The sequence below is a fragment of the Tasmannia lanceolata genome, unplaced genomic scaffold (genome assembly GCF_043159265.1).
Source record: "Tasmannia lanceolata isolate RefF3 unplaced genomic scaffold, GAP_Taslan_0.1 ptg000015l, whole genome shotgun sequence".
Lineage (NCBI taxonomy): Eukaryota > Viridiplantae > Streptophyta > Magnoliopsida > Canellales > Winteraceae > Tasmannia > Tasmannia lanceolata.
The window spans coordinates 53541956-53612958 of NW_027518692.1; the positions used below are offsets into that span (position 1 = coordinate 53541956).

At 38.4% G+C, this 71003-nt stretch overlaps 6 protein-coding genes and 1 pseudogene across 8 annotated transcripts in view; 6 read left to right on the forward strand and 1 right to left on the reverse strand.

Moving 5' to 3' along the window:
- Positions 1-359: 359 nt before the first annotated feature.
- Positions 360-14668, forward strand: LOC143892405 (glycine-rich RNA-binding protein RZ1C-like). Of its 3 annotated transcripts, none has more exons than XM_077397001.1 (3): positions 360-501; positions 705-823; positions 13697-14668. In XM_077397001.1, exons 2-3 carry the CDS (start codon positions 713-715, stop codon positions 14420-14422), a joined length of 837 nt encoding a protein of 278 aa, XP_077253116.1. In that variant the 5' UTR covers positions 360-501; positions 705-712; the 3' UTR covers positions 14423-14668. The 3 variants fall into 3 exon arrangements, with proteins under 3 accessions (XP_077253116.1, XP_077253117.1, XP_077253118.1); XM_077397002.1 differs by having other exon boundaries at positions 377-501; positions 720-823; XM_077397003.1 differs by lacking the exons at positions 360-501; positions 705-823 and adding an exon at positions 4239-5454.
- On the forward strand, positions 3938-4118 carry LOC143847682 (18S ribosomal RNA; annotated as a pseudogene).
- Positions 14669-16836: 2168 nt separating the features above from the next.
- Positions 16837-23396, forward strand: LOC143892406 (serine/threonine protein phosphatase 2A 57 kDa regulatory subunit B' beta isoform-like). Its single transcript, XM_077397004.1, has 2 exons — positions 16837-18378; positions 22821-23396. Exons 1-2 carry the CDS (start codon positions 17224-17226, stop codon positions 23148-23150), a joined length of 1485 nt encoding a protein of 494 aa, XP_077253119.1. The 5' UTR covers positions 16837-17223; the 3' UTR covers positions 23151-23396.
- Positions 23397-24791: 1395 nt separating this feature from the next.
- Positions 24792-35550, reverse strand: LOC143892409 (purple acid phosphatase-like). The gene is made up of 8 exons (XM_077397006.1): positions 35167-35550; positions 34398-34598; positions 33995-34106; positions 29824-30050; positions 27383-27521; positions 27033-27253; positions 25373-25494; positions 24792-25250 (listed from the first exon to the last, which is right to left on the reverse strand). The coding sequence occupies exons 1-8, from the start codon at positions 35329-35331 to the stop codon at positions 25052-25054; spliced, it is 1386 nt and encodes a 461-aa protein (XP_077253121.1). The 5' UTR covers positions 35332-35550; the 3' UTR covers positions 24792-25051.
- Positions 35551-38136: 2586 nt separating this feature from the next.
- Positions 38137-57296, forward strand: LOC143892407 (putative GTP-binding protein OBGC2). Its single transcript, XM_077397005.1, has 10 exons — positions 38137-38346; positions 41636-42111; positions 43412-43503; positions 46846-46929; positions 48498-48575; positions 49726-49926; positions 50008-50115; positions 53700-53774; positions 53921-54138; positions 56813-57296. Exons 1-10 carry the CDS (start codon positions 38243-38245, stop codon positions 56907-56909), a joined length of 1533 nt encoding a protein of 510 aa, XP_077253120.1. The 5' UTR covers positions 38137-38242; the 3' UTR covers positions 56910-57296.
- A 4440-nt stretch (positions 57297-61736) lies between these two features.
- LOC143846026 (extradiol ring-cleavage dioxygenase-like) lies at positions 61737-64747 on the forward strand. Its single transcript, XM_077354434.1, has 3 exons — positions 61737-62007; positions 63380-63750; positions 64395-64747. Exons 1-3 carry the CDS (start codon positions 61783-61785, stop codon positions 64585-64587), a joined length of 789 nt encoding a protein of 262 aa, XP_077210549.1. The 5' UTR covers positions 61737-61782; the 3' UTR covers positions 64588-64747.
- A 2263-nt stretch (positions 64748-67010) lies between these two features.
- The window catches only part of LOC143846028 (LisH and RanBPM domains containing protein), an 11517-nt gene continuing 7524 nt past the window's right edge, over positions 67011-71003 (forward strand). Inside the window, exon 1 of the mRNA XM_077354435.1 lies at positions 67011-67195. Within this exon, the coding sequence (XP_077210550.1) occupies positions 67160-67195 (36 nt within the window). The 5' untranslated portion in view covers positions 67011-67159. The remainder of the gene's footprint in view (positions 67196-71003) is intronic.

Sequence of the window (71003 nt, forward strand, 5' to 3'; positions counted from 1 at the left end):
AAGTTCAGGGGTGCAACTCGGGTCGGGTTGGATTGGGCTGAGGCCAACCCTAGCTCAACCTGAGATAGCATTCCCTCAACCCTAACCCAACCCAACCGAGCATTGTTTCAAGGATGGTCAACCCTAACTAAACCTGCTTCTCAATCTCTCAACCATAACCAAATCCATCCAACCTACCAAATCGTTCCACGTTGAGTCGAGTTGGGTTGGGATTCATCTAGGGCCAAACAAAAAAATTACATAAAAAACATAATTCTTCAAAGTCACGATAAAATTAGGACGGAGGTCGGGTTCGGGTTGGGTCAAGTGGCCAAGGTCTCAACCCTAACCCAACCGAAATTAAATCGTGCTGGCTTCTCCCAACCCTAGGTAATGGCAACCGGCCCAACCCAAATTGCACCCTCAGCAAATTGCTAATAAAATCCCCTTTTGGGATTCATTCGAAGCTAAAGACTCCGAAAGAGAGAGCGAGTCCGAAAGAGAGGGAACGCGAAACAAACAGTAAGCACTTTTCTCTTCTTTTTTGTTTCTAGGGTTTCTGCGCAGGATTCATCAAGTGTTCGACCCTTGTTAGGGTTAGGGTTTTTTCCATCTTCTATCATCTTTTTAAGGTTTCGATGGACTGTTTTAGGGTTTTCTGCTGCACCTTCTGATTCATCTCCCTCTATTTTAATTTTCCTCCCCTATCTTCGTTGCTGGTGAAGGTTTTCTTATGGCAGGTAAGGAAGGGATGCGTATTTTCGTCGGAGGTTTGTCACGTGATACTACTGAACGACAACTCGAAGACGCCTTTGGGCGTTTTGGCAAAATCCTCGATGTGCAGGTATATTTTGATTGTCTTTTGATCTGTGTTTTTATCATATATTTCTTGTTTCCTTTCGATTATCTGAAGATTTTCAAGCAAATGGAAAATGTAAATCTGTAAACAGCGAAAGTTCATGCATAAACCCTAGCAATCTTTGTAAAGGAAATCAGATGGTAACGGACGCGGGTCTTAAAAAAGTAACTTGCTTTAGAAACAGATATTAGGTTGGTTGGAATATCGGAATCTCTTGAATTTCATTTGGCCGTTTGAGATCGTTGGTAGAAACCTCATTGATCCTTTTTAATAGATAGTTTTTTTTCCAGTCGATCTTGAGTATAATTGGATAATGTCATTAGTCTGATACAACCAAACATCCAAACCCTCAAATACTCCCATCAAAATGCTGACTGCTATGCTCATTTGCTTCATGGCATGTGGGAGAGAACTTCAAGGTGGTTTTGCTATGGTGAACCCATAGTTAGCAAAACCTGATTTGGCAAAAAACCAAGAGGGGAAAAAATTCGAGTTTAATATGGCATTGGTTCAAATAAATAAATAAAATAAAAAACAGAAACACATTAAAAATGCGTTTGAAAATTTGTCATTTCCAAAATATAGCAGGGCTAAAGTTGGAAAATTGTCCAAATGCGTGTTTAATACGTTTACACGTTTTAAATGTGTTTTAATCATTTTTCCTAAAAAAACAAGTTTTAAACGGAGTATTGATTGGCAAACCGATAAACCACCATCTTTTAAAGAAAAACGCAGTTTAAAACGGCGTTTTGCTAACTATGGGTGATCCAAACTGTAGAGTTTGCTTCATCTGCATATCAAAACGCAGTTCGACCAGTGGTATGTAGGACCCTCATTTTCTATCTTATGGGGCAAGGTCTGATCAAACTTGCGATCTCAACATTGCAACCTTTATGTTCTAATGGCCACAGCTACGACCCAGTGCACAACGCTTTACAAAATCTCTATATAGCCAATATATTCCTTGTGCATATTTGTCTACTATTCACTTTGCCAACCTTGCTTTGTTTTCATTCTGGCCCCATGTTGTTTTACAACTGTTTCCTACTTTCCATCTCTCCGATCCCTTTCATATTTGCACATGCCATGTGAAGGACAACTCTTCTAGGAAGGCATCTCTCCTCTGGCTTCTCATCCAACCTCCCTACCAATCCCTTTGAGAGGCTCTCAAGCTATGGCTTTTCATGGGTGTGAAATACTTCTACTCATTGACAGTTCCTCACTTTAATAATATATCTTACTTTTTACCATGGTACTTGCGGTTGGATCTTTGTTTCTAAGTTACATCTTTGAATTTGAGGATCCTTTTGAAGGTTCAAAATGTGAGGCTGCATGACAATTCCAGGCTTCCCTTCTAGGCATTCATGGTTTTACGAAATAGGAGACGAGTCATTTGTAATGGTGCTCCATATACCGAAAGAGTAATTCCCAAAAGGCAAACACTTTCATGAAATAATAAAAAGGCCCTTCCTCACTGGTACTGAAATGTCTCATATGAGACTAATTTATGATTAGATCTTCTTAAAAAAACAGAGATTTTCTTTCTAGATATACTATATAAAAGCCTTGTTGCGGAAAGCTGTCATCTTCAGAATAAGTAACTGAAAGTTTGAAACCCATTGGTCATGGGTTATGCAACTGCTGTTTATTTTTTTTAAAATTTCAGAGCACATTTATCTAAAATTATTCTGAATATTTTTTCTTATTATTTTAGTTTTATAGATTGTTCTGTCTTGAACTAGCGCGCGCGCGCACACGCACATATAGTAAATATATATTGTTCTTTCTTTCTTTCTTTTTAGCTTTCTATTGCTTTTTGTCCACCATTTTATTAACTATCATTTTTATGTTTTGCTTCCACTTCTCTAGAATCCCGGTTATGATCTCTTGAGTTGCCTTAGATGGGTTTTCCTGAGAGATATTTGCTCCGTTGATTGCATAGAATTGCTGAAGCTGTTATTATTTGTGTGATGTTTCTTTCTTGAGATTCTCAAGCTGATTAGTATGTGCAAATGAATTAGTCAGATGATCACTAGATACATTTAGCATTGGGTTCAGTTGATGCAGCTACAGTTAGATGCCTGTCTACCCAACATGGTTTTGTTTGTTTCAAAGAAAGGCTGATAGCATTTTATCTGTTTAGAAACTCGAATATCATGTTTGGTAGATCAGCTATTAGGTTCTGCAGCAACAACGGCGAGATATTCGTGGCTTCATAGAGGCTGAATTGGACATAACTTTCCAACTCGCAATCCATAGTTGTCTTTTGATTCAATGGATTTGGATCAATTAGTGACCATTTTTTATTTCTTTCCCTTGTCGCGGAGTCCAGATGGCCCATCCATGCACTTTGAAATGGCTTTTGATGCTCACAATGTAGTAATCCTTCTCAATGAATGTTGAGATTTGTTGATATTTTAATGGTTAGCTTTAGGCTGGAACCAAAGAGTGTCATATGCCCGATGGATTCTTAATAAACCAGTATGGAATGTGTGGAAGACTCCCATACGATTGATTGATTGTTTTGTTTAGTGCAAGAGATTATCTGCTTCTGCCAATGTTCCGAAAGTTAAGATACATTATACACATACTGGTGCTTTGGAGGAAACTTCACATTCTTTGCATGAAAATGACAATGGAAGCCATTAAACTGATTAGCTACCCGTTAAAATTTGACCTGTTAACTTGACTGTTTCACAACATTGACTGACATTCCTGCTCTTTGGGACCTATGCAAGAACTCTGCGTTGATACTGCCTGTGTAGGTGGCAACATTCGTACTGGGTTCTAACTGCTTAAAATAATAATGGTGAAATGTTGACGGTGAAATTGATTTTGGGACCGATTGATCATGTCACCAGGAATATTGTGTGGTTAGCAGAATTTGAGGCTTTTGGCTTTTCTTCATTCAAAATATGTTCATTAATTTCAGATCAGTTTTTGAGAGTCTCAGATTTTGCTAAGTGTGGTGCAATCTCATATGATATCGTAATAGTTGACACAGTGCAGATTCCACAATTTTAGTGCAGAACATGTATTCTGTTCTCATCATTTACGTGCTCCTGTAGTCAGCAAATGTTTCTGGCACCATCCAGTGGCGTACGGATGAGTAACGCAAAGAACCTGTCCTTGGGAGGGGGACAACAACTGGAAATGGCTGCTAGGTTGAGGAGCATGAGGAATCCGCCCGAGGAGGGGCTTGTGTCTGATTAGCTAGTTGGTGAGGCCATAGCTTACCAAAGCGATGATTAGTAGCTGGTCCGAGAGGATGATCAGCCACACTGGACTGAGACACGGCCCAGACTCCTTCGGTTTTCCTTTGAGATTATCCCAACTGTCTACTCATTGCAATAGACTCCTGGGTTTTCCTTTGAGTATCCAAACTGTGCAATTCGACTGACAGAGATGTGGTCCAAAGTTGCAGCAAAGGCTTACCACTGTGCTGTGTTGGCTTCAATATTTTCTGTTTCTTCTGTGATGTTCTTTTAGCGACAGTTGCTTTGATGGTGGCTGGATTAGTGACTTGAAAGTCTTGAAACCAGAAGTCTTCGAATCCGCACGTGTTCATTCATGGCCATGCATAATTTATCTTTCTTTTGTCATTAGAGGAACTCTGTGCAATGTCTATGTTGGCCAGTCTGTAGGCTTAGCTTGGGTCATTTGATGGAAAAGTTTGTCTTGTCTCAGTATTGATGCTTAAATGAGGTGGTTTATTTTCTGATCCAATTACCTACATTTCAGAGATGTAGATTTCCTTCTCAAATGCTGTATGCCAGCTTGTTTTTCTGTGGGAGACTTGATTTTGTTATTTTCCTTGTTTTGCACTTCTCGTTATCTGACTATACACGTTTGGAAAATTTTCCTTTCTGATCTGATTCTTGTGACTATCGTTGAGACTGAGATGATGATGTCTGAAGGAAACTCTGATTTGTTGCGTCGGTTATTTTTGCCAAATAAGTTAATCTTGTGTTCGTTGCTGTTCAAGGAAACTCTGATTTGTTGCGTCGGTTTTGCTCATCTTTGCCAAATAAGTTAATCTTGTGTTCGCTGCAGTTCATGCAACTTGAGTCATCCATACCTAGTAATTGTCATTAAGTATTTTTTATTTTTCATACTCGAAAATGTAACGGTCCAGATCTGGTGAGCACCATATGCCTTTGCGTTGCAGTACCAGTGTGACAGTAATGCTTACCAGATGTTAGCCATGGGTTTTCATGATAACTTCTTGTTCCAAGATCCAGTGAACTTGTAGTGGCCATGCACAACCATAATAGTGAAACACGTTGCAAGATTTTTTTTTCAGAGGTCGGATCTACTAGACATGTTATATTGGGGTTCTGAGATTTGTTCGGGTGCTTGGTGTCATGTGGTTATATCAAAAGTGATATTTGGGATCTGAGATTTATTTCAGTTCTGGTGGCGACATGGTTAGGCCTGAATTTATATTTGGAGCTTGAGACTTGATTGCATGCTTGGTGCTATGTGGTTGTATCTGAAGTCATATTGGGGGTGGAATGGCTTTGGCAAAGTGAGATCGGGGAACATGTATTCAATTGGGTGGAAAACCGATACATGAACTGTTAAGAATTTAAGATGCATGGATTCTGCTGGTTCGAGTAAGAACTCTTATCAATATTAACAAACTCTCATCATGCATTTAGTTGTTGTATGATCCTTGCTAAAATCATGCCTTCTCTTCTTTAAACCATGGTGGTTACATCTCTATATATACAGGAGGTCTGCCTTCATATTTTATAACAGAGAGGAAACTAGGATTCTGAAGTGATCAGTTACAATGTTATGCACCCATGTTGTTCATGGAATGTTTAATCACATAGGAATTCATTCATTTATTTTTTCTTAATCAGAATATTTTCATTATGTTCTTCTTATGGGAACTAAATTGATTGTAGTAGGGCAATTATACTTCTTGTCACTGTGTAATATTTTGGAGATCAAATTTTCCTAACTTTATGTACAAAATTATGTTTCCTTCACATGAAATTGACACAGGCTTTACTTTTATTTTTCTTTTGAGTATCCTTGTGGGAGCTGTTCTGGAGATGACATTTTTAATCAAGGGAGATCATAGCTAAATCTATATCCAAATCCATATCTATCTTACATTGATTTGATATCCACACTCCCTTGTTTTAATAATGGCACTCCTCTTTTCATTTACACTTGGCTTATTAGCTATGATTTGGCAGACACTTCGATTTTATTGCTGACTCACGTGTCCGACACGACACGCGTGTCCACAAGTGTCGTCACTCCGACACTTTTTCTGGTATTGCTGTACATATACTTTCTATTTTAGCCGTGTCCCTGTTTCTAAAGTTTGGGGGTTTGCCGTGTCCGACACTCCATGTCCGTGTCCGTGTCGACACGCGACACTTGTGTCCGTGTCTGTGTCGACGCGCGACACTCGTGTCCGTGTCCACAAATCATAGCTTATTAGCTGTTAAAACCTAAAGGCTTGTTACAATTCCGCAAAAGCTGTCAACATTCAATGAAAAATGTGTTTGATAAAGTAAGGAATGCCATTGTAAAGAGGGAGTGTGGAGATCATTTCTCTCTCTCTCTCTCTCTCTCTCTATATATATATATATATATATATATATATATATATATATATGAGAATAGTGTTCCTGCGCAGCAACTGCTTCAAAAACTCATGTGGCCCACATTTTTGGGGTGATCCAAAGCATTCATTCGAAACGCCCTTCCATGGATAGAGTGTGTACCAAAAATCAGCCCTATAGGATCCATTCTAACCCAATCAAAGGTGGAGGGGAAAATGGACAGACATTGTTTCTGACCATTTTTTCCCTCCACAAATGGCAGGGTTAGGATGATCCTAAATGGCTCATTTTTGGTACACACCCTATCCATGGAAGGGTCTTCCAAATGAATGCTTTGGATCACCCCAAAAATGTGGGTCCACATGAGTTTTTGAAGCAGCTGCTCAGATAAGCTATCTACACACTAGCTTAAAATACAGTGGAAGGCATATTGTTTGGGTGATCCAAACCATTCATTTGATTGGCCCTCACATAGATAGGGTGTCCACAAAAAATCAGCTACATAGGATCATCCCAACCCTACGATTTGTGGAGGTAAAATAGACGTGTATAAACCTTCACAAATCTGTCCATTTTTTGCCTCCACGGTTCGAAGGGTTAGGATGATCCTATGAAGCTGATTTTTTGGGCACACCCTATCTATGTGAGGGCCCATCAAATGAATGCTTTGGATCACCCAAACAATGTGGACCCCCACTGTATTTTAAGCTAGTGTGTAGATAACTTATCTACACATGTGTGTAGAAACTGTTTTCTCATATATATATATATGAGAAAACTGTTGGTGCGCTTAAGCTCACCAAACTTTTGGTGAGCTTAAGCGCCCCAATCACATGGGGGCCCACTTTGTTAGGTGATCCAAAGCATTCATTTAAAAGTCCCTTACATGGACAAATCTGTCCATTTTTGTCCTCCACAAATGGAGGGGTTAGGATGATCCTATGGAGCTGATTTTTGGTACACCCCGTATCTATCATAAGGCCTTTAAAATGAATGCTTTGGATCACCTAACAAAGTGGGCCCCCATGTGATTGGGGAGCTTAAGCGCACCATAGGTTTGCTGCGCTTAAGCTCACCAACAGTTTTCTCTCTCTCTCTCTCTATATATATATATAATATACGTTTCAATATATGTGCGTGCGTGTTATCTTCAGATCTCAAAAAGAGTTTGCAAGAAAACTATCTATGCTCAGAAGTCAGAACTACCCTAAAACAAAAAGTTAATCCAACCCGTCGATTGCTAATCATAGGTAGTAATGTACTTAAAGATGAGGATTATCTATCGTGACATATGGACTTTGTAACCGTATTTTATTATAATTTGAAGCAAATCTCCTTTTGCTGAAAATTGGATTTGAAGCGAAAATTTAAACTTGAAAAGTAATGCGGGTAAAAAAGGTTGTAGCAAACAAAATAGCGACAAACTAGAAGCACACGCAAAGTTGAAACACGAACATGGCATAAAAATTGAAAATTCTAACAATATTTTCTTGATTTATTTGCACATCTACTCTTACCTAAAAGTATCACACAAGAACAATATAACTTAGTGGTATGGTAGCATGAGACCACCGATATATGTAGAGCATTATACAGCATGAGATTTGTATGATCTTGCTAGGATTTTATTTTAATTTTTTTTTTGCATTACACCAAAGAGAAGAAATTCATAAATTCTTCATTGACCTCATAATGAGTTCACAAAATAATTATATATACTTGAACTACCTTGAAACAATGACTTGATCCAAATCATTGATTTAGTCTCTTCCTCTGGAACAAACCCATCAAAAAATAGCAATAGAAGTCCCCTAAATCACATAGAATACAAAGCAAAAAGAAGGAAAGTGTAGGGGGGGGGGGGGATTTTTTTTGAAAGGTAACAATTTATTCCAAGAAAAGTAAAGAGTGTACAAGATGGGTGGGAGAAGATGTCCCAACCAAGTGTGATAGAAGAAACAAGGAAAATACAATAAACAGAATCACTGGACAAGATGCCCTTCTTGTGATGACCAATGTTTTATGACCATGTGTGCCGTCACCATATATCCTGACCACATTAATGAACAAGTGATTGACAACTCACTTGATTTCTCATTAAGGCATCGAGGCAAGTGACCAAGAAACATTGGACATCCCAATATCTAGAGGGCGAGCCTTGGCGCAACGGTAAGGTTGCTCCATTGTGATTGTGACCTGGTGGTCACGGACTCACGGGTTTGAGTCACGGAAACAGCCTCTCTGCAAAGTAGGGATAAGGCTGCGTGCATCTAGCCCTCCCCAGACCCGTTGCATTGCCCTAGCATCTCAAGAAAAATAAACCTTCGTCCTCCTAGATATTGTAAAATTGGCATGGTTCTAAAAACCCACTTAAAAATGAAAAATTGACCAAGACACCCTTAAAACTCACAAAACTCGTGCTATGCTACTTACAATTAAAGAGGACTCACCAAAACATAACTCAGGACTCTAAACACTCTAATTATCTCAAAATATATAGAATAAATGGAGTTTATGATTTTTTCCCCTTTGCAAGGCTTAAAAAGAGGACCCACTTAAATTCATCTTAAGTGAATTAAAAGAAAACCCCAATTCTTCTTAGAACATCTATAGAAATCATAACCATTAAAAACAAAAGAAACATGACAACTTTTTTTATTTCTCTTTTCACTTTTCTCCTTCAACGTAGGTGATGCTCTCGCATCAAATCCTTTTAGTTGCGAGCAAGGTTTTAGGTTTCGATTTCGGTAAGCGTTTCAATCATGATGGAAATGTGAACATGTCAGTTTCAGATTAAAATTTCGATTGATATTCTATAAAATTATCGAAACATATAGAAACATATGAAAATGAGGGACATTTAAGATGAAACTTCAGGAAGTGCTAGAATAAGCACAGATATACACTAAAAAACTATCATTTAAGGAAAAAAAAACACCCATAATAGTTTACAACATCGAACATCTGGTAACATGCGATTTTGCACATGTGATAATTCAGTACGTACCACAACTCACATGTATTTCATATAAATATTTCTAGATAATACATGCGCCACGGTTCACATGCAATTCATATAAATATAATTATGTAATACATACTACTATAGTATATGCTAATACACTTACGATTTTTGTTTCGGTATGCATTTCGATTTCGGTATGCATTTTGGTGGGGATGGAAGCAAAAACATTTTGGTCATTTCGTGTCGGTTTCAATGGAAATTTAAAACCATGGTTGGGGAAAGTCTACCTCGAGTTTGTAAATGCACTCTCTCCATTTCGTATGACGTATTGTAGATATTCTTTGTAGTCAATTAAGTACTTTGAGTATAGAGATGCTTGAATTTCATAGCCGTTCCAATTTCCATTTTTATAGTCCTTTAGTCATGATTTTTTTTTTCGAACTAGTTTCAATAGCATCAACCCTTTCCTTTGGGCACATAAACAGTATCCTTTTGAATGGTTGTATGCCCTTCCACCTCGTAATATTTTTCAAAATCCTATGTCTTCTCTCATATTCTCAATACTTATATACCTATATTTTTAGAACTGTTAGCCTCATCGCTTTTTCCTCTCCATTTTAATCTTTTCCGTGAATGTTTACTCTCTCCCAAAGTTCCTTAGGGCTTTCCTCATCCGTATTGATTGTCTATCAATCTTTCCCCCCATCCTTGATTTTTTCTTTTTCTTGGTCCTTTTGGCGACTGTGCTTCCCACATTTAGAGGCATTTCAGAGTTGTCTATCTCATCACTTTTCCCCCTCGGTTCGTTAAACCTAATTTTGACGGCTCGTCTAGGGAACTCAGGTCGTTCCTTCATTGGGGGCCTTCTCCGTGATGCAGATAGTTCTGTTTGAGGAACCTTCATGTGGCCTAAAGGTGAGACTAACTCCAGCGAGGAAGAAGTATATGCCCTTCTTAAGAGCTGGTTTTGTGTGCTTAGAATTTTATAACAGTCAATAAGGGCCCCTTTGGATGCCGAGAAGATTTTGATTTTGATTTCTCACATTTGCAGCCCCTTTTATGTTGTGATTTGGATCCGGATCAAATCTTTAGATTTCCAAATCAGCGACTGACACTAAAAAAAATCAGATTTTCAAATATTCTGTGGAAATAAGTAATTGGAAATCCACAGATCTGGCAGTTTCCTTCACCCTCTTTGCTCCTCAACCTCTCCCCTCCAGTAGGAAGTACCCCCTTCCCTCTCTGTCTCCCTCACTATGAGCAGGCAGATCTATTCAATTTGTATTCAAAACTCAATTCCAAGTCCAAATACAAAATATGATGTATCCAAATGGGCCCTAAGAGAAGTCTTAAGAGCTGGTTTTGTTGAATAAAGGATGGTTGAAGGAATTAAGCATAGGAGCTGGGTGAAGCGGTAGCGAAGCTCAGGTGGTGATGCAAGTGCGCGGTAAGCGTAGTAGCCCACTCGCCGTAGGTGGGTATTCAAATAAGGGGGAGCACCTTGCTATCATGAAAACGCCAGCTGTGACCGTAGTAGCTGCATTAATCGAAGTGGACACTGGAGTGGGACCCTCCATTGCATCGGGTGTATATGGTACTGGTGGGTAGGTTTTCAATTTTTTCAGTCCTATGATAGGAACTATAACTGCACCGTTATGTTGCAGCTTGTAAAATAGGGTGCAGGAGTTATCCGGTTCAAGAAAAAAAATGTGTAGGATTTTAAATCTGTATGGTGCTTCTTAACAGTTCTTGGATCTGCAATCATTTAAGGACGTAAACTTGAGGCAATGGTTGCAGGATAATTAGCAAAAGGTATTGGTTGGGCAACAAGTTGTTAGGAAATGATTTAAAGGTCCAGTCTGAGGTTCGAAGGTTCTTGGGTTAGTTCTGGGTCCGTTTGAATCCAGTTAGGTTTCCTAATGAGATATGATTGCTCTCTATCCTTTTTTTTGTTTCAACGGCGAATTGTGGGATTGCTCTCTATTTATCCAACTCTCACGAAAATGAGTGGTCCCCTGGGCTTTGAAGGACATGATGTCACTCATATGTCACACATAGGCGTTAAATTAACAGGGACAATAGTGGTAATGGAATCCAAGGCATATTATGACACTCCTTTAAAATGATATGGACACCCATTAGAAAAGAAGCTCCTCCATCTTCATCCCCATGCCAGATTAATACTGTTTCCTTTGTGCATGACCTTCCGGTGACTCTGGCATCGTTAGATCTCTTTTGATAGGTCTTTACTCGGCGTTAATTCCTATACTATGGAAGGGAAAGATAAAGTTTTATTTACTTTATTGTGCCTTGGAGATGATTACACAATCTTCAGCACATCTATTCTCACACTTTCAGTTGCCTTCGCTAAATTGCGAGTTCTTTTCCAGCATTACAGGCTATTATCTACATCAAAGGCTTTAACTAAGCCTTACACTCTTCGACCCTCTTTTTTTTTTTGATGAGTAAGCTGGGGTTAGGCTCGACCCCGACCAGATATATTAGGTCAGAAAGAAAATACAATAAGGGGGCCCCATAGGCAGCAAAGAAAACAAGCGAGGACAACGAAGGTCATGCCGAAGCCGGCTACAATATACCAAGACACAAACTTACAATCTGCAGTATTGGGTTCCAGTAGAGTCCTTAAGAAGGATCATACAAAGATCCTTAGGGAGGAGTTGGCTCTTCGACCTTCTTCTCCTGATTCATTTAAGGAATTTTATCCCGCTGGCTCTTCTACTCAATGATGTGAAAGCAGCCAATATCATGGTACAGATTTTCAATACAATCAGCTTAAGGGTTTTCACCATCTAAGATCTCAGCCTGCGATCAATATTCCTCACTCACTATGGGCAAGGTGGACCACACTGTGATTTGATCATGGTTTATAAAGAAACTGATTTTTATTTTTATTTTCAAATTTTGGTCATTTTGGCCGAAATTTTTACAATTTCGGTCAAAATGACCAAATTTCGGCTGCGGAAATTTAATACCATTGATCTGATGCACATGCCACCCAATTCAAGCTATGATTCATTGGCTTCATATTATCCATGTGTCACAGAGTTTATGTCCTATGGTGTGAGGCGTGCTTTGTAGAGTACCGCCAACTTTCATATATGTGGCGGACGGAATAATTATGTTGTTGATTGTTACTACTGTTATAATGCGCGGTACTAGCATTTTCTCTTACAACTCTTACGAACTGCATTGTTAATCTCTATTTCTGATCGCCAGAAGCTTTGTGGGTGATTGATACGAGTGCCACCCACCCCATCTTTGCTGACTTACGGAACATGTTCACTCTCGTTTCTGATTCTAGCTCATCCCTCATTTTTCATGGGTGATGAGATCTCCCTTCGCATCGTACATGCTGGTTTGATCTCCGTTTCCATCTCGTTTGTTTCTTTTCATGTTCCAGATCTCTATGTTGTTCTTATTATTTAATGAAAATTACTTTGTCTCACAGTTGTTGTTTTACTTTGAGCACTTCTAGGCAAATGGGAATCTGTTTTGGGAAAAAAAAACGGGCATCATTTAGAGGAGCCACGTCCACTAAAATACAAAAGGAAGGAGCTCCATCCTGTTTTTATTTTCAACACGGAATCCTGTTTTCAAAGTGTTTTCCTTTTACTTTTATTCCTTCCTATGTTATTGGAAAGAATTTGCCAAGTGCCAACAAGAAACTCCTCAGGGACATCCTCCGAGGAAACCTATATATATTGTCTGCTTTCATTGTTTCATGATTTTTTTACATCCAGACTCCAATATTAAGGTCTTCGCTGCATCAACATCTTCTTCATTATTCATGTGGCATTGTATCTGGCTCATATGAATGCTCAAGTTTTACTTTATTTAGCGCTAGGTAATAATGCTTCCCATTTTAAACCATGTCACAATTGTTAACTCGGGAAGCATCCTTCATCGAATAATAATGTTAAGATATTTTTTTGGATGTTAAGATTTCTACACTGTTTGAGCTCTCATTTGTTCTGATGTGTGAGGCCTTTCACCAATTGCTTCTCACCCTAGCCATTGTTATACATGAATTTTCTTTCTTAATCACTAGTCTGATACCTTCTCCGTTTTCTCACGTTTTAACACTTGCTTACTGTGCATCATTGCTCACATTTTAACACTTGCTTACTGAGCATCATTGTTCCCATTAACGCTTGCTTACTGATGCCTTCTCTGTTTTCTCACGTTTTCTCACGTTTTAACACTTGCTTACTGACCTAAATGATGAAGACTTTATATTTTCCTTGTGGCCTCGTCTTTCACATTGCTTGTTTCTGTGCATTTTTGTAGATCATGCTGGACAGAGACACATACCGTCCTCGAGGGTTTGGATTTGTGACCTTTGCAGACCAACGGGCAATGGAAGATGCCATGCATGAGATGCATGGCAGGGAGCTGGATGGTCGGGTTATCTCAGTGAACAAGGCCCAGCCCAAGGCAGAGGATTCTGGCTACGGCTACAGTAGGGGCTACCCCTCGAGTGGAAGGGGGGGAGGCTATGGAGGTGGAGATAGGCCACCAGGGCAGTCTGACTGCTTCAAGTGTGGCCGTCCAGGACATTGGGCCCGAGAGTGCCCTTCAGCTGGTGGCGGTGGAGGGCGATTTTCCTCTCACTCTAGGTTTGGTGGTGGAGGCCGTGGGGACCGCTTTGGAGGGGACCGTTACATGGATGATCGCTATGACGGGGGCCGCTACGGAGATAGAGACCGTGTGGACAGCAGAGACAGCAGGTACGGTGGTGGACGTGATCGTTATGGAAGCGATAAGTACCCATCTGGTGGGGACCGTTTTCCAAGCGATAGGTATGGGGGGTCGGATCGATACCCCCAAAATGGATATGGCAAGGACAGGAGTTATGATAGGGAAGGAGGTGGCCCAAGGAGTGGTGGCAGTGATAGGTACGGGGGCGGTGGTGGACCGGCACGTAATGAGGGAGGAAGCTACAGGGAGAGGCCAGGGCCCTATGATCGTCCCAGCAGGGGAGGGCGTCCACTTTCATCCGAGGATCGCTATTAATGGTTGTTTTCTTAGTGACTGTTTATGATTTGGTTATTACTGTGTAGGCTAGCTACTTTTGGTTTCTATTCTAAACAAAAAAACAGTTGCACTAGTGGGAGATACATGGACACACTCTGGCACCACTCTGGTTATTTATGTGGTATTTGTTGCTTTTGGTTTGGATGGGAGAAGGAATCATTCAGTTGTGTTTTAAGTAACTTTAGAGTCCTTAAAGATGATTCCTGTGGTGGTCTGGTAGATTCATTGAGACCTCTCATGTGAGTTTGCATGTGTATTGTAATCTATGGGTTCTTACTATCCACTTTTGTTTGTCCTGTGCATGTTGAGTTGCACATGGGAAGCAAAGTATACTCTGAGGAGAAATTTGAAGATGGGAGAACTAGATTGCAGAGGTATAGGGTGATCTCTAATCTCCTATACACTATAAACTGGTGGGTAAATAGGCTACCATAAATGGACTGAGAGATGTCCACACATGACTTTTAAAAACGAAAGCAAGTAAAGGCAATTTTCAACAGTTGCAAGTGGAAGCTCACATTGTGACCTCCATATTTCTTCTTGCATTACCTTCGCTGGGGTAGTAATTGGGGCCTGTCAGAGTAGCTCAATTGGCAAACATGTTGTTTATTTATGGGAAGTGATATTTAGTTATTTACGCTCCTTTTGATCACAGGGACACCCGGCGCCAGTGTATCAATGACTGAATGGGGCAATGTACCTGACGTCAGAAAAAACCAGTGGTTTTGATTTTCTCGTACACTGGTGCTGGGTGTCCTTGGTGAGGGGTGTAAATATCACTTCCCTTGTTTTTATTTATTATTAAGAAGGAATTGCTAGCGTACATCGCAAAAGGCATTTCTGTCGCATGTTAGACCAGCCGCGAAAGATGGACCCTAGCAAGTCCCTATTAAGAAAACATAAAGCAACTGTGTAGCGGCCTATGAAATATCTGTTGGAGTAGTTCTTTCTCATCGGAGACTTGCTGGCTTGCTGCCACTCGCAACTGGTCATAGGGTTTGTGGGCTAAATCATATTTAGGATGAAATGCGGATTTTAGAAACTTAGATTTCCTCGTAATCCTGGATGGGAGACAAAAGGAGACCGTCCATTGTTTTCTGATTTCTCACCCTTTTTTTTCTGCCTAGTGAGAGTATAGATCGTCCCGTGTTTCAAGGTTTTAGAAATCTCAGGATGGGGGAGAGATTTCAAAAACCTAGATTTCTTACTTAGGCCCTGTTCGTTTCATACTGTGACAACTGATGGTGGGCCCCCCTTTCTTATCTTCACTAGAAAGAAGAGACCTAATGGTCATTTTTGGGTTTGTTGGCCCAGGCCTGATTTTTTGCCTGGCCCATTAACATTGGAGCCAGAAACCCTATAAAGCCCACTTGGGCCTGGCTTAGAGCAATAGCTTGGCCACATGATTGGGCTTTATCAGTTTTGACCCATAAATCCCAACTTCTGACCCGGAGCCCAGATTTTAGACCTGGAACCCAGATTTTGGTATAGGCTCCAATCTGGACCCTATTGTTTAAGTTCCTAATTTTTTCATGGACCTAAATATAATGAGGTATCCCAAACTTAAGGGCGCCTTTGCAAAAATGGGGTGAAAAGGGGGGCCATTGGCTACAAGTCATCATTGCGCATTTATTAGCATTCCTCAAATATAATTTATTGAACAAATTATAATTTGAGGAAGTCTAAACTGAAGGGCGGCCTTCCAAAAATCAGATGAAAGGTTGGAAGGCCGCCCTTCAATTTAGACTTCCTCTTATAATTTTCAAGGGATTGTGCATAATTTTAATTTTCTACATGTGTCTACTTGTAGTTACTTTCTATTGCATTTAAGAACCCATGAGAATTAAGATTGATCCTTTGACATCAAGATAAGACGATGAATCAATTTAAATATAACCCTCTAATGATTTCAAGGGAATTGCCAGCGTCCATCGCTAGCAATTCCAGCTTTTGTCTCCATTCACGAGGTGGCTGGTCTGACATGCAACAGACGATCCGGGGAAAGCCTTTTGTGATGGACCTTAGCAAATCCCTGATTTCATATGATAAAAATTGGGAGGCCTAATGAGAAGAGTTGAAAACCCGGTCCACCACCATTTTTTCTCTCCCTTTTAATTAATAAATACTATTAATCAAGGCTATGGATATTGGCACTACCTGTTTTAGTAATTGCACAAACTCAGCTTATCTTTTCATTTCTAATTGGCATCTAAGAGCTTGTTTTTGGTAGGATCGAACCTGAGACCGACCATCTGAGAACTTTTTGTGAACTGTTATAACTTCTGACAGCTGTTTAAACAATAAAAGACAAGATGATTAGTGCAATTATCAAAAGCATTAATAAAAAACCACTTTAATTCATTTTCGTTATCATTTTATCTTCGATTTTCCAAACTACTTTTTTTCTCCCTCCCTCTGAAAATTATCACAAAAACTCTCCTCCTCTTTGCTGATGGTTTCGGCATTTCGTTTTTTCAGGCGCTCGGATTTCGCGATGCTTCCAAGGTTCGAAAACTAAAAAACAGAAAATTTAGTTATGTTTTGTTTCAATCGATGCTGATATGATCGATCTTCTGTGCAAAATTTCCTCCATTTTCCTCCATCTTTGATTATTTAGATTACATGATCGATCTTCTGTGCAAAATTTCCTCCATTTTCCTCGAGATTTGATTATTTAGATGATATGATCGATTTTCTGTGGAAAATTTCCTCCATTTTCTTAGAGATTTGATTGTTAGGAAACTGGGGGAGGGTTAGGGTTAGGGTTTGATTTGGAGGAGATGTTTAACAAGATCATAAAGCGTGGGAGTCGTAAGTATTCCAAATCGGATGCGAACGAATCTGCTGTGTATCCTTACCGGAATTCTGGATCGGGTCTGACCGTGAACCATGCCTCGCGTACTATCCTCTCTTCCTCTGTCCCCAATTCTCAGCCTATATCAGCCTCTTCAATCCCTAGCCCTAGGCCTTCCCCTGTTATTGAAACCCTACCCCTTTTCCGAGATGTGGCGATCTCTGATCGTCAAAACCTATTCCTCCGCAAGCTTCAGATTTGTTGCATTCAATTTGACTTCAATGACACATTGAAATCGGTACGAGAGAAGGAGGCCAAGGGCAATGTCCTGCTTGAGCTCCTCGATTTTATACAATCTGGTCCAGGAAAGATCACTGAGATTGTTCAAGAGGAATTGATTCATATGATCTCCATTAATATATTCAGATGTTTGCCTCCAGCCTCCCATGAAAATACTGGGTCTGAACCCACTGATCCTGAAGAGGAGGACCCATATCTCGATCCCGCCTGGCCTCACTTGCAGATTGTTTATGAGTTGCTTCTTAGATATGTTGTGTCATCGGATACTGATACTAAGATCGCTAAACGGTATATAGATCATTATTTCGTTTTGAAATTGCTTGGTCTGTTTGATTCTGAGGATCCCCGTGAGAGGGAGTATTTGAAGACCATTCTCCATCGCATATATGGAAAGTTCATGGTGCATCGTCCATTTATAAGGAAAGCTATCAACAATATATTTTATCGGTTTATCTTTGAGACGGAGAGGCATAGTGGAATTGGGGAGTTGTTGGAGATTCTCGGGAGTATAATAAATGGATTTGCTTTGCCGATGAAAGAAGAACATAAACTCTTTCTTGTTCGGACTCTCATTCCTCTCCACAAGCCTAAATCGATTGCGTTGTATCATCAGCAGCTGTCATACTGCATTACCCAGTTCGTTGAGAAAGATTACAAGCTGGCAGATACTGTTATAAGGGGGTTGTTGAAGTATTGGCCTGTCACCAATTGTCAGAAGGAGGTTCTTTTTCTTGGAGAGTTGGAGGAAGTTCTCGAGGCAACTCAGTGTGCTGAATTCCAGCGGTGCACGGTTCCTCTTTTCAGACAAATTGGGAGGTGCATCAATAGTTCTCATTTCCAGGTTTGGATCGACTCGTCTATTTTTCGGTTTCTTACTTTATGTTTTGCTGTTTTTTAGTCTATTTAAATGATGAATTTGCTCTTGTTTTTATTGGTGAAAAATAGAAACTTTTTCTATCCAAAATGGTTCAGTGAGAATTCATCTGGTAGACTGTTTTGGAATATTAATAGTGAATTGTGTGGCACACATATAAGGAATTGTCTTGTTTGTTTTAAATTTCTTGATGTAGCTAATTATATTAACGCAGTGTTTCTTTCTGATATAGTCATAATGTGATTTTTAAGGATATTCACTATCATTGTCTCCATTTGATAGTCTGCCTCTGCCTGTAATTGGAACTCAGAATTGTGAATCTTCTGCATAGTTTAGGTTGATGACGAGTTATGCTTTTATGACCTTTGCTAGATTTGCTTTTTTGTATTTCTAGATTTCGTAGCGCATGGATCTTTGATCTATGCAGGGTACTTTGATGGCAACATATTGTCTCTAACATTGCATTTCACCCTAATACTTGTCATATGCTCAGCGAAAATTTTCTATGATCGACTGTTTGTTGAAACAGATATCTCCAATAGAAAGAGTCGAGGATAATTTTCTAGTCAGATAAAAGTTCATGATGGAATTTTCAAATAAATAAAAACAAAATAAAAGTTCATGATGGAAGGATTTCTTTTTGTTGGAAGCGATTTTTCCTGCATGAAACTTGCATCTTCCATTAGTTGAAATGGCTGACATGTTTGTTATTAAGTTGGCTATACCAGCTTATTGCTAGAGTTGTTGTGGCACCAAACTATTCCATGTCTTGTGGAACATAGAGAATTAGACAGTATATGTGGCACAGTACGGGGATTCTTTGTTCTTGGCGGTTAAAGGTCGTATCACGGGCTCCTCCCTGTGTAGTGGCCTTTGCATGGACTGTGGTAAAGAGAAGAATGAATGTGTGATCGTTTGAAGAGAAGGAAAATACGCCTAGCACGTCGGTGCCCCTGTATGCAAGCTAAGTGAAGAATCATTGGAGCACTTATTGGTGCATTCCCCTTTTACCTATCGGCTTTGGATGAACATCATCAAAACATTTGGACTCTCATGGTCTTTCAAGAATTCCATAAAAACATTATGTCGGAATGGAATGGGAGCCCCTCTGGTGATGTGGCTTGGGCGATGTGGCAGTGGGTTCCATTTACAGTGATCTGGCATCTATGGAAAGAAGGGAACAACCACATATTGAACAACAAAGAGCGAGGTTGCGCTTTGATATCAAGGATGATCTTATCCATTGGTGTAGGAGTGATAAAGAATCAGCGCGCTATAGTGTTGGGGAGATTTTACGCAATTGGAAGGTTATGGTGTTGGAAAAAAGAAAAAAGTTAAAAGTGTTGCCAAAGTGGTCACCGCCCCTTGGTGGTTGGACTAAATTGAACTTTGGTAGAAGCTCAAAGGGGAACACAGGACGGGAGGGCATCGAAGGACTATTCCATAATTCAAATGGCCTTGCAATCTATCCTTCTCAGGTCCTGCCAAGATCTGCGACTCTACTTTCTTAGAAGCAAGAGCGTGGCTATGGGGATTGAGATGGTTCACTGACCATGGGTCGGGACTGCTGATTATTGAAGTTGACTCGACAAATGTTTTAGCTTGGGCCAACAACAAACCGGTCGGTTCGTGGCAGCTAGTGGATATCATCGATGAAATAAGGGAGCTTGTCCAGCAGATTGTGCCTATGTTTCTGCATAGGAGGCGATCGGCCAACGAAAAAGAAGACAGTCTAGCCAATGATGGTGGACAGAGAGGATCTACAGGTCGTTCAGTTGGAGCCTAACACTGGGATAAATACATCTACTGGAATCATAGTTAGCAAAACGTGATTCGACGATAAAACTGGACACAAAATATTCGAGTTTAATACGGTTTTGGTTAAAAAAAAAAACGAAAACACAAAAAAATGCATTTAAAATTTTGTAATTTTCAAAATAAAGTGGCGGTAAAGTTGGAAGTTGGCCAAAAAATGTGTTTAATACGTTTAAAACGCGTTTTAAATGTGTTTAAAAAGTTTTCCTAAAAAAAGGGACTTTAAAAGTTTCAAACGGCAAACCATTAAAATGAATTTTAAATGGCATTTTTTTTTTCAAAAAAGTACCATTTTTGCTAAAGCTGGAATGCACCCTGCAATGATTGGGGCATGAACTAGGGGTTACTATTATGGATTCTCTGTTGTGTTGCAGATATTATGTTTTTGCTGAAGTAATAATTTTGCTGTAACTGTACTCATATTTGCCGTTTTTGCTAAGGCTGGAATGCACCCTGCAATGATTGCAGCATGAACTAGGGTTACTATTGTGGATTCTCTGTGTGTTGCAGATATTATGTTTTTGCTGAAGTAATAATTTTGCTATAAAACTGTACTCATATTTGCGCACAGTGTTATATATATTATGTTTTTGGGATATATATGGTCTTTTAGCTTTACGGTGGAGTGCTTTAATGGAATCTTGGTGGATACTTATGGAGTTGTGTAGCAATGCTTCACTGGTGGGATGCCTCGTCTCCGCAGTTGTAAGATGATTACAGCTATCAATAAAATTGTTTAACTTTAGAAAAAGGTGGCTAAAGGTTGTTTTCAACATCTTTTGTCCATATACTACTTACATGGATAATTCAGTCAAATATACCATAGGTTCCATGTGTACGAAACAAAGCATGCTTGGAATTAATGCACCTAAAAGGACATAGGTGCAGTATAAAGCGTTCCCCTGGTTTCTTATTGGAGCCCGACTCCACCCGCACTGGCGGTGATGTAGCCACATACTCGCTAGATATCATATCAGAATTCCTGCTAGGCTGCTATCTTGAACATAGAGCCTTTTTGTGCTCCGTCAGAGGAATCTCTCTCTCTCTCTCTCTCTCTCCAAATTTAGAAGTTTCTACTTTTCCATTTCTTTTTGTCTAAGAAGGTTACGAATTTTATTAATTTTAACAAGTTCTAATACATGTCAAGGGTAGGAGTCATCCAATACACACTTATTACAATCTGCAGATACCCCCTTTTAATGTTACTTTAACTGCCCTCCAACCCTTCTTCATCCTCGCAATAATCTGAGGTCTAGCTTTATTCACACCCTCTTTCACCAACCGATTAGCTACATCATTTGCCAATCTCTTCGTGCGTGTGAAATTAGGCTGAATGGTCACACATAAGTCTCTAACTTCGGAGATGATGTTCGCCAATTCCCAATGGCCTGAGGGTTTGTTTTGAGCCCATGCTAACAATTGGATGAGTTGCCCTCAATGATTAAAGGTCCTACTTGATTGACAGACCATCTAAGACCTCATCGTAGGGCCCACTCCTCTGCCTCATGTGATCCTTAATATGCTGGCTGGTCCGGATGGTGCTACCTTTTTTTTTTTTAATCACAGAACACTCCAGGAATTCCAGTTCTTCCCGGATTTACCTATGGAGCACCCATCAAAGTTGAACTATATCCAACCTTGAGGTGGTGGTTTCCATTTTGGAGTTGTTTCCACCTTTGACATTTTTTCATAAATAACCATCTTCCAATTCCTTATAATATCATCCATATTGTAGCTCGGTAAGGCGTTTTCATTTCTGCTCCAAGCGACCAAATCTACCTTGATTTCGTTAATGATCTGCCCAAACCATTGGGCATCTTCTTCCTCCCCATACCTCCATAACCATTTCCCAGTAAGGCTTTGTTTCTTAATCTTATCCTCCCGATCCCCAATCCTCCCTGGTTTTTCAACTTGCAACCTTGTCCCACTTCAAGAGGTGTTTTATTTCTTACTTTTCTCTCCCTCGCATAGAAAATCTCTCTGCAGTTGTTCGATTCTCTTTGCTACCTTAGCCGGGATTTTATATAAAGACATAAAGTAAACCTGCATATTTGAAAGGGCCGCCTTGATCAGATAATCTTGCCTCCAAAAGAAAGGTAATGGCATATTTGAAAGGGCCGCCTTTCTTTGAATCTTTCTTCCTTACCATCTTGATTCTTGGTGGCAACCTCTACTCAAGTTTCTTTTCTTTGTAATGCATTCCTTCAGTTATTCTCTACTTAACCATCACATGTTTAATTGATTAATTTTCACCTGATGCCATCCTGTTTGAGTCAATTTTGTCTTATCATAATTAATAGAATGAAACTCCACTCAGTTACCTACTTTGGGCTCTAGAAACTGAATTTATTTCCTTAAAATATGGAAATTGGTGCATGAACCACAGAGCCAGGAACATAGAGATTTGACTACCAATGTTAGTATATATATTTTTTTGAAAGGTTAGTATTCATCCAAAGAAGATTGCAGAAACATTTTTCTTCTGGAATGAACTTTGCATCTACCTATATTCTGTCTTTGAATGCACATCGTCTTGCCGGGTTCTATGCATATTTCTATAATGTTTTAGTAGCTGAAGTATATCTCCATGGCAGGTCGCGGAAAGGGCCCTCTTCCTTTGGAACAATGATCACTTTGTAGGCTTAGTCGCCCAAAACCGCAGTACCATTTTACCCATCATATTTGAATCTCTTGAGAAGAACATACAGTCTCATTGGAATCAAGCTGTTAACGGGCTGACTGCAAATGTCCGAAAGATGTTCCTGGAAATGGACATTGAACTATTCGAAGAGTGCCAGCGGAAATATTTAGAGAAAGAAACGCAGGCCAAAGGGTTGGAAGAGCATCGGGAACTGACATGGAAGAGACTTGAAGCTGTGGTTGCTGCCATGTCTGGTGGAGAGGATATGGTTATGGTCAATTAGGTATTTTGGTCTGTCAAAATTGGATATGCTAAGCTACATGATGAAGGGAGAAGGGCTAATGTAATTTCAATTTAAAATGTATTATTTTGATGTGGTTATGGTCAAGTAGGTATTTTGGTCTGTCCAGATTGGATATGCCAAGTAACACGATGAAGAGAAAAGGGCAAGTGTAATTGCAATTTAAAATGTATTGTTTGTAATTTGATGCAGATTATGAATGAATTCTTTTCAAGAGGGTTATTTGTTCTCCTGTTTTCTCAATCAAACCCTCCAAGATAACAGTTAAAAGAGATAAAATATGGGGAGGTTATGGTTATGGATTTGGTAATGACACTGCTTTGAAAGAAATCAGAATAAAAATAGGCTCTACTGATATTGGCACTGCCATGTTTTAATAGTTGCACTAACTTACCTTATCTTTTATTGTTTAACCATCTGTCAAACGTTAATACAATTCCCAAAAAACTCTACAAGGCCAATTAAATAAGACAAGACAAGGTAAGTTAGTGCAATTATAAAAATATGGCACTGCCAATACCAGTGGCCTAAAAATAAGGAAAATAATAAGCCGAAAGGAGATGATATTTGCACTCCCCTGTTTTAGTATTGGCACCCCTCTTAATTTGAGCTATTCTCATTGACTGAATGACTGGTACAACTCTGCACAAGCTATCAACAGCCAACCACAGAATTAAACTGAAGAGTGGAAACAAAGGGAATTGCTATGTTGTTCGTATGGTGGGTTCTAGACACCCTTTGACCTGACAAATTAGAGAAATGTCCAAAATTTCATTGTGAAAGTAGAAAAAAGCCCTTGACCTTAGTCGCTCTGTGAAATGCCTTCTGCGATGGTCGCTAGCCATTCCATACTATAAATTATGGGCCCTTTTAGATTTCAAGAAAATATTCGAGAAATTTTTTTCTTTCCTCAATTTAGAAAAAAATAATAAGATTATGATTAGTTTAGAGGGATATCATCATAAATTGAAAGTCCCACTAAATAAAAATAGAATTGGGTTGGTTCCAGTGGTGTTTTTTTCATTTGTAAAAGAAAAAATTTGAAAATTTTAGAAATATTTTTCCTTTCCAAACTTTTCCAGAAAATTCCTGCAATCCAAATAGGGCCATAGGATTTCTCTATCTTTTACGTTAGATGTAAGTTATGAAAGCTGTATAGGTTGGTGCCTTTATTTTAGGCAGCTACTATCCTAGGCAAAGACAAATTTGGAAATTGTAAAAAATGAAATTAAGGCTTCAGATTTAGAAATGGTTTCCCATATGCCCTTTCCTTGCTAATCAATTCAATAGCTTCCTCTCGAATTTAGCCGTTGATCTTGGTTGCACTAAGATCTCCTAAGAGTCTTTGGATTATCAATCTTCTAATGATAAGATGATAACTTTTGGTTAATTCCTCAACCTGATTGTTGATTTGAACTATCTAATCTTCTATATCAGTGTTCTTCCCCGTTTGATTATTGATTTGGTCAATACGATTGAATGCACCTTCATACGTATATTCATTCACCAAGTATTTAGCCTCTCATGCCTTAAAAATAAGCATTGAGAGAGATCAACCCATACGCAAACAGACCCACATCAACATAAACTATTAGCAGCAATGTGGAAATCACAAGTAGCTAATTGATATCAAAACCCAATATGTAATTTATTATAATTGTGCAGGCAAAAGCCCTGTTAAACTCTATTACAGTCTTTAAACCAAAATGCACGTGGCTACACATTTTCAACAATAAATATCTGGAACTGAAACTATATTGGAAAGGTTTAAAAGACATTATTATGTGTTGAAAAGACAGAAATTCTTTAGGTGAATCGAAAATAAATAAGATAAAATGGCTGTTTATTCCTGATAATCAGACTATCAGAGTAAGGATTCAGTATCAAGATACGGCTGTCGTGGAGTCATCGACAGGATTCCAATATCGGTTGTAGAACCATAAAGAATCAGCAAGTACTGCATCTCCATCTTGATTGCGGTGCCAACTGTAAAAGGCATGGGTTCTGTTCTTAATTTCAAATATAGCATGACCAAAGCTGGCTTCCCTATAAGCTGAATACTTGGGTTGTGGCTCAGTCATGCTGCACAGAATAAATGAAATTCCCAATCAAATACCCATGCATATGGAGGATTTTAAGAGACGGGTTATAAACTTGAAGTGTAAAAATGGTTTTTGGAAATCAGCTTTCTGTACTAAACTTACTTGGTTGCTAGTCCTTCCAGATTTCCTCCATCGCCAATGGTAATGTATACAGGAGCAGATTGATCGTTTATTGGAGTGCATATCCCATTCACTATGTTGTATGCAATGTTTGAAACACGCTCCTGCAAGAAAAAAAATTCTATGGTATAAAATCACTGCATTCACAAAGTGGAGACCCCGGTAAACCATAAGAAAGGAAATCAACTTTAATTTTTTTTAAAAAGGTAACAGCTTTCATCAATAGATGGTAATCTGAGATAAAAGAAGTTGAACCAGACCCAATACAGAAGTTACAGACTAAAACTTCCTAGAAAACTCAGTAATGAATTCCTGTATCCCAAATACCACCTAAATCTCTCAACAAAACATGGATTACCTGATGAGAACACAGAAAAATACGACCTTTAATACAAATACGAACTACAGCAAGGGGAAGGTGTTTCCAGTTCTCAGAGATGGGCTGTCTACTCTCCCCGGCAAGACTGTCAGCTATATCACTGGCGAACTTCAGATATTGTAGAAAGATGCAGGAATAGATCTTCATAGACCATTTAACTCAACCAGCCATCTTAACTAATCTATTGAGTGCAGGCAACAGTCCTCTTTTCCATCCTTTATTACTTTATTGGAATCCTCCTCAACACTAAGGGGCCGTTTGGATACGCGGATTTTAGAATCCAGGTTTTAGTCTGAAAACAGTGTAAAAGAGGGTTCATAAGCAAGCCGCTGCATGCTGTCCTGGCAGCGTTTCTTGGATTTTAAGCAAGAAAACCAGGCTTTAGAAATCTCATGACCAACGCTGCCAGGACAGCATGCAGCAGCTTGATCATAAACCATTTTTTACACTGTTTTCAAACTAAAAACCTGGATTCTAAAATCCGTGTATCCAAACAGCCCCTAAGGCTTCCCGCTAATTCTTCATTGAAGATGTCCAGTCTCACCACCAAGGTCAGACGCTAAGCTTCATTTCCAACTGTACAGTCTGCTGGACCGGAATAGATCTTGATGATCTCTTCTGAATTCCTAAACATCCAACCTAGGACAGCAGGACCGGGTTACCTCCAGAGCTTCCATCAGCAACTTGGGTCGGGTCGGGTGAAGCTTTTGCCAAAAAAATGAATTGGAATCAACCCGAACCCGATCTGATTTTATAAAAAAGGTCTACCAGAATTCCGAAAAATTGACCCGAGTTGCGCCCCTACATCTGGAAGCTACTTTCAATCTCGATCCTTTTTTGAGAATTATCTCCTCGCATTTCCAAAGATAATCACTTGTGTGCTGGACCCAAAAGGAACCCCTATAGAAATTCCATCGTACTAGGGAGATTTTAAGATACCATTATGGCTCTTCCAATGGATGTCTTCTTGCCTCATTGAAAAAGTCTAGCTATCTTATTCTCCCAGATGGGCCAACAACTATGGCACCAAGAACTATCAAATTAAAAATGAAGTAGGATTTGAAACAGTTATAATGCATCTACAAATACACCCAGACATTAAGGTACTATTAGAAAGGTAAACTGCCTAAATCAGTCTAATTAAATCTTAGATGCATAGGAGTTTACAACCAAATTGGAAAAAGGTTGACATCAAAATGCACTCTTGTGCTCAGGAAATAGTTAAATGGAACAAAATATTAGATAGAAAGCATGGCCACTTACAGATCGTTCATATGCATGAACGTGACCAGCAAATACAACATCGACCTTGTACTGCACGAACCATCGCTCATACATTACACGCATGGTTTCCCCTTCCATAAAATGATAGTTATAGCTGTTATACCATGGTGAGTGCATAAGAACAATTAACCATGGTGTCTCACTCCTGTTAACTTTAGGTAGCTCCTGCTCAAGCCATTTGTACTGAGGAGTGTATTTACCTACAAATAGAAGTAGTAACTACATGTAGTCATGAAATATCTCCATACATTTCAAGGAAAATCGTGTTATGAATAAAAATTATCTATTTGAGAAGATAATGGCCATGTACATAAACCCCACACCCTTACCATATGCTGAATATGAAGAGAGAACAATGATGTATGCTGAAGCTCGCTTGATGGAATACCAGAACGGCATGGTACTACCGGATGCTCTATATGGTACATGATACCGGTGTCTATACGGCTTAAATGGCACGGTTTCACCCTGCAGAAGAAGTTACCATTGTTCGGTTAAATCAAAGCTCCCAACCAGTGGTCAAACAGTCGAAAAGAAAATTTATCACTGACATTAATGATAATCACCGATTCCCATAACTAATAGTAAACTTTATGAGAATCAATGACTTATGATCTCAAATGATGAGAATTATTATATGATATGCTTATGTCTCACAGTTTATTAGTTCAAAATAAAGAAGTGAATGATACAGAAACATATTTGAAGCTAATCCAATCAATAATCCCAGCCAATCCAGCATATTAGTATGTAGAGACATTTCTCACTCTCCGTCTGGTACTTGAAATAAGTCACTTGGTTTGTCAAGGACCTCACACTGTTAGGGTACAAGATTAGGAATCCTAAAAGAGAACTAGGTAAGGTACAATGATGACATCAAAATAGAAAATTTAGGAAGTTTTGAGTTTCATTATCAATTTAGGCTTTAGCAGTTAAATTGGAATAGGTTGTTTCTAACTTTCCATCTGAAGTAGTTTTCCATTAAGTGTTTAAAACAAACTAGAAAAAAATGAGAAAGTTTTGAATATTACTTTTAGAAAGTCTTGCCTGTTTACAAATGTGTTGGTGATGAAATTAAAACAGTGGTAAATGCAGTTATACTGTTCTGTATGAACTCTCTCACATTGTTAAAGAAACTGTGGTAAAGATCTCAATCAATGTTAAAGAATTTAACCAGTTGGAAGGAGGTTCAAAGCTGTATACATAACCCATGAGAAGTAGTTCCTTTAACATAATGTGTAACTGTGAGTTGATAAATAAGCGCAAAGCCACAAATCAAAGATAGACTATGAAGCTAATGCTTGAAGTGTAATAGCAAGATCTAAGATTGCTGTGATAAAGGGTAGGGTATTTGAAACGGCCCCCAATCATTGGGTAGAAACTTAGTGTTCTGTAGGAGTCAACCATGAAATGCCTGATAAAATGAGAAAGATTTGATTCTTACTTTTAGAAAAATAAATAGGTTGTTCTGTCTAAAATCATTTCCTTAGGATGACCCTAGCCCTCAATCTATGGAGGTTTCCATAATGTCAGTCCCTATATAGATCGGAGGGTTAGGATAACCCTATGGAAATGATTCTCGAGGTACAACCTATTTACGTTGTGGCTCAACAAATGAACGGCTTGGATCATCCTATGAGTGGGCCGTACAGGACTTTTTTGAAAAATATTGGACTATACGACCACACACCATATAAAATCTCACTAGATTAGTGTCTATTACATAATTATATTTACTTGGATTTCATACAAAATGTGGTGCATGTATTATGTATACATATTTATAAGTGCATGCCACTAGATGTTCAATGTTTTTAAACCAATATGGATGGCTGACTTACTTATGTGATGGTTTCTAGTGTATATTTGTGCTTATTCTAGCATTTCTTGGAGTTTCATCTTTAAAATTTATCATTTGTACATGTTTCTATATGTTTCTCTGATTTTACATGATTTCCACTGAAATCGAAACGTTTTTGTTTTCGTGGCGACCGAAACCGAAACTGAAATTTAAAACCTTGGTCCAAAAGATGAGAATTGACTTAAAAAGAGAAGAGTTAGTCCAAGGCCTTAGATCTGATAGTAGAAGGAAGAGCAAAACAAAAGAGAATAAAGAATAGAGAATGGAGAGTCAAGGTTTCATATTGATGAGCATACCTCGTAAATCATGTTCAAGATCAACCAAGCTCTGACACCATGTTATGCTTATAACAATCCACCCACATCCAGTACAAATGGGTAAAGAAGGAAAAGTTACTAGCAAGAGAGAACATGAAGAAAGAAACAATAGAGAAAACGATTTCACGAAGGTTGAAATCCAACCCCACGACACACATTATATATGGTAAAGTTCTCTGAATTAAATGAAGTGTCACTTAGGGCCATCAATGACAGGCCCATCCTACATATGTAAATAAACATAAAAGTAATAGAATTGCACCAAAACTAAAAAAAAATAATCAGCCCCACCTAAACTAACCTAATTTCTTAACACAATTAATAGGGAGAGCAAATTAAAGCCTAAACTAACCTAATCTAACACAATTACTAGGGAGAGCAAATTTAATCCATTAACATTGAAGTTCCGATTTGATTGAACTACAACAGGATTAATACGATGAACAATATAATAACCTCAACAGACAGTCTGGCACTCTGGCCTAAATAAATAAATAAACTAATAATATAGACCAATATAATATGAAAAACATGTGTTAAGACTGGGATGAGTTATTGAGTTACTTAGAGCAGAAAAACGTATGATGCTTACAAATTCTGGAGCAAAATCAATTTCATGATTTCCTGCAGTCCATATCCAAGGTTGATAGGCAGCACTTCTCTCAGTGAACCTGCCCCATGTATCCCACCTGATGTTATCATGATATGGGTAATTATCTGCATAAGAAAGATCACCGACAAACAACACCGTTTGTCCCTTTGGGTTTGACTGGTAATGAGTAAGTGTGATATTTGAATCATAACTCTGACCAAGATCCCCTGCACGCAATCTGATAGGGTAAAAATCCACACGAAAGTGGGAAAACAACATAACTGTGAAACTACCAATTACTCCAAAAGCTTAAGCTGTTGGAGGATGCGTTATTCAATCTTTTATACTTTAACACTCCCCCTCACGTGTGGCCCCTCTTTTTAGGGTTGGCCTACACGTGGCACATGTCGCCCCTCTTTTGGGCTGGCCATTAGATGTGGATTTTTAATATCAAGGAGTTTTGAACCCAGAACCTTGGCTCTGATACCACGTGAAACTACCAATTAGTCCAAAAGCTCTTGGAGGAGGCGTTATTTAATCTTTTCTACTTTAACACAAACAAAGACAAGCGCGCGCGCACACGTACATGCATGCATTCATTCATACTATATATGTATGTATGTATGGTCTTGATAACATAAAGCAAGTTCAGCATGAATAATTCCACAAATTTCGGAAAAAATGTCCCATAAATCTTGAGAGATTACAAATCCAGTGAGTATCACAAAGGTTGTTTAAACTTTTAAAAAGGAATACTATAAAATATGATTAATATCTTTTTCATTATGAAGTACTCCCCTTTCATTTCAAGCTAAAAGCAACAACTCATAAAATTAATTGATGAAAATGGGACTTTTATATTGAGCAATGCTTGGAAGGCATGGCCATGACCTTCCATATTAAGATGGCACCTTGTTATTCCACGAGCCAACTTGCTACAAGGAGTAATGAGTAGACAAATAGGTAACTACTATTTCTTTCCTAAATTAAATTTTAAATAGTTAGAACTCAAATATACTAGATATTGAGCTGCATTCAATGGGACTCGACTTCATGCTGTCATTTTCATGTAAGGAATTCTCAGCAATTGCCGAGACAGTACATGTGCACGACCAGGAAATCTATGGGCCTGTTTGTTTTGGATTATGACAACCGATTGTGGAGTCCCCAACCAATTATTGAACTCAAATTTAGTGCAATTTTCGGTCCAATAATCGGTTGGGGACTCCACAATCGGTTGTCATAATCCAAAACAAACAGGGCCTAAGCAATTGGTGAGACACGGCATGCCCAATCAAGGGAAGTAAATATCAACAACAAACAAGTGTTAGTGATTAATGGATGCCTACAATCTCATCGAGCAATGAGATGTTTAGATCATAAGCAATCAGTGTTGCAACCATTCATTAGTAAAGGTCTCACAAGCATAAACGTCTTCCACAAGTGAGGAAAATATGTGCATAAGAATGCTTTTATGTACTATGCATTAATTAAAACTCCATCTACGCCAATTATCAAGATGAGAATGACATGTGAGCACTGAATGATAAAACAATAATATGCACCTCAAAGGTGCTTTGAAGACTGAACCATTTTGTTTTGACATCGATCCTCCAAAAAGACCAGATATATTTAAAACTAATTAAGTTCATGATAATTTGCCCGGACATATTCGTTGAATGAAGAATGATCCCACCTTTGATGGCTACAATTGTGAAGGTAATTCTAACAAAATGTGCACAGTTGCTATAGAAATTAGACCCAATTAAACATGAATTTCGATATTGCATTCCCAATTGTGACAACAGTGAATGTATGGGGAGATAGTACCGTCAAATCTCTAATTAGTAGGGTAGGGAAGGATTTTAGTGAAAGACTCCCCAAAATCCTAACTCTTTAACAAAAACATTGACCGGCAAATCCCTTTTTAGAAGGTTGAACTTAGAAAGCTTTGGGATCATGGGCATTGTTCCTTCTCCTCTACCTCCTTGGAAGAACAGCTTGCGAACAAATCTCTCTATTGAATAGCTCGATGAAAGTTATCTCTCTCTCTCTCTCTCTCTCTCTCTATATATATATATATATATATATATATATATATATATGTGTGTGTGTGTGTGTGTGTGTGTGTGTGTGTGTGTGTGTGTGTGTATGTAATTTCATCCCTCTCTCTGTATCATTGTAATTTCATCTATCTCTTTATATCTTGCGGAAAAGAGAGAGAAAACCCTGACCAGAAGAAAAAAAAAAGATATTTCTACCTCTCTGTGTCTCTGTAATTTCCCATTTGTGTGACTTGTGGTGGGTTTGACTGTGCAATGGTGTTTTCCAACACAGAGAGAGGGATTAGGTCAGTAGATGACAGAGCCGAATAAGGAAGAAGAGTGATTTCTCATTGATATTAATCTTTCTCTCTCTAAAATGGACTTTGTTTCTCATTGAAACTCTCTCTTGCTCTCATTTTCTCTCTCAGTAAAAGCTACAAGAAGGCCATGACATGCTCTTTCATGGGGTTGTGGAAACGATTCTCAATGTCCTTGCTCCACCTTCATCCCACAAAAGTTCCACTACATGGAATCTCTGGTAAACAAAATTACTTTTCTTTAAGCTAAGTTTTTACTCTTGGGCTGTCACGCTCAATATCTGAAATGAGTGTTTCTGTCTCTGCTTTCGGATGGAGTGGGAAAGAAATATTTTTTTAATATGTTTTTCTGTCTCTGCTTTTGGTTCCTTTAATGGATTTTTAGGTTCTTCTCAATTGGCAGGCATTAAAGTTTCATTGTTTTTGGCTTTGTTTCTTGCTATTGAGCTATGTGATATCATCTCTTTATTTGTGCTTTTTCTTGGTCCATTGTAAACATATTTATAGATCGATGCTTATTTTTAAAAAGTTGCATTTAGTTGTTTGTCAGAACAAAGAGAAACTAGTTGCATTATGACCTCTTAAAAGATCCACGGCATTTTACATCTAAAATATTTGTAGATGGAAACATTTAAAAAAAAGAAAGAAAGAAAAAGAAGTTATGAGCAATAGTGTAAAGGAGTCGTTAGAGCTTTTGAAGAAGTCGGTTGATCATGTTCATACAAAGGGGGCATTTCATCTCTCCAATGGGCACGAGTTCCAATGAACAGCAAGTACATGAAACGTGCAACTTTTGCAAGATTAGTGAGGGAAATAAAGGCCCTTCATCCAAGAATGCCATCAATGCTAACTAGTTGTGGGCAGTAAATGAGATTATAAACCTATACGAAGAGCTAGATTTGTGGGCTCATGAGTTCTTGACCACACCGAAGACAAAGGAAATTTTTATAGCGATAAATGTGGAGAAACGAAAGCAGCGTCTGAGATGGAATTTTGAAAAGAGAATTTTGTAGTTGAGAGTAGCTACATGGGGAGTTGATGAGATATGATGATTGAGAATTGTATTTCTAGGCTTAGGTTATTTGGTATTGATGATGGTAATTGTTCGGTTTTTAGAACTATGGTTTCATGACATTATTTAGATTGTTGGATCGGCAAGGTTCAACATGACAATCTGGCGAGCATAGTATGGCCGGCTTTGGACTTGTTAACTCGAATTGTAGAGGAATTGTCATTGGGACTTGATGTACATCTACGAGAAGGTGAAGAAATTGATGCAGAGATAAAAGCGGCATAGCGTGGCTTAAAATTTCTGGCAAACATTGGATTTTACAAAGTTTGGGTTCAGGATGACTCCCTATAGCAACTGGCTATGGAAAACCCCTCACGCTCCTTGACACATTCTGTATTTGTTTAGGGAGATGGAGTCAGTTTCTCTTGTCTTTTGAGTGTCTGTTCTCTCTCATAATGAAAGAAATACCAATGCTGATAGTTTAGCTAATTTTGGTGTTTCTTATTCAGATGTTGAATAGTCTTCCTATTTTGTATCTCTTATTCATTGTAGGGTCTTCTTTTCTCTTTTCATATATGCTGCTTTTCCTTATTAGAATTCTATGTTTAAAAAATAATAGATTCGTTCTGTTAGGAGTGTGTGTTAAAAATAAGAGAATTGCATTAAGTCGGATCAACTCTTCTTGTTGGGGTGTTCAATATAAAGAAAATAAAATATTTGCTTGAGTTATTTCTGTCAGAGCTAAGCATATGGACACTGCTAAAAGAATGCAAAAAGCACTTGTAATAAGAAAATACCTATAAGACCGAAAGTATATGGAACATCCGGACCAGTTTTTGGAGGAGTTCTAAACCAGAACTGTCGTGTTGTGTTTCCAAGCCCAAGCTCATAGAAGTATTGAGTGTCAAACTGCAATGACGAAAAACATACATTATTTCAAACTTATTATTGCTCACACACTTAATGAACGTACCAAATTCAAGCAATTTGGCACAAAAAATGACAATATGGAAATAAAAAGGAACATTTTATGCCAGAAGCATGGCGAACTCATCCAAGCAAAACTAGAACCATCACCATGCAGCAAGATGAAATAATTGAATGAAAATTCCTAACAATAACAAGACCCAAATCTATAAAGCTTATGTTGAGCGTTCATATGAATAATTAGAAGAAAGTAGTATCAAAAGAGGGGCATACCTCCAACTTCTTGATGGTGCAGTGATGAATGTAGCCCGAAGTATAGTTGTAGAACTTATAAGTAGTGACAATGCCATTAGCACGGAACTTGTGCTTGTTCTCTGCAGTCCCATAAAGTACTGTATTGGAACCGGGTTCATCAGGAGTGACCCAAGAGATGATTACCCCATTCCCTTCATGGTCTCCTTGAGTTATATGAACCTTTAAAACGCAACCCCCATAAAACCACAGATTTAATATACAAAAATAATCAATCAGCACATTTCAATGTTGAGCACAATGAAGAAAAGGAATTTTCTGTCTTTGTTTTTTAAGAATTTTGAGACAGATGATCATAAATTAGGTCTAGCAAAGTTAGTTTTCAGCAGAAATGATAAAATATCACCAATTTTTTTATATAAAAAAGTTAGGAGAATCATAATATAGAGCCCAAAGAATCAAGCACTAGAAATCAAAAGGAAAAACATATGTGCCAAAGGAATCATGAAAAATGTAAAATGGGGAGTTGGGTAGGATCAACATAATAATATTTTCTACATATATGAGAAAACAAAAACCAGATTTTAGAGAATCATAAAACAGAGCCCAAAGAATCAAGCACTAGAAATCAATTTTGAGGCATGATACATCATGACCAAAGAAATCAAGAAAAAATCAAAATGGGGAGTTGGGTATCATCAACATAATAATATTTTCCACATATATGGAAACAAAAAAAAAAACAAGTTTTCTTATCCATGAGAATAGAAAGAGGAGAAGAAAATAAGACCTGTTGAGGAGCATTATAGCCTGGGGGAACACGAAAGACATCACTATCAAGTGGCATATCAACAGTTTTCTCAACTTTCCTAACAAAACTACTTGTGAATCCTCCATTGCAGCTTATAACTGATTGCAAGATCAAACCCAGAACAATCAAACACCCACCCATCATCTCCCCCTTCACCTTATCTCTGTTCTTCCTCCAAAGTGAATAAAAAACCCAGTTATGAAACTAGATTTTACTCCTTGAAGAAACAGGGGGAATATCCACTATTGGATACCGGCAGAATATAAAAAGGTTGACTGCTGCGTTGGGAAGAACGAGGCAATAAAGACAAAAAAGTGCAAGAAAACTTCCAAAAGTGAAAAATCTTTGTATCGTAGTGTGTTAGGATTGCGGATAAATTTAGGAAGAGGTAGGTGTCTTGGAAGTTAGAACCCTCGGTATTATATATTTTTCACAGCCATGTGGGCATTCTGTCTCGACGTATAAAATTCGCTTCTTATCATTAATGATAAATTAGCATCCCCTGTCGGATGATTCGCACCACTTTTACACATAAAAAACACGTTAGTTCACGTGTGAAAACTGGTGGTGCGAACTTATCATGGCTCCTTTTCGGGATTTTAGACTTTATGTAAAGATGAATGCACGCGGCCATGCTTGACTGGGTCTGAACGTAAGATGCCTTTTTCCGTTGTTTTTTCTAAGATGAGAGAATCTAAAGCGGGGCACCTTGACTTGGACTTTTGTAACGATTAGATTTTCCGGGCACGGCCTATCAATTGTTTCGTCACAAGAATGCCCCTACTCAAATGTAGCATTTAGTAGGGAATTGACTGGCACGGACTAGGGGTGCAACTAGGGCGGGCTCAACCCGAACCCGGCGGGTTCAACCCGGAAAAAACTCGGGTTGTGTTGAGTTCAAGTAGGGTTCAGGTTGATGGCTTGGGCAACCCAACTCGAGTCCAACCCGACATTTCTAAAAAAAAAATTAGTTTTTAAGCTTAAAATCTCGGGTTGGGTCGGGTTCGGGTTGGCAAAAAAGGTTGTTCAGGTCGGGTCGTCGTCAGGTTGGAACTCGGGTTGAGTACATGGTTGCTCGGGTTGGGTTCGGGTTGGCCTCAACCCGAACCCGACCCGCCCGAGTTGCACCCCTAGGCACGTTACTAAAATTAAGAATATGTTCGTTATTTTTTAGAATGATAGGGGTATTTTTGTCATATAAAATACATCTTGAAAATTTTGGCAGAATAAGGTGGGCCGGGAATGTTGAGTTTACTTCACATCCACGGCGACTCAGGGAGTGGTCCGAAATCAGAGCTGTCACGTTTGAGTGAATGGGTGAGATTAAAAGGCATGTTTTTTACTTAGAATAATCTCAACCCTTCCTTCAAAAATGAATGGCCTGATTTCGGGCATTTCACTAAGGTGAAACAGCATCTTCACGTGGCAAGTGAATGGCTGAGATTTCTCTTTTTAGATGGATTTTCCAGTCAGACTAATCTCAGCCATTCATTTCCCAAATCAAAACTGTGTTGCATACGACATCTTTTCATGACTCTCAACAATAATAGCAAAGAGTAATGCTAGGGAAACCGAGAGTACGACCTAAAAGGGGACCAAACAAATTGTTTCACGCCACAACATCACTAGTGACCTGAGCAATCCTTTAACTTTAGGGAAATCATCAAAAAGTAAATTTTTCTTTAACACGTGGCACATTCCAGCAATACAGATGTGCGGGAATCAGAAATCAGAATTGACATCTATTTATGTATCTGCGGATTCCAGCGTTTGGTTTGGCATTGTTGGCGACTTGGTGTAAAGGAAAACTGGGGGCGGAATTTTTACTGGAATATAAGGCTGATTTTGATAGCTCCTAGAAAAAATAAATAAAAAAAATCAAAGTCAATATCCTCCTTCGTATAAAATCATCTTCCCATGCTTGCCCAAACTAAAGATTTGGAATTGCCATTCCGTTTGATGGGATAATCGGAGCAGGAATAGAATGGGGTGCTGAATCTGGTTTTTTGATTACGTCTATCCAAACACCCCCCTAATTGTTCATCAAGTTAGGATTGTTTACATACACCTTTAAAAAGTAAAAAATAAAAGTGGTAAATATGGACAAGAAGGTTAATTACTATAAAACAGAGGGAAGATTTTTCATTTTCAAAATGTTAGCAGCAGAAAGTAACGGGAAGTTGTAAATATGTTTTAAAAGCATTATTTTTTGGATGATACAAAATTGTTGAAACCCGGAAGGGTGTGGCTCTTTGGCGTAAAGTCATGGGTTTGCTCTCCAGTGAGGAGCGTTCGAATCCCCCTTGCTTACCCGATGCACGTGGTTTCCGAGTGATTGCGCGGATCCGTAGGGAAATAGTCCTACCTGCGAAGGGGGTGGGGACACCCTTCGTTACCAAAAAAAAATTTAAAACATATAAAATTGTTGAGTAATTAAAGTACATTCTTGGTGAAACCATTAAGTAGGGCAAAGTGAGTCCAATCTATTGTCGCAATTCCCATTGTGAAGATATGGACATAATGCTTAATGATATACCCACTCATAATTTGTTTACGATGACATTTCACTTTAGTAACTACTTTTCTGATTGGGTATTGAGACCCTGCTGAGAAGTGAAATGATATCAGCACGACAATGTTTTGATAATAGGCACTAACCCACCTTGTCCCATATGCTTTAACCATAGCTTACAATTCCCAAAAGGCTGTCTGTCAACAGCACATTTGTTAAAGTATATACGAACAGGTTGATTTCGTGCCTCTTATTAAAAATGGTTGTGCCTACATCATCTGTCTGTTTTTAGAATGGTAAAAGCTTTTAAAAGGTAATCAATGGAGTGTAAAATAAGGAGTGAAGCGTGATTATTGAAAGAAGGAATGCGGATATTAATTCCCTTGGATTTTTTGCTGGTATGGATTAAGATTACCAAATCAACGGTCTCCAATTTGCCACAGACGTCTGCCGAGGGTGTATAAATTTGGTAGATTCATGCCAAAGCAGGGTTATCTTTAGCCCCTCTGAACGTATATCGAGCAGAGCCCTCTTTTATGAGTGATGGCTCATCTGGTTTGTTATCCGCCCTGCACCCTCAACACGAAGCTTCTGAAAGACCTCTCACCTTCCTCCCTCTATTCCAATCGTCTTCTCTTCCCCAACAGGTACTCTCATTTCTTCCTTTTTTTCCCCCATATCTTCTTTCTTTTTTATTCTATCTTTCAACTTCTCTTTTCTCATTTTAATGCTTTCCTAATTTTTGCACATTTTCCCTTCTTCTTTTGTTCTATCTGAATGCAAAACACACACACACACACAAACAATTGAAACAAGACAACCCAGAATCAGAAAAGTGCAATTTTCAGAACACCCAATTCAAAATTATTGGCAATTTCAAGTAAAATGGGTTGGCCAGAGAGTTTCGGCTCGAGGACCCGACCCATCTTCTCCTCCCCAGCAGTCTAGTACTGGCGAGAGTTCTCTCATGGACCAACTAACTGCTCAACTATTTAAGTTTTTTCAAAAGTTTAAGTGTGAGTGGGAGATTCCCGACTTGGTGGCTTGAAAGCAGGAATTATTGGCGAGGAACCGACTCTCAGACCCAGGAAGGCCTGCCTGGTGCTGTGTTGACTAGAGTGCTAATGGTGATTAGACGTTACTTTTTTTTTTTTTGATAGGGAGCTTCCTGCGGTGACTAAATCCTTAGAGGTGCTAGAAGGGTGTTACATTCGTCTTTCTGGGAGGATAAGGGGGTGTGGATTTCGGATTCTACTGGGGCATTTTCTGTCAAATCCTTTTATAGTTATCTGTGTCTCGGATTCTACTGGGCCATTTTCTGTCAAATCCTTTTATAGCTATTTGGTGTCTCGAATTCTACTAGGGCATTTTCCGTCAAATCCTTTTATAGCTATATGGTGCCTAGTACTGTGTTTCCAATTGAAGCAAAAGTGTGGAAAATCTAAGCTCTGTCTAGAGTTGGTACTTTCAGCTAGGCGGCCATTCGAGGCCGGATTCAAACAGCAGGTTTCCTCAAGAAGCGCAAGATGCTAATAGTTGATCATTATGCCTTGCGCATAGCGGCAGGGGAAGAAGTGGATGACATCTTTATCCATTGCAGAGTAGCCGGGAGGTTTGGAGTGGCATTCTTTCCGGGTTTGGAATTTCTTGGGTCTTTCCTTATACGATTCCAGAGTTACTAGAAGGATGGTCCTTGGTACCTTGGAAGAAGAAAAGGAGAGTCCTTTGGGACGTGTGCCTTCTAGCTACCATGTGGATTCTTTGGAAAGAAAGGAATGCTAGAGTATTTGACGGTGTACCCGAGTCGCCTCCTTTCTTATTTATGAAAGTAATAGCCTTGACTCTCGTTTGGGCAAAAGCTTTCCGTCTTTCCGATTCGTTTCCTCCTTCGACTTATGGGAGGTGTGGAAGGAAATCCGCTTAAGTGTTGAGAGGCGGCTACCTATCTTGCAGCAGCCCCCATCTCATGGCCATGGGTTGTTAAAACTAAACTTCGATGGATCTAGTCTAGGCAATCCTGGGCCGGCCAGTATAGGAGTCGTTAGGGACTCTAGGGATGAAGTTTTGTGGGCATTTTAAGGGCCTATTGGCATAGCAGATGCTAGTGAGCCCGAGGTTTGAGTTGTTCATCAGGGAATTAAAAGCTTGGAAAGGGATGATCGGAATAGGGTGATATTGGAGGGCGACTCTCTTAATACCATTCGATGGCTTAGAGGATCTTCAGTTCCTCCTTGGAGCTTTGCTCATTTCTTTGATGAAATCCATGATAAAATTGAAGGATCGTCGGTCATCTTCATACATATCAGAAGATGCAGACCGCTTGGCTAGGGAAGGAATAGATAAGCAAGGCCTGGAGTTGTTTGATTTCTTGCCTCCGTGATTTGGGGCTTTTGTTGTATCTCTTCCTCTCTTTTCGCTTGTTTTTCTTCCTTGTACTCTCTTGGGCTGGCTTTCTTAGTTGTCGCCCCCCCCCCCTTTTTTTTATGAATGAACTGTGCTACTATTCAAAAAAAGAAGAAGGTTTGCACCCTACCGCCAATCCGATCGGCCAAAATGTTGTGGGAGTCTGTTTAAAAACACGGATGCGACGCAGAACGTGGCCAAAGAAAAATCCTCGTCGACTCGGCATGGATGCGGCCAAGAATACAGTTGACGCGGCTGAGTACTTGGTTGACGCAGTCATAATTCAATAGAGTCAAAGGAGTTTTTATTGACTATGTAGGGCAAAATGCAGAATGCGGCCAGGGTAGAAGGGAGTTGACTCGGGGGAGTCCACGATGACACGGGGGAGTTTTAAAACTATGGTGGGAGTTTACATGAGCATGTATACTATTGCGCTAGAAGATAAACGTCTGCTACCCTTCCCTGCATTTTTTTTTTGCATTTTCCAAAAGTTGTGAGTTGAAGTTTCTGATCACTCTCAACTTCTAGTCATCGTGGAAAGAAGAATGAGAGGATGTGTAAAGAAGCAAAACGATAGGCAAGTGGCATGGCTAAACTGGAGTTAGAACAAAGACGAGTTTCTCGTACTTGGAATGGAGATGGATAAAACCAATATAAAACTGGTCAGCTTAATTTCTGTTAGATTTGGATCATGATTTGAGATCTCCTTAATGCACATAGCTAAATGTGAAAAGTAATTTTGTTTGATATACAAATGAATTTCCTGATGCAGTTTTAGTGAATGATCTTAGTTGGCCTACTGATGGCGACACACAAAGTATTTACGTACTCCCAGAAGACTGGTGGTCATAAAACCACATGCAACACCAATCAAGTGAAGTTAAGGTTGCAAGCGTATTAACATTTGTTTTCCAATTTAGAAATATTCGTTGCATTGGTATCCTTTGCCAGAGCTGGACTAGCAGTCCTCAACCTACAAAAGCTGTTTACTTGGTAAACTAAATAAATCTAAAGCTTGGAACTTGTCTCTATCATCAAAGAGAGCAACCTTTCTGTATACCATTCTATCAGAATAAGATATGAAAAATAATTATCTTGCATTTTTTCAGATGTGAAGGGTTAACCCATACATCTAGTTGCCAAAAGAAAAATATAGAGAGGATTATTTGGGCCCCTAAAATAGTAATTAAGCGTAAAGGGTGACAGACAGAATTTCTCAAGGCTTACACCTAACATCATCTAGGACCCCTAAAAGGGTACAGTGAAGTTCTAATGATTCCCTCTCTTTTTTTTTTTTGTATTGGTTTCTATAATTAAATGTTGCTGATTTTTTTCATTCCTTTTGTCCTCTCTAGGCTAGTGTCCCAGGAATCTCTTGGCCAGGCAATACTCTTCTATTGCATTCGTTGTCTTGTGCAATTTTTGTGTCTTAGCATATTCGGTTGTCGGTTTAATGTGGAAAAAGTACGCATTTTTTTCTCATTTTTTAGATTTTCAATATGGTATTTTTCTGGCTGTATTTTTTGTTTGCAGGGTTAATCGGCAGAAAAGTCATTTCAAAAACATTGGATATCATGTGGTTAATTGCAGATCTGCAATTGTCAAGGAATTACCTTCTTCTAACCATGCCTCATTGTTAAGGGAACCACATAAGTACTTTGACCAGGTTATTATCACAGTTCGTTCTGGAGATGGTGGCCATGGTGCAGTTCTTAGTATGCCTAACCAGAAAGTCGTTACAAAGTCACATGGAAAACATGGCCAGGAAAAGATGAGGAAGAAAAGTTTATACAAAAGGGATTCCGATGGCTCACTTATCTTGCCCATGGGTGGACATGGCGGAGATGTGGTCATTTATGCAGATGAAGGTGAGGATTCCTTGCTGGAATTTCACAGAAGGAACCGGTACAATGCAAAGCGTGGGGGAAATGTTGATGCTATGGGTGTTTTGACTTCTCAATTACATGATGGGTTTGCTGCACCAACACTGCGTATTCCAGTGCCTGTAGGTTTGTATGTTATATCATAAATTTTGATAATCAAGTTTTTAGTTTGTAGGTTCACTTTCAAGAGATAGGAGTTGTAAGATTATCAGTTCACAAGCTAAAATTTGACCAATATAAAAGTAAAGTTGTATTCTTTTTCATGGCAATGCCAATTAAACCAATGACATGCGATTGTGTTAATAATGGATCATGTCTCCTTGAGTGATCATTATCAAATGTAGAAGTCAAAGATTTTATGAAACGGTCACTTGTAACGAGTCAATATCATCAAATATTTTAGAACAATGGGATATTTACTTGATGGATGGGAATGACCCAATATTTACTCGATGGATGGGAATGACCCAATATTGCATTCTATTTCATAAGCCAGCCATAACATCCAAAGAACTTATCTTTTAAGAAACTTGTTGCCCCTGTAGGTTGAATGGAAGCAAATTTTGGAAGATGTGTGATGAAAACACTGTTCACACTTCACAGTCTATGAAGGATAAAAATGTCTGAGATGAGCTGATGCCGATATTTTGGAAGGAGAGATTCATTTTCATTGTAGAAGTAAAACCATTTCTTTAACCACCAAATTTTGATTTCCTTAACCACTAATTTTTGATCGTTCAAGTTCCTGTTGTACATAAGGAAAACACCTTAAACGTAAAGTCCTAAATTACTATTTAAATGATGCTGGTGACTCCCATAAAGTCATGAATGATTTACCAATTTCTACAAACTTTTTTTTTAATGGTACCGATTTCTGCAAACTTCGTTTTTTTAATGGTACCGATTTCTACAAACTAGAAAAATTAAAAAGAAAAAAGACATGAAAACACTCCCAAGAAAAGCTCGTATCATTGATCGAAAGATTCGTTTTGTCCTTTGCCACGACCACTATGCATGCGGCCCATGGGGTGGTGATTGAGTCTTTTTGTCACTGTGAGACCATCTCACAAGTGTGGTCCAATGCCCGGTGAATAACCCTAACCCTTCATAAAATGTTTTTTATACGCATTTTCTGAAGAAATTTAGACTTTGATATTTGTAGGTTTTAATCAAGTGGGCAAGACTTTTGTTCGGTGTGGCTCTTGTTACGTGTAGCGTGGGGTCTTGTTAGTGGACTACTAGATGGACAGACCTGATCAATACCGCATGTCAGGTGTATAGTGTTCCAGTCAAAGAACAAATCCTCCAAGAGATATTACATTTCTCAACAGTCTTTCATGTAGCTATCAAAATATCATTGACAACATGAAATTGCTACGTCTGCCTCCATATAAGATATTTCTCACTATTTGTAAATATGTGACAGGTACAGTTGTAAAACGTAAGCGAGGAAAGTTTCTTGCAGATTTAGCGCATCCAGGTGATGAAATTCTTGTTGCAAGGGGCGGGCAAGGAGGGGTGAGCCATCCATATTGTGAATTTTAGATACATAATCTTTGTTGCATCTGATGTTCAGCATGATAGAATTTTTATTCTTTCTATTTTATGCTTACATCAAAGCACTTATCTTTTCTATTTAGTTACATTTTCCTGAATACTGAAGCATGCAAAGTTGAGTTATGGCTATGGATATTGTTGCGAGAGCTGGGGTGTCAAGCTTATGTGCTTATGAACTTGTATTTTGACAACAAAGTGGCAATTAGCCTTGCTCATGGCCCCGTCCAACAAGAAAGGACCAGACATAAGTGAATCTACACCTCATAAGTGAGAAGATGACCTTCAGAGATATTTGTACTCCGTATGTTACCACACATCAACTATTGGCTGGTATCTTGACTAAAGGGATTAGCAAAGGTAAACATGAGGAAATAATTCGAAAGTTGGATATGACTGATAGCTACTCACCAACTTGAGGAGTGTCGAAATATAGTTAAGTAATCTCTCAGGGGCAGGCATTTTTTTTATCTTTCCCAAACTTTTATATATGATACGCATAGGGTTCGTAGACCTCACTTTTCATGTTCTATTTTTTTCTCCCCAAACCCTGCACCTGGAAAAATTCCTTCTCTCTCCCCTCTTTCATCTTAAATTTCTTCTTCTTTATTTTCAACTACCACCACTGATTTCTTCTTGTTGCTCTGAGTCACAAGGTTACCTCACAATAAGGTAAGTTAGCAAGAAGTAGACCTATGGTCATCAACAGATCCAGCATAGTCAGTGTCATTGTAGGCTTCCACATGTAGGTGACCATGGTTACTGTGAAACCACCAGTTACTCCAAAAGCTTAAGCTGTTGGAGAAGGCATTATTTAATCTTTTATACTTTTAACACTCCCCCTCATGCGTGGCCCCTCTTTTTTTAGGGTTGGCCTACACGTGGCACATGTGGCCCCACTTTTGGGTTGGCCATTAGATGTGGAATTTTACTATCAAGGAGGTTTGAACCCAGAACCTTTTGATTTGATGCCATGTGAAACTACCAATTACTCCAAAAGCTTAAGCTGTTGGAGCAGGCGTTATTTAATCTTTTATACTTTAACAGTTACCAAGCCGACCCCTGCTAGTTTGGGACAAAGGCTTAGTTGAGTTGAGTTGAGTTTACTTTAACAGTTACCAAGCAGACCCTTTTCTAGGAGCTGCTTCAAGTACCTCACTATCCTCAGAGCTGCAAGTTGTGATTTCCTCAGTGTGTGCATGGACCGACCATTTATACTGATGTCATATGCAATGTCAGGACGAGTCAATGACAAGTACAAAAGGCAACCCGCCAATCTTTGGAACTGCCATTTATCCTGTATAATCTCTACATCATTTTCACATAGCTTATGATTCGGATCAATTGGAGACTGACAGGAGCAGGAGCAAGACTCTTTAACCCATTACTTTGGCCATGAAGAGAGACTTGTTATGAAAAGAAAGGAATATATGAAAAGAACATGACATCCATAATGACAAAAAACTTATCCGTGGAAGGATCGTCGAACTTATACCCTTTTTGGGTGTTTTTGGATTGCCGGAATCAAGAATCAGTATCGACATCACATTCCAATTCCCCCTGTAAACGGAATGACAATCCCTATTCCAGTGTTTGGGTAAGCATTGGATATTAAAAAGGAATCATCAACTTCATCTTCTTCCTCCAGGTAGCTCCTGATTGACTCCGCTTCGGTGATCTACGATGTTTTCCCTGCTTCAAGCACGTAACTGGTAATCTTTTCATGGATTGAAGATAAAATGGAATTGTAGCGTAACTCACTGTGACGTAAAATAATCTTTCATGAACAGTATTGGTCTTTTCTACAAATTGGGGGTTCCTTAAATTGCAGCTTATATGCAAATGCGGGGTTTATAAATTGCACTTCTCTAATAACCAGTGACATAAAACCCTATTCAACTTCTACGACGCACCGAACCTTCCATTGTTCTCACAACGAATCCAAACACACAAAAAAATGACTTTTTACAGAAACTAGTGATCTTAATGACCTCACTTGGATTGCTCTGTCGATCCGATACATGTAATGAAGCAATGACAGTGAGTCTGAATGCGTCTTTTGTAGTTTCGAAGCACGTCTGATCTTCTGTTTTCTAAGCCCCAATCTTCTCAATATCCCTTCATTTTCAGATACTTCTTTCAGCAGTTGAAAATGGGGATGGGGAAGGAGTTGAAACTTTGGATTGGAGAGAGAGAGAGAGAGAGAGAGAGAGAGAGAGAGAGAGAGAGAGAGAGAGAGAGAGAGAGAGAGAGAGTTTTTCTGCAATTTTTTTGGCCAAATCAAATTATTTTGTGTTAGGGAGTTAGAATACCACGTACATCGGATGGTAACATAATCCGCCCGAGATTTTGCTTGGCCATTCCCTTTACACCAAATAAGATCAACCAAACGCCAGAATTGTGCATGTTTCTTGGAGCCAAATAATGAAGCTTTCCACCAGATTCTTCAAGACCTCAAGCCTTTTCCTGGAAAAGGTTAGTTTTTTTATAAGCATGGATGTCTTGAGATCTATGCTCACTAAAATGCAGATTGGACATGATAACTTGATGACAAACATTTTACCACTGCCGTTAAAAAGAAACCAAACATTTTCCCACTGTATACTAGTAATTTGGTCATGTGGGAAATCAAGAAACAAACTGTGGCCACTCGTCCGGTTGTTCAAGAGATGAGGCAAAATATAGTGCTATGGCTCATAATGCATGTAACTTAATGTGGCTTAAGGGCCTTATATCTAAGCTTGGATTTTCTATTAGAGAGTAGAGACCCTTGGAAGATGTGCTGCAATAATCAGTCATATTGCATCCAATCTGATGTTTCACAGGTGAGCCAACAATAGAGAGATGGATTTTCACCTCGTTAAAGAGAATGTGATCCCCAAGAAAATATACACAGCATTTCTAAAGTCAGCTGATCAATCGGGTTATATTTTCACCAAAGCCTTTGTCATGCAATTGAAATCCATCATAAATAAGTTGGGCATGATTGACATTTGTTCTCCAGCTTTGAGGGGGATTGTTATGCCATAGATTTTTCACTGTATCATTGAGGTTTTGTTTTTTCCTTTTTTACCACATGATTAGTTGACTAGACAGCTCTTGTAATTTTGTTATTTTATCCTATTATTTAATGAAACTTATTTGTGAGAGGGGATTACACTTGCAATTCTTTGTTTCAGAGATCTTCTCAGCACCTTGAGATATAGCTTGATAGAGGAGATTTCGTAGTGGTTTTAACAGGAGTATCATTATGTCTTTAGTTGCATCTTATGCCCTTGCATTATGCTCATAATAGTTTTTTCACAGATTAGCTTGTTAGAGATGCCTGAGCATAAGAAGAAAAAAATGTTGTCTTCAACTACTAATATCATGAGAGATGACAGTGACAAGGTGAGCCTACTAATGCCCTGTAGTTCAAACCTTTGCATTTATAATCCCAGCTTTAATTCTTCAATATAGGACTTATTAGGCCTTGGCCAAGTGCTTGCATCTCTTATGAAAGCGCTTATTTTTATAAAAGTTGATTCTAGAGGCAAGGGGGTGCACAATTTCACATTAATTTGTGGGAATGAATTGTATGCTTTCTAACGCATTGAAACTTTTCCATTGCTTCCTTGCCAAATGTTTTGGTTTTATCCTCTTGATCACTTTTCCTTCTTTGAATTGCTGTAATTATCTTGGTTGAAAGTGTTGTCATAATCATAAACTTATATTGGTAATTATAGATTTCTGAAAATTTCCAAGAAGTCGCTTGGGGATAGTTAACACTCCTTGCATGTGCACCAAGGATATATTCACTGATGTACTTACCTTTTGTTGCGATTAGGAAAGGTCCCAACTTTTTAAAGCTGTTGGATCATTGACATGCAGACTTTACTTTTAGGGGATGCATCACAAGCTATGTCACAAATATCTCCGATATTTTAAAAATATTGCGGTTTTATCGTGACATTTTTGATAAAACGAAAAAAATCCCGAAATAATACTGAGATTTTAAAATATAGCCATATTTTCATTTTAATCATTTACCGCAAATATCGCAATAATTTTTACGATATTTTATATTTTATATTTTTTAGTAAATTATATATTTTAAAATAATTTTATTTTACCATTTTTTCCAGATAGAAAATCGAAAAAATAAAAAAAAATAATATATCCCGAGATTTTCCCTTGCCGAGAAATTCCCGAGAACGATATTTGTGACTTAGATCACAAGTTCAGGATATAATATCATTTTTCTGAGAAAACAGGATATAATATCATTAGTCTCTTTTTTAGTGAGCCTCGTGCACTGGGCTGCCCTTTTTAGTCTCCTTTTTGTGAGCATTTAAACTTTGCCAAGCTTTTGGTTTTTCTTTGTAAAAAATCCTTGAAGTTTTTGATGCAAAATTTGTCTTTACATTCTGCATATTTCTTATCTTCTCTGACTAGAAAAGTGAACGAGCTTCATTGTATGTATTTATTTATTGTTTCTGAGTTCTGTCATTCTTGATCTTAGTGGTTTATCTCTAGAAGCTCTCTCTGGCCAATTGTATGTGCTCATTTATGTTATGATTAGTTCAAGTTGCACATATAAAAATGGTTGCTGGAGAATCTGTCTAGGCAGTTACCTTCTCATAATTCCCTGCAAATACTACAATTTTTAATGAGATTCCCGTCATCAACCACATCTTGAAGAATATTGCAACTTATCTTGATTTCCAACCAAAACATGCGTGCACAAGTGTGCATCATTTCACCAACCAATGCAAGCGAACAGGAACTCTTGAAAGAATGAATATATCTGGTGGTTCTTGATCACATTCTCAAAACATGGGATCTATTAGGTAGCCACAAATGTTAATGAGATTTTAGGTGTGTTAATAGTGTGGATTTTTTTGCAGTCACTTAATGTTTGTATCGCTTATGTGTTCAATGCTAACATGTGGAATTCAATCTTTGCCAATTTATTGCAGGTTTTAGTTCTTGGTCAGCCTGGAGAGGAGGTTAGTTTGGAGCTGATATTAAGAGTAGTTGCTGATGTCGGGCTAGTGGTATGTTGTGGTTCCACTTAATTATTTTTTGTGCTTTCTATTTCCAACTCAGGCATTACTCAATAAGAAAGTAATTAGTTAATGCTGCTTGCAGTATTTCTTGAGCTGCTAAATTACACTGTTTGCAGTGAATATGTTTTCACAAAAGTTTAATTATATCAGTTTGTTGATAAAATAATGGCATTTACTATAGTTTTTCCGACCAAGAGGAACCCCAGATGGAGCATGCATTATAAATTGTATCGTCAAATGGATTAGATATTTACTTGTGCAATATATCTATTACCGTATGCTTGTTTTAAGAGCAACTCCAAATTTATTATCTTACATTTTTTTGTCAAAGATTCAACACTTTGTCGAGTTTGTGCCTTCTAAAGGTTGGAAGAGGACTATACCTATGTCCCGAGGTAAATACAATCTAGAGATAGTCTTCTGATTGTTATAGTGCTTGCCTGATGCATGAGGTGTCCCAAACATTCACCAACACAATCTTAATTTAACCATATTTATAGGAAAACTTCTTGTTCTGGAGCAGCATGTGCTTTGGAATTGCTGGTTAATGAAAACCCTACAATTGGCATGTAAACTTTACACCAAATATAGCATTCTTACAAAACATGATTGTATAAGGCACCTTAGTTGCAAGAAGTGAGAACACAGAGTGGTTTCAGGTCCTAGAGCATCGAAATAGTTGTTTCCAAAAAATTCACGTAGGAGAAACACTCAGGAAGCATCTAAATAAAATATATTGTATGATTTAGATCCATAATTATATTTAAAACAAAGATGGACCTTACCTTTTTTAGCGATCGTGCATATCAGAACTGTACATCAAATGGTTATAATAGATACAGATATTGTAATTTATGCATTATATTTAAATATATCAGAAAAATGAATGCAAGTTTAAATATATAAAATGATCTTCCAACATCGTACTAGATACTACGAATTTTGCATAAATTTTTTATTGATAATCAGTTAATCAATCCGTATTTCTTCCTTCCACCGCTTTCTAAATATATTTCCATGTCTAATATGAATATGATATATCCATACCAGAGTTAAGTTGTCTGAGGAAGATTTTTGACTCATCAATCAACTTATCAGAGTTATGGTCTGGTGAAAAATGTTTTAATTGCTCTTTCAGGGACTTCCAAATGCTGGAAAATCAACACTTTTGGCAGCCATCACATTTGCAAAACCTGATATTGCTGATTATCCTTTCACAACATTAATGCCAAACCTTGGACGCCTTGATGGTGATCCCAGTTTGGGGGCTCAAAAGTATTCATCCGAGGCAACATTGGCAGATTTGCCTGGTCTCATTGAAGGTGCTCACCTGGGAAAGGTATTGCTCCATACTTTTCATGTTTCTTTTATAGGCTTTCCATAAAGCTTATGCTGCCAATTTCAGCATCTCTCTTTACAGGGTCTTGGGCGGAATTTCTTGAGGCACCTTAGAAGAACTCGACTCCTGGTCCATGTTGTTGATGCTGCCGCAGAGAATCCTGTTAATGATTACAGAACTGTCAAAGAAGTACGACTTTCTCAGCAAGGAAGAAAATCTATCATGTCACTTTTTTTTTTTTTTTTTGCATTTTCTTTTGTTTTCTGAATTTATTTTCAGACTCAAAGTAGATTTTTTTGAGTGTCAAAATGAAGGTCTTCAATGCCTTGTAGAGAGCTTTATTTACCTTGTTGTCTATAATCTCATAGGCGGCGTTGTCTTGTTAATTGTTACTTCATCGGTGAAATTGTGTGGGATAATATGGTGTGCAAGAAGAAATAATGGGGAGAATCTCATTTGGGTCCTGGCTCATTACTAAATCATTATAGTCTTCCTGAAAAACTTGAACAAACTTTCCAGTACTATCCAACTGTTGAGAAGTAGTGGATTCATCTAACTTGAATGATGCCTCTCCAATAGTGATAGCAACGGTCGGAGTATAACCTCAGTAGCATCTAGTTGACAATGAGATGGAATAGGGTCAAAGAAACACAAAGTATTTAGTAGGGTAATCCACTAATCACATTCTGTCCGCTCTGTCCGTTGAGCTAACTTTCATATGTTCAAACTTAGGTCTCACACTGACTAAGAACTTAAATATCCTCCTCTTCAAGCTGTTTCTGACTTTCATTAGCATCTAGTTGACAATGAGACTGAATGGGATAAAAGAAACAAAAAATATTTCGAAGGGTATTAAAGTACTTATTTATCCACTAATCACATTGTGTCCACAAAGCTGACTCTTGATGCAATTTATAGTCCCAAGAAAACAACTTTCTGTGTCCCACCTTCCTTCATAGTATTACAAATCGAGGAGCCACTCCTAATGTGTGGTTTATTGCAGTTAAAGTACCATCCGGTCACATTGATTATTAGATTTCCATTCACCATATTTTGGATCATTGAGATTGAATTCTTTGGTTCTACCATCAAGATAACCGGGTTTTGCCTTTACACCAAGAAAAATCTTAGCATTGTGAGACCAAGAAAGAAATTTTCCGGTTTAACTTCACTCAATAAAGAAATAAAAGAGCGGCCCAGTGCACGAGGCTCCCGCCATTGCGGGGTCTGGGGAGGGCTAGATGTACGCAGCCTTACCCCTGCTTTGCACTGTTTCCGTGACTCGAACCGGTGACCACCAGGTCACAACGGAGTAACCTTACCGTTGCGCCAAGGCTCGCCCTCTTCACTCAACAAAGAAATATTTACTTAAAATTAACCCGTTTAGCATCTAGCTGCATCTCGATTAGGATAGCATATAAATAAATTTCATGACATAAATTTATTGCCTTTGTGAGATTGTTGATTACATGTATATAAGTAAATTCGACTTATTTATACCTCAATGACCATCAGAGGTAAACATGTATATAAGTAAACTTATGCCAATTAACTTATGTTATCCGGAAACTTATGTTAATAGGTTAAATGCATCAATCCATTTCAGTGACCAATGACCATCTAACGTCAACACTTACAAAAGTTTAAAAAACTTTTTTTAATTAACTTAGATTAATTTTATTTGTTAGATTAGGTAAAGAAAGGTTGCTCTAAACGTTATGTTAATAAACTTATTAGGCGTACTATTATTATAAGTAAAATAAAGAATAAATTCTTAATAAAAGGTAAATATTTACAAGAGTAGTAAACAAATAAATTAAATATTTATAAAATGATCATTAACTAATCAAAATAAATAGGAAATTTGTAATAAGAGAATATTTAAAATCTAAAAATAGTAAAGAAAAAGTGAAATAACTGCAAGTCATACAAAATAAATAGTAAATTCCACAATAAATAGTAATTCCTAATGAAATAAAAAATAAAAAATAATTAATAATAGTAAAAGAAGTAATGAATAACTAGTTTTAGCACGGTTAAAACTTGAATGAGCCGGTCATCCGGGTATGTTTCTAAATGATCAGGGGATTGATCTGAAATATAAGATGGATAAAGAACAATTCCTCTGTGAGAAGAATAAAGTTCATGATAAAAACTTACAATGTGTTTTGAGTTGTGTTATCAGAACCAATAACAGGTAAAGAAGACATAAATGAAATTGCTGTCAAAATAGGGATGGAGCAGTCGATGGTCGATGATGAATGCCTAAGGATATAGATGATGTGGAGGCGCAATATATCTTTCAATAAAAGAAGTTCTATGGGGTAGGCTGTCTCGGTATCTGCTTACTATAATGGTGGCATGATGGCTGCACTCTCACTTTTATTTATGCTAGTTGTTCTATTGTGGAAAGAAGGCATCTCTGGGAGTACCTTATAGTGAGTAGCAGTAACATCATTGCAAAATTGGTTGTTGGGGGAGATTTCAATGCAGTCCTAAATCCTGATGAGGAGGCTGACGGGAGAGCTCTCTCCCTTGTAATCTATTCATGGTTTCCAAGATGCTTTGTATGGTGCTGGGTAATGGATGTTGATTATATCGGAAACAGATTTACTAGATGCAATAATCATGAAGGGAGAAGGGTGATGGACAAGTTGTTCAGAGTCCTCTGTAATGGTATTTGGAATGCTCAAAACATTCAAATCCCAGTCACTGACCTTTCGAGAATATGCTCTGATCATGCTCCACTTCAGACATAATGGTTAGAAGACCAAAAGATGTGGACCCTTGATCCCCTCCGACGTGTTTGAATCCTAGTTGGTTTTATGAGCATGTCGGTGTTGAGGGGGAGAATTGTGAAGATCATCACCAACCATTGTTTCCTATCCTTCATTAATTAGATAATTGTTTAGAGTTTTTTTCTTTTCTTTTTTTGGTGGTAAAACCTATTGGATAACTACTTAGAAGAGTTTGCTTCAAGTAGGTAGCTAGTAGAAAGAGGTTGTATTTATCAAGAATTTCTATTAGCTTAGTTGCATGAGTTTGATTTTAGGTTGGTTGGTTGGTTCTAGTTACCAATTCAAATAAAACTACTCTTTGATGTAACATATATAAGTGGACGTGATGTCAAAAATTGAGAGAGTGCATTCATGCTTTTGGCCATCTAAAGCACTCTCTTGTTCCATACTCCATTATATCTCTCTTCTTAATTTCCTTCCTAAACCACCAAACAAGGTTATCAATAGGTTGATTCTCGAAACATGGTTAGGTTTGGGGACAGCTCCACCCTTGATAGTGGTATAAATGTTTATTTATTTATTTTTTTGAATGATAGTGGTATAAATCTTAGCCTTTTGGATAAAATCAAGTGATATAAATGTTTATGTAAACATTCAACATTGTTAGTTCAGTTTCATTCTGTTATGTCTAACATCCATAGGTAATCAGATTTAATTGTCAATAGTCTTACCAATAGACACGTGGAACCAAAGGGCCTTTATATGTGTGATTTTGCTTTCTAGTTCTTAATTTATGAAAGTGGCATTTCTGGTTGCCTGAGCTCATTGTGTTAGAGTTCTTATTTTCAAGGTTCTATTTTTGTCTGTTTCAACTAGATATTTTTGAACTATTGCCTGATGGAACAATGTTCTAATAAAGCAGTTTAATTCCTGGCCATTTTTTTCTTCATTTACCAACATCGAGTCTTCAATTCATGCTTCTATCGTTTAGTTGCATGCACTATCACCATTTTGTTTATCTGTTTTATTTTCCAGGAATTGCGGATGTACAACCCTGAGTACCTTGAACGACCATATATTGTGGTGTTAAACAAGATTGACCTTCCAGAGGTACGTCAGTGCTTTATTCTTTAAGTACTCTGTCCTTGTTTCTCAAAAGAAATTATCAATGTGGTCTATGTACTTTTCTTTCCATTCTTCATATCAAACTAGTGATAGATTTAAGTAGATTTGTCTTGGTTTTTTCCTTTCGTCAGGCAAGGGATAGGTTACCATCTTTGGCTAAAGAAATATCAACAATTGGATCCTCTGAGCTATCTTCTGACTCAGAAAAGATTTATAAGGAAGTTGTTCAGGAATCAGCTGTTGAGTGTGAGGATCTGAATATGGCTACTTTGGGATCTCGGAAAGAGAGAAAGGAAAGAGAAATTGAGGACTATCCACAACCTCTTGCTGTTGTGGGTGTTAGTGTTCTGTATGTTCTTTTTCCCCTTGCTAGTAAACTTCACTTTAGTTGATTACATATGCCTTTTTATCACTAACTTTAGCCGTCTTGAGCTCTATTGACACTCAAACAAATAGGAGTAAGCTTTTCTTTTACTTCATAGAATTTGAATATCTTCATTATATAAATTATTTATTGCTTATTCTTGATGCATGTAAGTGCATGCCTTGTTGACTGAAAATATTTTGAAAGAGAAAATCACTTTTGAGAAGCTTTTTTATTTTATCCTTTTGAGCTGGGATTGAATTTGCCTCGGGATTTACAGCACAAATTGAGAAGCTTTATCATGAATAAAAGCAAAATAAGAAGACACTATCTTCTTGGGGGAACAACCTCAAGGTTATTAGGCGGCTTAAACCAGAGATTCCATCTTCTAGACGGATCTCGTTTTGTTGGAAATCGGTGGTTACAAAATGCAATGTTTGTGATGCGTATGTTAACGAAATACATCAACAATTTGATAAGCCTCCTTTGGCAATTTAAAATCAATGCTGAAAACTAAACTCCGTCTCGACTATGTCAGTTTGATGAGCTTGCCTTCAATAACATTAAATATTTGGTACCGTCTTCACAGAGGTCCTGACATGAAACAATTTGCAGGAGGTGGAATGCATTGGGAGCTTTAAATGGCTAGCCACCCCATATTATCCCTTGGGGAGGTGCTAGATCCTCTACTGTCAATTGAAGAGCAAGTTGCAAAATGTATCATGGTATCAAAGCCAGGCACAACAAAGAAAACACACACACGCACACGTGTGTGTGTGTGTGTGTGTGTGTGTGTGTGTGTGTGTGTGTGCATTGAATTTTGAGCAACACTAGTAGCATTTGGACTATTGGTGTGATTTAATCATTTTCTGGCCATTGTACATGACATGAGAATGGCGATTAGGACAAATCCTGTGGGCCACCTAGAGACGATAGAGGCTGTTCAATCTCACACCAAACTGAATATGCCAACTCTTTGATCTACGAGGGGGAATTTAGCCTTCTCCCCCAAACCTTTTGCAGTTGATATTTGCATATCTTGATCAAACAGATGGGGTCTGTTCTCCATTAGACCCAATTTGCTCTAGTCTTGTGATGAGCCACCGCCACAAGATCAACACCCAGTCATTACATTCAAATGCCATATCTAGAGTGTGCCTTACAAAGGACAAATGTCTCATTTTCTCAAATTATATTAGAATGTATCCAGGCAAGATTCTTGCTCAAGGATAGTTTCCTTTAGGAAAATCCTTATACTTTTCTGCTTCTCTTTCACAACACATTTGCGTCATGTACATAAAAGACTGTTCAACAAGTTGACTATCATCCTCACCATTTCCTTCCAGTCCAGTTTGGGGCATTTTATCCCAAAAGTCAGCATTTTTAAGGTGATCTTGAATTTTGTTGTCCGAGTTGATGCAAAATGGTTTTGAGCTTATCCATGAGGTAGCAAATATTATGTACATTTTTCAGTTCAAAAAGGATAATTTATTGGGTTCAGATGACGTATTATCCTTGATATTGTGCCTGCATGAGGTTTTGTCGTTCCCTCATGATATTCTCTTAATTGCTCTCCATGAATATATAAATATATAAAATCCGTAGTACATCTTGTCTGAAGAATGGAAATAAATGCATACATACAGACATGCTCCTGTAAGATTCAATTGCAGTAAGTTTCTTGAGCTGGCATCTCCTTTTACGATGAAACCATCTTGATCCCATGTTTGCAATGACTTTGCTCAGTATGCATCTGTAAATATGAAAACTTCACAATACCTTATCCGACCTAACAGTACTGTCATATCCCAAGAAGATTATAGAAATAATATGTTCCTTGACTTTTGCTTAGGCTGACTAGCTCAAGTTTTCTCGTCTCTGACATGCTGTGCTGGTCCAATCTTCAAGAACTCGTTGGTGTAATTCTTGGTCTGTTACTTGGCTTATGAGATGGTAACATTCTCAATTTCAGAGGATGAGCTGCTAGTAGGCCAAATCAACTGGTCAAGAGTCTAGGGAGATGTGCCCTTACACTTCATTTTCTACACAACAAACCTGATAAACTTGATTTTACTTGGATTGAGATAGATTGCCTCAGTCATTAGGATATTTTGTCAAAAAAAAAAAAGTGTAGCCAGGTAAATGCTCGAATTCCCACAAGATCACTCCAAATGTGACAAGCAATTTATTAGATAAAAGAACAGATTATACTTGTGATCTGTATTACAAGATTTGGATTTGCGATTATTGCATGCATATAAATATTTAGTAGTTGGGTGCTTTGCCAACGAACTTGTGATGCAACAAACCTTGGGTCAAACAGGAATAATGTTTTTTTTTTTTCCTGTCATAAACTGTAGCCTCTCTAGCTAAAAGAGGGGAAAATGCATCAAGTGGTTCTGAAACAGTCACACGAATCCAATATTTTCAGTGATGTGCAGAGTTGTTTCTTTTTCAGATTGGAATATTGTTTCACTTTCAATCTTGACAGTCGCCCCAACAAAAGTGTTTATTATTATGATAACTTTCTCTCTCCACGAGTTGATCTTTCAATCTGCATATTCAATCAAATTTTCAGTTTGGGAATGCACATCATTGTCAATCAATTGTACTCCATTTCCACCATTTGCTAATGAACTTTCATTATCTCTTTTTGTAGGAAGCGTATCAGAATCAATGAAATGTTGAAGGAGATAAGGGCTGCCTTGAGGAAGTGTCAAGATTCGGAAAAACCAGTGGGACAAAGTATCGTGTGAGAGACATATCCATTACAGAAGATCTTGTATAGAATTGTAGCCTCAATATAGTCAATGGCCGGGAACTGTACATATGCAAATGATCAGTAACAGATGTTATGTTATGCCCAGTGCTCACGACCAGGTATTACCTTCATTTGACCTATGCAAGTTATTACTGGAAGTCTAAATTGTTTCGAAAGGAGAGGACCCGCCTCTCTAGTTCTCTTCATTTTTCTAATCAAACAATCAAGCTGGATTGTGGCTTCATCTACCTTGAGAGGAGTGCTTCTGGTGTAGGTTCTCTTCTGAACTCTTGATCTTATAAAGAAGGCTAGTGACTGTTTATGTATTTTTCTGTTCACTGTTAACTGAAATATTTGAAAGGAGAATCAGAAATTAAACTCAGTATAGAAATGCATAAACTAGCAAATTGTCGCATATCTCAGCCCAGATGTGAGTCCACCGTACTGATACTGATATGTGAGTCCATCATACTGATATTATTTCCTAGTGGTCTAATTTTACTTGGGCGTAAAACGTTTTACACCCATTTGTGAGTCCACCAGACTGATTATTTCCTAGTGGTCTAATTTTAGTTCTGTTTCTTTCGACATAAAATGTATGTAAAACAAATTTTGCACCCATTTCTAAGTGGAAAAATGGGCGTAAAATTTGTTTTACACCTGTTTTATGTGGAAGAAACAGAGCCTTAGGGGCTGTTTGGATATGCAGATTTTAGAATCCAGGTTTTTAGTTTGACAACAGTGTAAAACAGGGTTCGCAATCAAGCTGCTGTCCTGGCAGCGTTTCTTGGATTTTAAGGAAGAAAACCATATTTTAGGAATATGGGGAAGAGGTTTCGATAATGTGATGAATCTTAGGATTTTTCAATCATCCATTGCTTACATTTCATATCACAATTTCATCCAACATAGAATAACATATGTAAGATCTAATGCGGGCAATCATTGGTCTTAGATCAACGGTGTAGATTGATGAATGAGATTAAGTATGAAATTTCTAGAGTTACCCATTCCCAAAGTGACCACTAATGGGTATGAGGGTAACCAGTGCATCTAATCCTTATCGAGACATGGATGATTAGTGTAGCCCTAAGTTCAACTCCAAGTATCACTTTGGGCATCTAATCCTTATTGAGACATGTATGATTAGTGCATCATTTCCAAATATTGGCTAGGTCGAATCCTGTTCTGGGAGGACAATACGTTGGCCCCCTCTTCTCTATTTCCATTTTAGCCTCAGCCCGCAACAATGTTCGTTTGGATTCTGGAAATTTGTAGGGCACTTTGATAATAGTTAGATGAAATTCTATGATAACAAGGAGGTCTATAGGTTTGGACAAGCAAACCAACCAGGGATTTGCTAGGCCATTTCAGTGAAAGCCATTTCCTGGCTGACTATTGCATTAGAGACGAGCCACTCAGGCTCACTTTTTAGCAGATTTGTCTTATTCACTTAATTCATCTGAGTCGGCTCGTCTCATGCAAAAGTAAGTCGCCAAATGGCTTTCATCATTTTTTATTTAACCACGCAGCCAAGGGCAAAAGCACTCCTTTGTAATTAAAGGCTGATATTGTTCTTCGCACCTGATCTCGCATGTCCTTTGCCTTATCAATTTTCTGATTAATTGTCTGTGGTGTGAGGCAGCAGGACCCTTCTCTTTTATGGATAATATATGACATCCCTGTGTATAAATAAATGCATAGTTTAAATTATCTCTTATATGGTAAGTCATAATCATTCCATATTAATTCAGGATACAACATAATAATCCATTATCCAGTCAGTTCATTATTAAAGAGGCAATCAAATTTCAATTCCAGTTGGCACCCTACATGCAGAGAAAAAGTTCTATAGGACTCAAGATTTTGACAAACCGTAGGGGGAGTGGGAAGAATGAGAAAGACGATTTTCACTATATTTCTGATCAGAAACCGTTGGGGGGGAGGAGGAGGAGGGGATTGAGTGGTCTATCGGTTGGGCCATATATGTTTGGAGCTTCAATAGGCCGAGAGACCAGCCCAAAGGTAACGGCTAGTGTACAGTAGCCCTTGCTGTGGAACTCACCCTCCATGGTGGTAGGGTGGCATTGGATGGCACCATGGCCATGATACAAGGCCATTTTCATGCATTAGCATGTGTTTACTTTTTTGAATTTAAGATGGGTCAGGTGGGATCGAATCATTGGCTAATGATTTGTTCGTTAGAATAAGAGCAATTATTTACCAGCGGTAATTTAGCAGTGATTTTCTCCGAAGGATAGCGGCGACAATTAGTCTCAACGGATTGAAGTTTCTGGAGCAATTGCAAACAATAGAAATCGATGTGAAAGGGTGATTGTGTATTTGTGTCCGAGGAAATGGTCTGCCTTTTAATTTTCCTCGGTTGTAGTTCAATACAAGAATTGAAGACCCGAGAATAGATTCATCATCTCTAGTGAGCATTTCTCTTTAATTCTCCATCCAGCGCACTGGAGCCCCTTTGTGTTCTTTTAAAAAAAACTTAACTGAATTCTTATTTATCCCGACCAAGTCGTTTGCATTATGTGTGCATCAACCTTACGTCCTTACATCCATCACTTTGATAATGTGTCCATTAAAAATCATTTGTCTAAAAGGGATTAAGAACCTAAGGAAAAAAGTGGTATTCTCCTCTTTTCTCATTCTGAAATGCAATCCCAAGGGGATGGAGTTGATTACCTCTTGAATTGAAATTTAGACTTTCACCATACTAACAGCAAGCTGGCGCATATCTCACCACACGTTGCACTAACCGCGCTCCAATGCCTCGGGTAGTCAAACAACACGACATGGCTATAATCTTTCACTTGGAGAAGACGTCGGGTTTCTTTGCACTTGAACTTCAAAGGGGAACTAGAGTTTGCATGGAGAAGGGGTCCTAGTTGTAATAGGATTTCTCAATGCAAAACTCCCCATGGCGTCAAAACTTCCAAGAGGAGAAAAACAAGGAGAATTTCTCCTATGTTTTCGTTTGAAAGGATGAGACAGACATAGGTCTTACATTATATTAGGCTGTCATAGGTTGCATGTCACGTAGATCACAAACATCCTAGCTTTTATTCATACATTGGATTTAATAGCCTTTTAAGCAAGTTTAAGTAAATTAATTTTTGGAATTAAAGACCAGTTTACTGGGTGAGAATGGTGCATAATACCTTCCATTCTCATAGCTAGGTAACATACCTAGATATATAGGATAGCTGACTAGTTTGCAGTGTCATTTATGGGTCCTAGGTCCCTAACCTAGGTGGAGACTCTCGTCACTTCTCTTTTATGTGAAGTTCGGATTATTGTTTAGTCTCAAATTCCTAGAAAAGAGAATAAAATCACCGAAAATCTAAATACCAGAAAAGAGCAACAAAACAACACCACTCTCGTGGGTGCAAAGGGATAACCTCCCGGACAGGTCCCAAACTAAAATTTATGAATCATTGAGCATGGTATTCATACTTTGCTATCTAAGGATGAATATGTGTCAAATAATGAGCACATCACACATATTCAATTATTTAATACCCAATAGATGTCATGAAATATAATCTTTATTAATATTTAAGTAACAAGGTGTATGAAATGCACTGACTTCTAGGGCACTAACTCTAACTTATTGACTTGGTAAGGCAAAACTACACATAAACTAAAACCCGAAAGAGATGATGATCAACTGCATCTGAAGACTCAGAATCGGAGAAGAACCCCTAATCGGGTAAGTTGGCAAATCAAATGAATAACAACATGCAACATTAAAATGCGCATGATATTCGATTCGGTTGATCAAGTACTATGTTGAGGAAGACAGGACAAAGAAACAAGCAAGGGGCACGCTAGTAGTATTATGTTTTTCAGCAAGCAAGCAACGCCCTATTAGTATAGTATAAACTACAAAGTTCATAGCCGTTGTGCCCCCTTATGTGATGGGGGGGAGTTTTTTATGGACTTAGCAGGACAAAACGTATACTCAAGTGAGATCAAGTTTAAACTGGGCCGACTTAGGCAAGTTATTCTATTAATCTGGAACAATCTACACGATCTAGTCAATGATTGATGTAGTCGATTTTCTTTAACTTAAATAGAGTCGAAAGGAGTTTTTAATTGACTTTGTAGGCAATATTCATGCTTGAACGAAGATCCCAAGGAGGTAAAGCCGAGTTAAGGAATAGATTAATGGCATTTTTTAAATAATGAAGATTTTATTAGACAAAAAATAAAGTGAACAAGACCGAGAAAGGAGATATGTATGTGTAATTGGGACCCTTGATCTTGTGGCCCGCCACAATGTCATCCAACATGGTTCTGGTCCCACGCCAAAGAAACAACCCATTCGTATAACTTAGGCCTACAAAAACCAACGACTTAGCCTAAACCAGGACCAATACCCAACGGTAATAAGATGCCGAAAGTGGTTTTCGGTCGGATTAATGGACCTGATCGCATCAACGTGGCACAGGTGACCCAAATATTTTGATGTTAGGAAAAATGCCTAGCTACGACTCTTTATTATTATATTCTTATTTTGTAGGGGTAGAGTCAATGTATTACTCCTCTCTCAGAAAAAAAAAATTGCCCTTAGAATGAATTACAAAATTACCCTATTTGGCGTAGCATTAAGGGTGCTATTACTAAAATATAGTATTGCCAATATAAGTAGCCTTTCTTAATTAGTGAAGTTGAAGTATTAAGAGCCTTTCTTAATTAATCAAGGATTAGTTCGAATATTTGCTAAAGCATTAAGGGTATTTTAGGCATTCGAGAATTTTCTCATTTTTCTTCATACTATAAGATCCCCCCTCCTTTGCCCTTCCTCCTCTATTCTTCCTTATTTCATAAGGTTTGTTGAGTTATATCTCTTAATGGATACGTTTTTCATCTCTCACGGAGCACCCACTCTGGCGATCGATGAATCATTGCCTGCGAGGCATTTCTTGAAATCATGGGAGGAAAAGATTTTTCAAGAGAGACCCAAATCGATTCTCGTAATTTCTGGCCATTGGGAGACTTCGGACCCCACCGTAAACATCGTTGATCGGAACGACACCATCTATGATTTCTATGGCTTCCCAAAGCCCATGTACCAGGTCCCTTCTATTTCTCTTCTCCTCACCAAAATTCTTTTAATTTTCCTTTTTCATTTTTTCTGGGTTCTCTTACATAAGGAAGAATAGAGAGATTTGTGAATATATAGAGAGAGATTTGCATGTCTGTTTTTTTCTTCTTCTTCTTCTTCTTTTTTCCTTTTTTTTTTTCATTTTGAATTTCTTTAGCTATTTTTTCCTTCTATTTGGGTTGGAGTCTGAAAATATGAGGTTTTAGCTGGATTGGGAAATTGGGTTTCTTCTATTTTAGCTGGCAAACCAAGAAATTTAGTTCCTTTTTTTTTTTTTTTGGGGGGGTTCTTTTTCCTCGTTTTTGTCCGTACGAATTTTTTTGATTTCCTGCATGAAACTGCTACGAAGACACGCCCGTTGTCGAGGAGTCTGTCTGCGATGAAAATGGATTTTAGGGCTTGTTTGGCAACCAGGAAAGAAAAAATCATGGAATATTTGTTTACACAAGATTAGGTGTCAAGGTTAGAGAGGGCTAGAGAGAGAGAGAGAGAGATTTAAAAGGGCATGTGATTTTGTACTTCTTTATCTTACACATGGTATGTCTGTTTGGGGTGGAACCAAGATCATGTGGGTCCCCCACACGATTTTCTATACGATCAACGGCCTTTGATATCACATACATGCCCGTATATGATCCCTTTGTAAGACCAATTATGACGTGTGGGGTCCCACAAGTGATTGATCAAATCCATTCGTTTATTTGGCCCTACTTTTATATCTCTTATGAACCAAAAATCAAGTCAATCAACCAATTGTACCACACAAAAATTTGGTATTTTATATGATCATATTGTCATGCATTAATTGTTACAATTTAAAGTAGAATCTTTCTAAACTCTAAAAGTCTAAAGTCAAAACTCAATAGTTTAATTAAGTAATTACTGGTAATTTATATCTTATTTGTATAAACAAATCATGCCTGTTTGTGCATAAATAATCTTGCGGTTCACATGATTAGCGGTTTGTTTAGTATTTAATTCGGCAGTTCAAAACTCTAAAAAAAAAATAAAAAAATCGAACAATTTGACTAATTCAATTCAATTTTTAAATCATTGCTTAAAACTATGAAAACAATCGGTGCGTTTCGATTCCATAATCGGGTGCTGGAATCGGCATCATATTCCGTCATTTGGTACAAAAAATGAATGAAATTAAGGGGTGAAAATGACACCGAGTGGCGGAATTTAAGGAGAAAATGTTGGATTCTGTTTCCTACCTTCAAAGTTGGTACTCTAAATTGTGAAAAAGAAAAAAATTTCCAGAAAAAAAATTTCAATTTCAGTTAGAAATGTTTTTCTTGCAATCCAAACTGGGCCTAGTGTTAACTTGTAACCATTTTCAGCTCAAGTATCCGGCTCCGGGTGCACCGGAATTGGCAAAGAAGGTGAAGAAGTTGTTGACAAAGGCCGGTTTCAAGCGTGTAAAGGAGGACAAGGCTCGTGGCCTGGATCACGGTGCGTGGGTCCCGCTAATGCTCATGTATCCGGCCGCCAATATACCTGTGTGTCAGCTTTCCATTCAAACGGACAAGGACGGATCATACCATTACAACATGGGGAAGGCATTGGCCCCACTTAGGGAGGAAGGGGTTCTTATAATTGGGTCAGGGAGTGCCACACATAACTTAAGGGCCCTTAGAGACGAGAATGGATCTGATGCTCCATATGCACATGAGTTCGATACATGGCTCAAGGAATCACTCCTCAACGGAAGGTACGTCCAAATGCACCATGTTTGCCAAAGGACACTGTCATTCTCCTCTAATTATTATCAATTTCTAATGTAAAGTTTTATATGGTGAACTGTAAAATGCATTGGGGGCCACATTATTAGGTGGTATAAAGAAAGTGATATATTCGCCCCTCCATTTTTCTTACTTGGGACAGGCCCCTCTAGTGTATTTATGATTAGTCTTTTACATGAGGGGGGCCGTCCCAAGGCGAAAAAGGGGGCAAATTTATCATTTCTAGTGATATAATCTTTTTTTTTTTGTGTTGGGCCCCAAGGAAGATAGGTCATACCCCAAATATGATCGATTGTTTCCTTGTTTTTAAACCACTTCTCACCCTCTACTCATTTGTGCCCTCTAAGTCTCTCCTTCTCCCACCCACCTTCTACTCATGGTTGCCGAACATGGCCTAAGTGTTCTCCATTATCTGATTTATTGAGCTATAATGATAACTCAATAATTTCACTACGATGACAAGTGCTTTTGGATGATGAAAATGCATTGGGGAACCCAATAGGGGTGGATTTTGCTTTCGATGATTATAATGCATTTTCTCATTCTCCATCTTTCCCATCTAAGTTACTTTACGTACGTTATAATCTGTCTTCTTTGAACGTAAAATTTACAGATATGAAGACGTGAATCATTACGAAAAGAAGGCACCCTATGCAAAAATGGCGCACCCCAGGCCCGACCATTTCTATCCCTTGCATGTAGCTCTTGGGGCCGCCGGAGAAACAGCTAAAGCCGAACTTGTTCATCATAGTTGGAGCTACGGCGCACTTTCTTATGCATCCTATCGTTTTACTACTGCTCGTTGATGATTCTGGGTGACATAATGTGTTTTGTAATGGACGAGTTTTTCTTTTATTGCTGTTTTTGTTTCGTTATTGTGTGATAAAACTGAATGCGTGTGTTTGTTCTTGAACTTGTATGGTTTTTATTTTACTGATGAAAATATTACTTATTTGTTGATGTTCATTTTTACTGTGCATTTGGGGCTCACGATCGTATGGCTGAGATTTTTTGATCGGAGAGATTTTAGGGATGTAGTCCATCCACGATATGACCAACATATGAATAACTTTTCACCAAGATTTTTCAATTTATTAGTTAATTAGCATGATGTTGGTGATTAGGCTGTAATGGCTGTTAGAAGGAACACTTATTATCAGTATTAGGAGGGTGTTTGGATCTAGGGAAAAGAAAATTATGAGAAACCCGAATCCAACCTGACTCAACTCGAACCAATTTGAAAAAAATAAATAAAGCGAGTTAGATGGGTTGGGTTAGGGTTGAGGGAATGCTACCTTGGTTTGGGCCACGGTTGGCCTTAACCCGACCCAACTCAACCCAAGGTGAGCCTATCAAAGACTTGAAAACCGATTTCCCGATGAAAAAAATTTTGGAAATTTTTTTTTCACTACAGGTTCTTCAGGGAATTATTTGTCAAAACCCTTTTCCTCCGGATATCTGATTTGCCAAAGAAACAGATAAGTAAAAAAAAAAAATCAGAAGATGCACACACCGAATTTCTCGTAATTCGGCCATAATGCCTACGTTCACTGACTAGAACATGATCGTCCAATATGAGAAGATAAAATACAAGGATTACAATGGGATTAACCTGAAACCCACAAACCACAACCTTTCCCTTGCTTCTCAACCAAGACCGTAAACAAGAGCAGCCCGTGAAAAAAACTACAAGAGAAAACCTTAGAAGAAACTCTCTCTCTCTCTCCACATGTTCCTTTCCCAACAGAAATCACCTCCTTTTGCAACAGCCACCCTCCTGGTCACAGACTCACAGGTGATAGAGATTTTATATTATAGGTTTTACAAAACCTAATAAAAAGCCTTCTAATTTTAGCTCCACACTGAGAAACTCATTTGCATGGAAAGCAAGGCAACTATCCCAACTATAGCTTATTTTCAAGTCACCTAATTTTTTTTTGGTGATGTCGCTACCTGTGGGCGATCAATGCAAGCCACCATTGGCTTTTAAGTACCAGCTACATATCATCGAATCATCCTGGTTATGACTCCACCTCCACTGACTCAATCAGCACGATTAATGCACATCTATAACTGCAAGCCTTGGATTTTAAAACCAATTGCATCCAAAAAGTAATCGTATAACTCAAATTTATGTTTAGTTCGAGTTCAATAATCAATTTTAGACTTAAACCGATTCTCAAAATCCAGCCTCAATATATAAAGGGTATATATATGGTCCTTGATCAGGGTGCTCTCAACGGCATTTGGCTAATCAATTGTCATTGTCAATGGATTTTATAACATCCTGTAATTAAGGTAGCCGTTAGGATAGAGTCAAGGTGGCAAACGGGCCGTGCCGGGCCGCGGCCCGGCAAGGCATGGCACGGCACGGCACGGATAGCTACAGTGACGTGTGTAGTGCCGGCACGACACGACGCCGTGGGCCGTGCCAGGCTTGGTTGGGCGGCCTGGCACGGCCCATTTGCCCAAGCACGGCAAGGCCCGCGAGCCCGGTTTTCCCTTTATAAAAAGTATTTTTGTTTTTGAAAGACTCGAAAATACACCCCAAAAGTTGTTTCAAACGGCTAGTTTGGGGGGTATTTTCGTCCAAAACATATATTTTCAAAAAAATAATAAAACACGGGCCGGCACGGTGCGGGCCGTGCCTAGCCTCAAGGATTTCGGCCCGGCACGGCCCATGAACCCTTCCGTGCCGTGCTGTGCCCGGCCCGCAGGCCTATCCGGGCCTCATTTGGTCAGGCCGTGCTGGCCCGGCCCGGCACGTTTGCCACCTTGAGGATAGAGCCTAACAGCCACAATCTTTTTAGCATTTTTCCGAAGCTTCTAATATTGGCACTACCATGTTTTAATAATTGTGTAAAGTGAACTTGTCTTTTCTTCTTTAACTGGCTTCTGGGAGCTTATTTAGGAACTGTAATAATCTTTAGGGAAATAATAAATTCGCCCCTTTTCTTTACATGAGACAGCCAGCTCCAATGTACAAGGCAATCGGGCCAGGCAAAAAAAACGAGGGGCGGATATGTCACTTTCCTAATCTTTAACTGTTATTTAAATAATAAAAGACAATATGAATTGGTGCAATTATCAAAATATGGTAGTGCAAAGATCGGTACCTTTTATGCCCAGGCATACGTGTGAGGGAGACACAGAAAGGACTCTTCGTACTCGAACCAAATATAAGTCTGCCACAATTCAAGTTAAAAGGGGTGCGAATCATCTTACAGGGGGGGGGGGGTGCGAATTTATGAAATAGGCAAAAGTCATCCTAATTTCATGACGGCAAAGGAATAAACCCTATCAATTTTTTTTCTGTCTGGGTATCTGAGAGAGATCTTTCAAGCGTTTTGGTTTTTTGTTTTCTCCTTTCCCCACGCGATGAAGAACTTGGATCCTCGGCAGTACGACCACGTGGTAAGGTTTCTTTCTCGTTAGAAAAAATCTACATGCTCGGACAATTTCAATCTAATCTAGGTCATGAAAGTTGGGTTGGTTGTCTATTTTAAGTCTTAATTTCTGTTTATGTGATTATTCATTCTGGTTCTCTTTCGTGTTGTGGTATTAGTTCATCTTTTATCTTTAGAAAAATTGAAAATTTGGAGATTTGTTTGGTATAAAGAAATGAAATGTATTCTTAGGATTTAAGATGACACTGTTAATGGCAAAATTGAATTAGGGTTTTTATTGTCGCAGTGACTGAATTCATTAAGAATAGAATATAAAATCCAATCCAGGAAAATTTTGTGGGTTACTCATTGTGGACTCCATGGGAATAAATCCAAGCATGTTGTTGACGCCTCGCTTTTACAAGGGATTTCCAAAATGGGATGTACAGGGAAAGGCGAAAGTTCTACTTTATCAAATGGGTCTTGGGACATACAAAAATGACTGGAATTTAACATTCTATCCTCTTCCTTAGAAAATTTTATAGTGAGACGCATGGATGCACAAGAGTTCGTTTTCGGTAATGGATTAATGAAAGGGAACATCTGTGCTTAGAGAGGTGCCCAAATTCCTGTATAAGAGCAGACCAATTGACATCTAAGAGAGGGACATACCCAAAATAAATTCTTTCTATATCATCGTCCCTTTTGCTCTATTAGAAATCCTTTTCGAGAATGGAACACTTGTTCATCAAAGATGGAGGTACCAAATATGAACACTATCTAGATCATTATCCTTTTTGCTCGAATATTGACTACTCATTTTTACGTGTTTTTTAGTAAAAGAAACTCTTGTTTTATCAATCTTGCCTTGGATTAAAATATCTCCTTAAGATTCAGGTGAACGCCTTAATGTCTATTGTTCTCCATCGAATCCCGTAATGGTTGTCTCCATGATCCTAATAGGTGTTTTATTAATAATTGTACTAAGTGAAAACTTAAGAGGAGAAATTGTCCCCATGATTCTATCGTGACTTCTAGTATCAGATAGATATTGAGACCCACATTTGGTTTATAGCACTTGTCAATGAACATTGGATCTGGTTTCCAATAGTAGAATGCAAATATTGTACAAACTTTCTTCTTTCTCCACTTTGGCTTATCCATGTATCTTCCTACGAGTGCCAGCACTCGGAATTGGGGGATTAGGTCCTTGGATTCCCAGTGTCACAAATCTCTCTCTCTCTCTCTCTCTCTCTCTCTCTCTCTCTCTCTTATTCTGTGGTCTGAATCAATTCATTCATCATAGGTCATTTGCAATATTGAATGGTAAAATCAGTGTTCCAAATGAGTACTTTCTTTTTGTTTTTGGATTGTAACAATAATTTTATTAAAAGGGCAAAGCAAAAGAACCTTGACCTAGATTGTCAAGGAAACAAGAAGAGGCTACAAAAAAACCTTCAAATCAATAAAATGAAAAAAATGATCATGATTCATGTTAGCCTCTCTATGCACACTACTTTGAGGTAACTTATATGAAACTTCATTAGCCAAGTAGTCGACTTGTTGGAAAGAAGCTGCTTTTCTTTCAATATGGCCCAAGACTGTCTCCAATGCATCCAACCCTCCCTTTAAAAACTAGACCAATTCTATCCTTCCACACAAGCCACAAAGAAGATGTAAAAGAGAGTTTGCAAAGGATCTTACCCCTTTGGGATTAGGGGGTGAACCCCCAACTCTTAGTTAGCTTACTAATATGATTGGGGAACATCCACCTAATCTCAAATAGATCAAGCATATATTCCCATATATCCCAGAAAAATTATAGTGAATGAGTAAGTGATCAACCTTCTCCTCGTCATTACAAAATGCAACAATTAATGATCAAGTGATCAACATTCTCCTCATCGACCTAATCTCAAATTGATCAACCTTCTTATCATTTGATTGGCATCGGAATAGAGCCATAAAATACAAAGGCATGCGTGGAAGCATGACCCTACTAACTGCAATTTTCCCACCTAAAGTGATGTGGGGCGATCAAAGGAAGGAATAATACTTCGCTCTGATACCAAATTTGATGCAGGACGATTGAAGGAATGATCTTGAAGGTGTTTGAGTTTCAAAAAAAATTGGATGATTTAGGAATATGAGAAAATATGTTTGAGAATAGGGGAGACAATGAGGATTTTGGATCCTAAAATATGTGATTAGAGTGGGAAAAATATTTGTTCTAGATTTTTTGTAGGTTTAGAAGGGTGCAGACGTAAGCCGAGAAGGTGCAAACATATGCCAGGAAGTTGCAGATGTACACCGGGAAGGTGCTGACAAGGGTTATGGGCAGTATTAGTGGACACGGGGTTTAGGCTGCGATGGGATGGGCAAACTCAACAGCTCAACAAAGCCTTTGTCCCAAACTAGTTGGGGTCAGCATGGGATGGGCAAACACGAATAAAAAATAAGGTTTGAGGTTTTAGGCAAGGGAAAAGAATATTTTCGGTTCCTGGGCAGATTGTTTGTGTAGAAGAAACCAAGAAAAGAAGAGAGAAAAAGAGAAATATAGATTGTAAGTAAAGGAAACAAGATAGCTATCTCAAGGAATCCCACCAAAAATTTATTTGGCATCTCACCAAAGAAGAAGAAGATTACACTATAATCACACTAGCAATCCCGAAGCTTCGCACCAAGGGAACCCTAGGCATCGCACCAAGGGGATCAAGGCTGTACACCTTGGAAAAGTAGACTTCACATCCACGATTTGGAAGAAAGCAAGAAAAAACCAATTTTTCGTTCATTCATCCATAGCATCCATCATCATCATTCATAAAAGAAAAGTACTCCGAGGATATAAGAAAAAGAAGAGAACTAGAAAGTTCTAAAACCCTAAAACAAAAGGCTAGTACTTTTGGATAAAAATACCCTCTAATGACTAAAATAATGACTTAAAGAATTTGTCCCCACGTAAATTTTGGTAATACATGCCTAGGGTTCCCTATTTAAAACACTCATAACTCAAAGAACTTAAGTGATTTGAATAGGAAAAGACTCTACTACCCTCCCTATGACTTAAAAATACTTAAATAATACTTTGAAAACTAAATAAAACGCTTTTAAAATCAATGACGGGCCCATCTTCATGACTCATTGATTCAACATGGGATCTTGGATGGGCCCCATCATAAAGCCAGTAAGCTCTTCTTCATCGGAGACAGCTTCCTTTTGACTCTCTCAATCGTTGGGTGACGCAAAGTCGCAAACTCTAAGATCGCAAATAAGAGTTAAGAACAGCAGCACAGCAGCACATCTGCATCCCAACAAGCACATGAATTAGTTTACCACCGATCTGTCCATCAGATTCCACAACTGACGACTTCTCAAAGTTAACACGGTTACCATTAAATGCTTTGTAACACTGCAATATCCCTTTTAGGTCCTCACTTTCTCTTCACTAGCTTCACTAACCAAGAGGGTATCATTCACATACTACAGATTAGATATCTCTAGCCTAGATGACATGATAATTAAGCTCTGAATCAGCTTTCCATCTCTACCCTTATCCAACTTCTGGCCAAGCACCTCAATAACAACCGTGAATAGACATGGAGAAGGTGGGTCATCCTGTCGATGACCCTTGGAACTTTTGAAGAATCCTTTAGGCGACACATCCCTGTAAAGAATTCTACAAAAAGTTGCATGACATTTTCCTCCACAGTTTCCATACACTTTATCAGGTTCGGGCCTAGCCCCTACTCTTGGATAACACTGCCTTCTTCACCTCCTGATGGGAAACAGTCTCTCCAGCTCCTCCCGCTCTCTCTCTCACTCTCTCCTCAATTTGC

What these genes read in the sequence shown, in the direction of transcription:
- LOC143892405 (XM_077397001.1), top strand. Translation starts at nt 713, where the DNA reads ATGGCAGGTAAGGAAGGGATGCGTATTTTCGTCGGAGGTTTGTCACGT. An exon ending in GCAAAATCCTCGATGTGCAG is followed by an intron (nt 824 to 13,696) that starts GTATATTTTGAT and finishes GCATTTTTGTAG; the next exon opens with ATCATGCTGGACAGAGACAC.
- LOC143892406 (XM_077397004.1), top strand. Translation starts at nt 17,224, where the DNA reads ATGTTTAACAAGATCATAAAGCGTGGGAGTCGTAAGTATTCCAAATCG. An exon ending in TCAATAGTTCTCATTTCCAG is followed by an intron (nt 18,379 to 22,820) that starts GTTTGGATCGAC and finishes TCTCCATGGCAG; the next exon opens with GTCGCGGAAAGGGCCCTCTT.
- LOC143892409 (XM_077397006.1), bottom strand. Translation starts at nt 35,331, where the DNA reads ATGATGGGTGGGTGTTTGATTGTTCTGGGTTTGATCTTGCAATCAGTT. An exon ending in TTGATTTTGCTCCAGAATTT is followed by an intron (nt 27,522 to 29,823) that starts GTAAGCATCATA and finishes CTTCTTCTGCAG; the next exon opens with GGTGAAACCGTGCCATTTAA. An exon ending in TTCATGCATATGAACGATCT is followed by an intron (nt 25,495 to 27,032) that starts GTAAGTGGCCAT and finishes TTTTTCTTGCAG; the next exon opens with GAGCGTGTTTCAAACATTGC.
- LOC143892407 (XM_077397005.1), top strand. Translation starts at nt 38,243, where the DNA reads ATGGCTCATCTGGTTTGTTATCCGCCCTGCACCCTCAACACGAAGCTT. An exon ending in CGTCTTCTCTTCCCCAACAG is followed by an intron (nt 38,347 to 41,635) that starts GTACTCTCATTT and finishes TTTTGTTTGCAG; the next exon opens with GGTTAATCGGCAGAAAAGTC. An exon ending in TGAGAGATGACAGTGACAAG is followed by an intron (nt 46,930 to 48,497) that starts GTGAGCCTACTA and finishes AATTTATTGCAG; the next exon opens with GTTTTAGTTCTTGGTCAGCC.
- LOC143846026 (XM_077354434.1), top strand. Translation starts at nt 61,783, where the DNA reads ATGGATACGTTTTTCATCTCTCACGGAGCACCCACTCTGGCGATCGAT. An exon ending in TCCCAAAGCCCATGTACCAG is followed by an intron (nt 62,008 to 63,379) that starts GTCCCTTCTATT and finishes AACCATTTTCAG; the next exon opens with CTCAAGTATCCGGCTCCGGG. An exon ending in GAATCACTCCTCAACGGAAG is followed by an intron (nt 63,751 to 64,394) that starts GTACGTCCAAAT and finishes TAAAATTTACAG; the next exon opens with ATATGAAGACGTGAATCATT.